The sequence below is a fragment of the Bufo bufo genome, chromosome 8 (assembly GCF_905171765.1).
Source record: "Bufo bufo chromosome 8, aBufBuf1.1, whole genome shotgun sequence".
Taxonomy (NCBI): domain Eukaryota; kingdom Metazoa; phylum Chordata; class Amphibia; order Anura; family Bufonidae; genus Bufo; species Bufo bufo.
The window spans coordinates 84,433,188-84,505,276 of NC_053396.1; positions in this window are offsets into that span (position 1 = coordinate 84,433,188).

Sequence of the window (72,089 nt, forward strand, 5' to 3'; positions counted from 1 at the left end):
CACCTGCAGGCCCTCGCATATAATGTTTTGCAGGGTCAGCTCACCAGCAGTCCCTCACCTACAAACTTTTATAGGGTCAGCTCACCTTCAGGCCCTCACATATAATGTTTTACAGGGTCAGCTCACCTGCAGATCCTCACCTACAATTTTTTACAGGGTCAGCTCACCTGCAGATCCTCACCTACAATCTTTTATAGGGTCAGTGTCACGGCTGAGGATGGGGGAAATCCTCAGCCGTGTGGAGCCCGGTGATGTTACGGCTGCTTGGCCATGAAGACAGGATTAGGGAGCAGGTCACCTCCTAAAGGCATCCCTAACCTGACCCTGACTCTAGCTACATGAGCCAACCTTGATGGTAGGAAGGGCTCATGCTCGGAACCTAGATGTCCCTGCTAGCCCTCAAGATGGCCCTAAGCTAGGAGCTGAGTAAGACTGCCCACTCCTCCTAGACACGGAGAGGAGCAGGAGTCTCAACGGCCAAGCTGCTGTAAAAGGGGGACATAAACAGCTCTATGGATATGGCAGGTGAACAAAGAGTTCCACCTAACTGACACAGCCTGCTGACTGGATCCCTGTGTAAGCAGGGTGCAGATCACAATCGCATCCCCACACAGGGACCCAGATCCATAGCTGCACAAAATCAACATATAAAACATCACACGGACATCACCTATAACTAGAAATAACTTAATGGGACATTATGGTTATGACCACAGGGGTGGCTCTTACTGGCAGGTAGTAAGACATGAGGCTGCTCTCAGCTAAGCATGGCTGAAGCAACCCTGCAGGCCTGCAAAAGCTGTGAGGTTTTATAGGCCAAGAAGCCACTACCCCACAGTCGGACACACCCAGTGCAACACACACACTAGGAAGGAGATTAACCCTTCCAAGACAGGGAAGGGAAAACACCACTTAAAGGAACGTGCACACAATAACATAACACACGGTGCACACAACACACCACACCTAACAAAAGGTTGCTAGGTGTGACCGCATGCCAGGACAGCAAGCTACCTAGCGACGCTCAGGCTGCTCTGCTGCTAAAAACAACACTGGTTGCCCGCGGCAACCACAAGTGAGGCCACAGAAAAGCGGCCCTCACCCGTGGTTGAACGCCCATACAAAACCGCAGGCAACCGCATGCGGTAAAGGAGTCACGGTCATGGGCATGGCCGTGACACTCCCACCCCTCAAAGCCCCCCCACCAAAAAAAAAAAAAAAGGAAACTGGTGAGAGACTCGCACAAGGGGATAGGAGAAGGGAAACGTCCACTCTCAGGACATGGTTCTCAGAAAGTCGCTGTCAGCTGCATCCTCTCCCAGCACACAACACAGCCAGTCCGACGAGGCCTGCAGCCCGCACCAGCGACACGGAAATGGAACCACTGAGAGTGGACGAGGGGACTCTCCACTCACGTCCCCACTCCAGTCGCTGCCAGCAGACACTCCTAACCAGCACGCAGCCGGACCACTTACGGAGTGCTGCCAGCAGATGACCAGAGATGGGAACATGGAGAGGGACGAGGGATCCCCAACACGGACGCGGAAGGTAAGGTGGCGGGGAATAAGCCACCAACCGTGCCGTAAACGGAGAACCCCCAGGAACGCTCTCCCTCCGGAGAACGCGCATGCAGGCCACAAGGATATGGCACTGCATGCTGCACCCTCTTTCGAAGGTATGCATACCGCATACCAAACACACACCACGTGTAACTAAAATCAGGGGGAACGCCAAACGAGGCAACGATGATGGCGGGGAAAGCCACTCACCGCGCCGTCAGAGGCGAAACCCCCAGAACGCTCTCCCTCCGAAGAGCGCGCATGTACCCCTTACACAGACGGCGGTACATGCTTCACCCTCTTTCGAGGGAGCATACTCCCACCCCTCAAAGCCCCTCCCAACAAAAAAGGGGAAGGTTGGTGAGGCATAGAAAACAATGGGAGGGGGGGAGGGGAAAGACAAACAAGGAGACACCAACACGGACACGGTGAGAAAGGAATGGCGGGGAATGCCACTCACCGCGCCGTAAATGGTGAAAGCCCCATAACGCTCTCCCTCTGGAGAACGCGCATGCACCCCATCCGCAGATAGCGGTGCATGCTTTACCCTCTTTCGAGGGAACACCACGTAAGAAGCGACTGTGGTCATACTGTCACGGCTGAGCCCGGTGATGTTACGGCTGCTTGGCCATGAAGACAGGATTAGGGAGCAGGTCACCTCCTAAAGGCATCCCTAACCTGACCCTGACTCCTAGCTACATGAGCCAACCTTGATGGTAGGAGGGCTCATGCTCCGGAACCTAGATGTCCCTGCTAGCCCTCAAGATGGCCCTAAGCTAGGAGCTGAGTAAGACAGCCCACTCCTCCTAGACACGGAGGAGCAGGAGTCTCAACGGCCAAGCTGCTGTAAAAGGGGGAACATAAACAGCTCTATGGATATGGCAGGTGAACAAAGAGTTCCACCTACCTGCCACAGCCTTGCTGACTGGATCCCTGTGTAAGCAGGGTGCAGATCACAATCGCATCCCCACACAGGGACCCAGATCCATAGCTGCACAAAATCACATATAAAACATCACACGGACATCACACATAACTAGAAATAACTTAATGGGACATTATGGTTATGACCACAGGGGTGGCTCTTACTGGCAGGTAGTAAGACATGAGGCTGCTCTCAGCTAAGCATGGCTGAAGCAACCTGCAGGCCTGCAAAAGCTGTGAGGCTTTATAGGCCAAGAAGCCACACCCCACAGTCGGACACACCCAGTGCACACACACACTAGGAAGGAGATTAACCCTTCCAAGACCAGGGAAGGGAAAACACCACTTAAAGGGAACGTGCACACAATAACATAACACACGGTGCACACAACACACACACCTAACAAAAGGTTGCTAGGTGTGACCGCATGCCAGGACAGCAAGCTACCTAGCGACGCTCAGGCTGCTCTGCTGCTAAAAACAACACTGGTTGCCCGCGGCAACCACAAGTGAGGCCACAGAAAAGCGGCCCTCACCCGTGGTTGAACGCCCATACAAAACCGCAGGCAACCGCATGCGGTAAAGGAGTCACGGTCATGGGCATGGCCGTGACAGTCAGCTCAACTGTAGGCCCTCACATATAATGTTTTACAGGGTCAGCTAACCTGCAGGCCCTCACCTACTATCTTTTACATGAACAGCTCACCTTCAGGCCCTCGCATATAATGTTTTACAGGGTCAGCTCACCTGCAGGCCCTCACCTACAGTCTTTTACAGGGTCAGCTCACCTGCAGGCCCTCTCATATAATGTTTTACAGGGTCAGCTCACCTGCAGGTCCTTACCTACAATCTTTTACAGGGTCAGCTTACCTGCAGGCCCTCGCATATTTTGTTTTATAGGTCAGCTCACCTGCAGGCCCTACCCTACAACCTTTTAGAGGGTCAACTCACCAGCAGGCCCTCAACCATACTTTTTTTGATGGTCAGCTCAGCAGCAGACCCTCACCTCTAATGTTTTAGAGGATCAGCTGAGAAGCAGGCGCTCGCCCCAAATGTTTTAGATGGTCAGATCAGCAGGCCCTTGCTACAAATGTTTTTGAGGGTCACCAGCAGGCCATCAATCATAATTTTTAAAGGGTGTGTATGATGTCCTCCTTTATGTGTAACAAAGGGTGTATTGGAGTGCTGGTTCCTTGTAATTTTTGGCAGCCCTTTCACTTTAGTACATTATGAGTGTAGGAGTCCCACTACCTGAACACTTATGCCACAATGTGCCACACCGGTCCTGCACTCCTTTCAGCTTTGTGGTTACAGGCCGATCAGTGGCTAACCCCGCTCAATTTGACAGTTGGTAAAGTGATGTGCGACAACGGTGCCAATCTGCTGAGCGTGCTGAAACAGTGCAAAATGACACACATGCCGTGCATGGCACACGTCCTGAACTTAGTAGTGCAGCGATTCGTTGCCAAATACCCCAGAGTTTAGGACGTCTTCAGAGAATTTACCTTTAAGACGCATAAAAATGTCCCCTGATTAAGGGCCCTTTCACACTTGCGTTGTCCGGATCCGGCGTGTACTCCATTTGCCGGAATTACACGCCGGATCCGGAAAAACGCAAGTGAACTGAAAGCATTTGAAGACGGATCCGTCTTCAAAATGCGTTCAGTGTTACTATGGCAGCCAGGACGCTATTAAAGTCCTGGTTGCCATGAGAGTGGGGGAGCAGTATACTTACAGTCCGTGCGGCTCCCGGGGCGCTCCAGAATGACGTCAGAGCGCCCAATGCGCATGGATAACGTGTCCATGCGATCACGTCATCCATGCGCGTGGGGCGCCCTGACGTCACTCTGGAGCGCCCGGGGAGCCGCACGGAGGGTAAGTATACTGCTCCCCCGCTCCCCACTACACTTTACCATGGCTGCCAGGACTTTAGCGTCTTGGCAGCCATGGTAACCATTCAGAAAAAGCTAAACGTCGGATCCGGCAATGCGCCGAAACGACGTTTAGCTTAAGGCCGGATCCGGATTAATGCCTTTCAATGGGCATTAATTCCGGATCCGGCCTTGCGGCAAGTGTTCAGGATTTTTGGCCGGAGCAAAAAGCGAAGCATGCTGCGGTATTTTCTCCGGTCAAAAAACGTTCCGGTCCGGAACTGAAGACATCCTGATGCATCCTGAACGGATTTCTCTCCATTCAGAATGCATTAGGATAAAACTGATCAGGATTCTTCCGGCATAGAGCCCCGACGACGGAACTCTATGCCGGAAGAAAAGAACGCAAGTGTGAAAGAGCCCTAAGATGCATATTTTTTGTTTGGAATTTTTGTCATTGATCCCCCTCTAGTATGTCACTGTCCATGTTGTGGGACTATTTGTACACTTCTACTAAGTATTTGGTGGCTGAACATATGAGCTGAAGGTTTTTCAGGTTCGCCTGACATTAAATTGAATGGGGCCCGCCGCGAACTTGCGGTTTGCAAACATTTGATCGCGTTCGTGAACCGTCCTGGCCGATGTTCGTCCATCGATACACCTCACATGGATACAGAGATCCTTGTTCATTGTTCTAGTTGTTTTGCTAAAATCTCTTCAGACTGGCAGCTCAAGGGACCTGTCCTTTTTGATGTGGCTCCTTCACAGCTTCTAACAGTAGATACAGCTTGTGGCAGTTGAAGGATGAAACTGAGAATGTGCAACCATACAATTGGAGATTTTATTTTTTCCATGTCAATTTTATCCAGTGTTTTCCCTTTTAGTATGTTTGTAATCATATATTTATCAGTGTTAGGGTGGGTTCACATCAGCGTTATGAATTCTGTTAATAACAGAATTCCTAAGACCTTTTAGAGGCATTCCGTTTTGACCCGTCAATAGGACTTTCTTTCCTGCCCTGGATAATGGAAACCAGACAGATCCGTTATGCTTGCCCATAGACCTCTATTATGTGGGATCAAAACTGATTGTCTCTAAAGGTTTCCATTTTAAATTCAGACTTATAATTTCCATTATTTTCCGTTATAACCATGTCAGAACGGAAAGCAATAACGTAATTGATAACACTGATGTGAGCCCGCCCTTAGGGTGGTTTCACACTGTGTGTAGGTCACACAACCTCTTTTGTGTTAATTATATTACACAGTTTACTATCTCCTGGAAAAATAAAAATTTAACTTTGCTGTGCAATCTGTCTGCAGTGGCATTAATAAATCTAAGCCTAATAATTATGGTGACCCAATCTCAATATGTATCATTAATAACACTCCATATTCTAAAGATGAGCAAACTTCTTGAAATGTATTTCAAGTCCAATTTGTAAACATTTTTTGTTTTATTTTTTATTTGAATTGTGTCCAAATCAATTCTACATAAATTGATGTAACTCCAATTGCCCTGAAACTTAATACATAACACCCTTTAGTAGATATGAGAAAACCTTTTAAGATTTGTTTTTTGTTTGCCAAATTTTTTTTGGTTCGAACTGGAATCAACTCTACCTGAACCAAGGTGGCTCTAATTGCCCTGGAAATTTGTATATAACACCCTCTAGTCTCCTAGGACTTAGAATTTCTAGGAAAGGATGTTATCTCTTAAACATTAACAGGGTGTTATAGGATAAAAAAAATTGGATTGTTGGGAGACCAAGCGTCCAAAAGTTATGCCTTGATGGGACCATGATGGTAGGCGGGCAGGCTGACAGCAACAGTGCCAAGATTGGGCAACATCAGAAAGGGCAGATCTATTCATTGACCTCAGTTGGAGAAGTTCCTGGTTCACTAAGCGCTAGCCAATCAGAGGTGCACTGTTGTCATCAGTAATGTGACGCTGGATGAGTCACATGACCAGGAAATGCTACCTATTTAAACAAGCAGCCTACTGGCCACAAGTTGGCTGTGTTTGGTTTCATCTGTTGGCTTGCGACACTAGTGTTTCTTTCTGTTAAGTTGCTATTGGATTCCTGACCCTGGCTTGTACCCTGACTCTTACTTGTTTTTGATTCCTTGGATTTCATGTGATCTCCTGGTTTTGACCTCTGGCTATGCCTTGTTCATGTTACTGGTTTTTATTCTGATTTGGACTCTCCCGGTACTGACCCCAGCTTAGCATGTTTTCTGGTTCGGCTTTTATCCACTGTGCCATTCTATCACTACTCATCTTTTATTGTGTTCCCCTCCCTGATTCGGGCCCAGCACATATATAGTAAGGGACTGCCATCTAGTGCCAGTTAGTGCAGAACGTGCAAGTTGGTAGGGACCGTCCTAGGCAGGAGTACAGGACTCCCTGTTCTCTACCGTGATGGTTTCATTTTGACAAAAGTGATGTTTTGAAAGAAGAAAGAGCACATACTAGGACAGTTTAGGACAGTTCAGGACACTGTTCTAGTCTGCCTGACCAGAAGTCGATGGTGTAAGGTAACAGGGTATTAGCTTGTGACAGGCCAGAGTCTAGGTAGCACTGAACCTAGGTATTGGGGCTGGAGATATCTGCAGGGGCAGATTGGCCATAGACCTTACAGGCAACTATCCCGGTCGGCCGAAGCCCATGGGGCTGGCCAGTGGAAGTTTTTGGGGATCTATTTTGTGTTGCTGGCAGTATTTTGTGATTTTGGCTCTGTTGGAGTAATATAATGTGCCACAATATGGTATTTCTGGCCCCGCCTACTTGTGTTGGACCTACCTTCCATCAATTTGGACCCAACTACAAAATGGGGCTTTTATTTTATTTTTTCTAGGGACACTTTAAGTTCCCAGTCCGTCTAGCTGCTGTGGCTTCTGCTGCTTGTGGCAGGAGATGGGTGCTCTTTGCAGGGGGCATAGAGGGGTCTCTCTTTCAGACATGTTGGTATCAGTCGTCTTCTCGCCGAAAGCTGCAACAAGCCACATATAAAGTGTTTCCTGAAGGGAGGAAAACAAATAACCACTATGCTTATACAGCGAGGGTGAAAATGCATTGCTATCCAGTAATCATCAGACTGCTTGATATGAATGATACACCTGTTAGTGCATAAGCAAGCATACAGGTTGCCATTCTGGCCAGTGTGCCCAAACAGCCAGTTCTTTCCAGCTCCGCCCTCCACTGAGACAATTCAGTGTCATCATCCACCTCTAATTTCTCCTCCTCCTCTAGTGGCAGCTCCTCAGCTTCCTCCATGGGCGTTTCTTCTAATCGGTCCCAACAGCCACTGAGCAAACAGCAAGATGTGTTAGCTATTCTTCTGCCGTCATCCCCTCCTGCATGTGCGTCAGTAGACTTGGAAGCGCTGTTGCGCTAGGGATAGTAGTGCTGAAGATCTGTAGAAAAAGACAATACTGAATTTCCAGTGTGAAAGGGACAGTGTAGGGATAGTGCAAGGACTGCAATCTAAAGCTGAAGGACTCAAGGGATCAAAATAAGACAGTGAAGTTTGAATCAATCGCGGTATAGGTCACAGAATTATTTAATTAAATGGTGTCAACAGTGATTAATAGAAAAACAATTCTATTGGGCTCTGATTCCAAAATTGAGGTGAATAACCGGTCCCGTTCTACTGTTATTGGGGTGTCCACCTTGTTTAATAGATAAACATTTCCATTAGGCCTTGATTTTCAAATTGGGGTGAATAACTTGACGTGTTCTATATACTGTATGATACCACCTTGTCCAGTTGGATTTGGCGGGGCAACAGTCAGCGGGATGTTGCTTAATATACTTTAGCAATGGCTCACCTGTGCGGCTACTCTCTCCCAGGCCAATCAGCTCCAACAGCACATGGAAATGTGATAGGAAGGAGGGGGAGTGGGAGCGACTATGTGCCCTGCTGCTGTTGGGGATAAGACAGGATTGGAGGAGGAGGTAGAGGAAGCAAATAAGTGACTGGTGTGGGAACAAGGCTGACACAAATGTGGAGGGGTCAAAAGGACCGGCCTTGTTGCTGGGGTTCGGCCTTATCGCAAAAAATATAGACCAAGTGGTCTTTGAAAGACAAGTACTGTCCCTGCCCATAACCTAACTGCTCTAGGTGTCCACCGTGCTCCTGTACACCATGGCATGAACCCTGCTGCACAGCGAGAATCTCAAAGAGTGGCCCATATGTTCCATTATTTGGGATAAATAATATTGTCTAGGTATCCTCCAGTGAGGCTAAGCATGCAACTCAGCTCCCTAAAGACAGTAGACTCTACTAAATGGTATGGCAGCAACTGCATCACCTGCATCTTGACCAGGTGTGAATTAAGCTTCTGCACTAGATTAATTGATGGGTGTGTACAGTTGTTTCCTGGCCACGCCTTCTGCTATCTATGACCGACAATGGAGCCAAGGAGCAGAGGAAAGAGTCTAAGCGGGAGAAGCAGAAAGTGATGATGATGATGTGAAAGACATCATACTGCCCGTGGATGAAGCCTGGCTACCGTAAGGGAGTCAGAGAAAAGAAACTCTTTTTGTGGTAGCTGGCTGCCACCTTTGTTTGCCCAGAGAATGGAGTGATGCCGCTTCATGTGGTTCAATAGAGCTGTGGTACCTACATTTGTGTTTGCCTGCCCACGGCTTATTTTACTTTTGCAAAGCTTGCAGAGATAGAGGCAGCTGAGCTTGGCTTAGCTCTGGCACGTTTTGGGCCTAATGCACCCACAGCAAATCAGATCTGGCCCTGGTAGTTCTTTGGAGGTTCTGGTCACCTCTGCTCTTTGCTGTTGCCACTGCCACCACCCTTCACCTTTGATGTTACTTCCTCCTCAGCACCCCAATCTGGTTTATAGTTCCTGTCCAACAGCAAAACATTATCATAGTCCTCACCCTCCTTGCCACTTTTAACAGACTATGATATATAATGGTGGGCTTCTTTGTCCCCCTCCTGATTCCCTGCTCTGTATTTGTCTCGTCTGCCGCTGTCACTGCCCACACCACCAATACCGTGTCTACAGGTGCCACTATTACCACCACCAACACAGCTATGCATGAGGTCCCCCACTACCTCCAGATTCTGCTCCTCAGGCCCGTCCAAACACTAACTGCACTCACACATCAAGTCATCAACAGGGATATTCTCTTGACTATCTGCTGTAGGGCATAGTGGAGTTTTGTTGCCTCTTAAGAAAAAAGCACGCCACTAGGAAGGGGCAGTGAGTGCAGAGAAGACGGGACCGAAAGGCTTCTCTGGGCATGCAAGAAGGGGGAGCAGGAGGAATGTTGTAAACCTTGACACCAGGGCACAGTGTCAGGCTCAGAAGTCACTGCCACATCATCCTTCTGTGACTGAGAGGAGTGAACCATACAATCCACAATCTTATTATCTTTCTCCTCGGTATTAATGTTGTGCCTTTCAGAAGCCAGGGAGAACTATGGCCTGCTGCTACTACTACTAATTCTGGCTTGATAGCTAATACTACCCACATTCTGGCTCTGGAAGGACAAGGCCTGGATCTGGATCTTTCCTTGGAACCCTTCTGTATTCCAGACATTTGGCCTAATGTACAGTCACCCAAAGTATGGAACTGGAATGGTTTGCAAATCTGTTTTCTGTGTATCAAATGTGTGCCGTGCATCAAATGGTTTACATTGTTTGTTAAATTTTAAAAAAATTGGTGCAGCTTTAAGCCTAAAACTTTTGTGTAGAAATGCTACTCCAGTTTTTTATTTACACCCCCCCAAGTGAGTGTGCAACTTTTTGAAAAAAATCACAACAAGAAATGTAATTAAAGGGGTTGTCTATAGAGATGAGCGAATCAAAGTTGACAAAATGGAATTTGATCCGAATTTCAGGAAAAATTCGATCCGCACTGAAGTAGAATTTCCTCACGCTTCGTGGTAAAGAATCACATTTTTTCCTAAAATGGCTGCTGCACATGTCAGGACATGGAGCACCCACAATGCCATGCATGCAGCCAATCAGCGGCCAGCCCCTGTTATGTCACAGCCCTATAAATAGCCTCAGCCATCTTGGATTCAGCCATTTTCAGTGTACTTCGTGCAGGGAGAGATGTGACAGGTGCTAGGGGCAGTGCTAGGAATTACTTTATTGTGCTGAAAAAACTATTTAAAAGTTCAGGGAAAGATTATTCATAGTGTAGGGAGAGGATAGGAAGGCATTATCCACATTATAAAAAGAGAACAGGGTTCAATAGGGGACTGTACAGCCTGGGTAATATGAGCGATTCTATTACACCTTGCTGCACTAACTGGGGATCCAAATTGCTGTTATACTACTGCTTATATGTTTGCAGAATATAACAGCTCAGCAATTCCAGCAACCTTGCTTGTTATTGGGGTGCAAGTGCTGTGTGATACAGCCATTTACGGGGGCATTAATAGGAAATATCCAAACGCAAAAACACAAATGCAATAGCACTCTGCAACCAGCACTCTGCCCTGCCTCTATGCTGGATGTTGAATGAGGCATTGGTGTACATTTTGGCCAAAGCGTAATAAGCCACTCACCACATCAAGGTCGCCTCTGAGTGGTCCCTAACACTAGTACCTACCTGTTATGGGCCATGATAGCCACACAAAGTCCAGGGAGCGCAGGTACAGCATGCACGCCAGGCACACTCTGCTTTTAACCCCGTCCGGTGCCGTGACAGCTTTCATCGGATCCAGGGATGCAAGTACCAACATGCATGCTGAGCCCACTATATACTTCTCCCGGAGCCAAATGGCTACTGGTAGGCGCTGTAAAAGCAGACTCAGTTTTATACTGACTTTAAAACCAGCCTCCAGGGCAGACTAACTGGTCAGGTGTGCATGACTGCATGGAGATCGCCACGCCTCCAATATATACTACAGGGAAAAAATGTGGGGGGTTCAGTCAGCACAACCCTGTATGCAGGTGCACATCGCTATGGCGAAATACATATACAAACGCAAAAACACAAATGCAATAGCACTCTGCAACCAGCACTCTGCCCTGCCTTTCTGCTGGATGTTGAATGAGGCATTGGTGTGCATTTTGGCCAAAGCGTAATAAGCCACTCACCACGTCAAGGTCGCCTCTATGAGTGGTCCCTAACACTAGTAACTACCTGTTATGGGCCATGATAGCCACACAAAGTCCAGGGAGCGCAGGTACAGCATGCACGCCAGGCACACTCTGCTTTTAACCCCGTCCGGTGCTGTGACAGCTTTCATCGGATCCAGGGATGCAAGTACCAACATGCATGCTGAGCCCACTATATACTTCTCCTGGAGCCAAATGGCTACTGGTAGGCACTGTAAAAGCATTGTATTAATAGGGAAAAAAATATGTCTTAATTGCCGTTCTGCGGTGAAGTTACATTGTACTACAGCCATTTACGGGGTGTATTAATAGGAAATATATACGTATGTCCTATTAGCCATACTGTGGAAAAGTTACATTGTACTACAGCCTTTTTTGGGGTGTATTATTTGACTTTTTAATTCTTTTATTATACAGTATGTCAGACAGACAAGTGACAGGCCCTTCAAAGGGAATGGGCAGTGGCCCAAATGCTTCTGTAGCAGGCATAAGTAGCAGCAGAAGAAGGGGGAGTGGCAGCAGGAGTCACAGCAAGGGGCCTGAGCTTCCATTGTCATCTAGCGGTCCTGTCTTGACCAGCAACCCAGCGGTGCTTGAATGGTTGACTCAGTCTTCAACTTCATCTTAATTGACCTCAGACACCCCCAGCCAAGAGTTGGTGGGTACCTCTGACATGACGCTTAGTTGGCATGGCCCAGGAGCAGGCCAGGTTCGCCCAACTGTCCTGAACCTGCCTCTGTCATTTTCCATTCCCTCAGCGCGAGAAGAATTATATGCCGCAGGCTCGGCTCCACTTTTCAGAAAGGACGAGCTACTAGAGGACAGTTAGCAGCTACTACCCAGCCAAGATCTGGAGGAGACATCCGCAGCTTCCTCCGATAGGCGGGCAAGTAGTGATAATGAGTGGGAGCTGGTGTTGCTAGCGGTCAAGCTCCTGACCCTGAGACCGTTGAGGGGGACATCAGTGATGTGCAGGCAGTAGCGGATTATGATGATGTAGTAGCCGATTGCACTTGGGAGCTGGGTGAAGTAGGGGCTTCATCATCAGGAAAAGTGGGTGGCAGCTTGCGTGTCAGACAGCGGCTGAGCCAGCAAGGTGGTAGCATGGCCGTGAGTCAGCAGGGTGGCAGCAGTGGGAGGTCAGGAGCCGAACGTGCCCGGGGTAGACCACCCGCTTCACAGGAGCCTGCCTGCCCGAAAAGTAGTGGTGCAGCGGTTCACGGAGGCAGCGGTAGCAGGCTTTCAGTGTGGAATGTTGGGGGGAAAATGGCATACTCGGCAGTGTGGCCGTTTTTTGTTAAGCTGCAGGAGGAAATGAACATGGCCATTTGTCGAATTTGTGGACAGAAGGTAAAGCGTGGCCAGGGTGCCAATGTTGGCACCACTGCCCTGTGTCAACACATGCAGCATCACCATAAAGTAGCCTGGGAGAACCGTGGCTCCAATGTGGTGGTCCAGCCTGCCGCAGCAACCACTGCATCACCCAGTGGCACGCACCCGATTTCATGCAGTAAAGGCTCAACCACCTTAGCAGAATGCAGAAGGGACCTGTCTGTCCTTCCCATCATCTACTGGTCCTGATGCTCCTGCTCCTCATCCTGAAACAATATTGACCCAAGAGAGAGCCGCCAGAACCAGCCTATAAATGCACATCCGACAATAAATCTGTATCAAAAATATATAAGTTTATTAGACACACCAACAGACACATTAAAAAAATGTATACAATTAGAGCAAAGTGCGGTATGCAATAAATATGTAACCAGCACATACAGGTCCACTGAATTGCCAAAACTTAGTTATTTGCCTGCTCCTCATCCTCTTACTCCTTGTCAGTCATTTCATCAGCAATCGATCACTGAAGCAATTGACAAGAGACAACAGTATGCATGCACTCCAACGGCGCAGAAACTGAACATGTTCCTGGCCAAATTGCTGGTGCTGCAGTCCCTCCCTTTCCAAGTGGTGGACTCTGCACCTTTCAGAGAACTAATGGCTTGTGCCGAGCCGAGGTGGAGAGTTCCAAGCCATCACTTCTTTGCGAAAAAGGCAGTACCATCCCTGCACACATATGCAGAACAGAAGATGGGCCAGTCCTTGAGCCTGTCGGTGTCTGCCAAAGTGCACAGCAGCGCCGACATGTGGAGCTGTAACTACAGTCAAGGACGATATATGTCCTTTACGGCCCACTGGGTAAATGTGGTTCCTGCCCAGCCTCACCAGCAACTTGATCAGATGATGCCGCTTCTGCCACCACGTTCTCACGCCGTTGGTCCTGCGACAATGTCCGCCTCTGCCTCCTCATCCTCCACTGTGTCCTCCACAGCCTCCACTGCAGGGACAATTCACAGTGCCCCTCCAGCATACCACATGTGTAGGGCACGGCGGTGTCATGCTGTTCTGCACCTAGTTTGCCTGGCCGAACTGAGTCCCACAGGGAAGGAACTGCTCTGCGTCCTTCTTCAAAAAATAAAATACTGGCTTTCTCCTCGACAACTCAAAATCGGAACCATGGTGACCGACAATGGGAAGGACATGGAGTTGGTGCTGCTTCAATCTGGTTGTAAAGCGGTTCCTGAAGTCTTCACCCCATCTGCAAGACATCCTGAAAATTGCCAGCAAACTTTGCATGCACTTCAGCCACTCATATACTGCAAAGCACACCCTCTCCTTCAGCTGCAGCGGCAGAACAGCGTCCCCCAACATAAGCTGATATGTGATGTTTCCACCCATTGGAATGTCACCCTCCATATGTTGGACCGATTATTTAAACAGAGAACGGCCATAAACGATTTCTTGATGATCCAAGCGGACAGAGGTACTCCCCTATGTAACTTCGATGTTAGCCAGTGGCAGCTCATAAGTGACACCTGCAGTTTGCTCGTGCCCTTTGAGGAGGCCACTTTATTTGTCAATCGCCAGAACAATGGGATAAACAACGTCATTCCTCTACTTCATATCTTGGAAAAGATGCAGGTAAATCTGGATGGCCAGGGGACTGGAGACTTGGCGCCCACATCTCACGGACACATGAGCCCTGTGGGGGCTGAACTGGAGAAGGAGGAGGACATTGGAGCAAAAGCAATGTGTAGCGAAATGGTGGTTTTTCAACATAGGTGACAGGAGAGGAGGAGCAAGAGAAGCCAGAGGAGCGATGAGGAAGACGAGGCAGAGGACCCAGACACACCGTGGCAGTATGCAGTGGAGATGGAGTTAAGGAGTCCCTCCGAGTCATTTGCACAAATGGCCCGATGAATGCTCAGTTGCTTCCGTATTGACAATTGAATTGTCACCATTCGGCAGAGGGATGACTACTGGCTCTCCACCATGTTAGACCCTCGCTACCGGTCCAAAATGGGGGACATTTTTTCCACCCACTGAGAGGGAGGACAAACTGAACTACTATCAAGACATCCTATGTAGTAAGTTGGCCGCTGACTATGTGCTCCATCGCCCATCCTCACGCAGGTCTGACCGGGTGGTCCTCTGCACTCTCGATCAACTGCCATGGCTGCTGTGGGGGAGGGGGGGGCAGGAGCAGCACCAGCTCCATCAGCAGCAACTTAACTTAAGTTTAGAGTCGCTGATGAGCAGTTTCTTCACCCGTCTACTGAAGAAACTACTCACCAGCAGCAGCAGCTAGACATAGAGCAGAACCTGAACCAGCAGGTTGTGGCATACTTGGACTGCACCCTGCCACCCCACATCGAAGATCCCTTGGACTACTGGGCAGACAAACTCAATTTGTGGCCGCAACTGGCCGACTTTTGCCCTGGAAAAACTCCCCTGCCCGACCAGCAGTGTGGCATCAGAGCGAGTGTTTAGTGCGCCGGGGGCCATAGTTATCCCAAGGAGAGCTCGCCTGTCCACCCAAAATGTGGAGAAACTGACCTTTGTGAAGATGAATCAGGAGTGGATCAGCCGGAATTTCCACACACCAGTGCCTGATGCATCAGACTAGATCATCCATGGTACCACACCTAAACTTTGTCAAAAGCACATGTTTCTTCTGGCTACCTGCTTCAGTTACTATTCTGATGCTGCCACCCGCCTGATGCCACACACCTGCTGCCAGGTGCTGCTACTGCAAACCACCCAGTGGCGTACCTACCATATAGGCAGACCACGCAGCTGCTATGGGGTCCGTGAGGAAGAGGGGCCCGCAGTGGAGGAGAGGCCCCGTCCCCTAATTGCTCCTGTCTCTTTCTAAAGCTAAAGGACCTTTGATGTCATCACAAGGTCCTGTAAGGGAACTGCACAGTGTAAAGTGTAGTTCCCAGGTTAGAACAGTGCATCTGCCAGGACCTGTTATGACAACATCTTCAAGATCACAGGTCCTGCAGGCTCTAGCAAAGGAACTGCACCAAAAATGGTGTAGTTCCTAGGTTTCAAAGGTACATCTGCCAGCAAGTATTAGATGTTCACAATCAGCTCTGCATTGATCCATACAGACTGGAATGGAATGGTAAGAGGAGGTCCTCCACTTCTCATCATTTACAATCCCTCCATGCCCTGTTTTTACTCATTGCTCACTCATGTATAATACTTCAGACAGTTAGTGACCACTACCTCATGTACCTCAAACACAGTAACCCTAATGTATAACTGACCACACATTTCTATATACACTGCATCTACAGTATTATACCTTGTATGTCTCATATCAATACACTGTTCTGTGTGTGTATGTGTATATACATATATATATGAGGTATAATAGATGCAGTGTGTACAGCTATATAGTATATACAGCAGTGGACTGAAATGTGAGGTAAGAGCTGTAATTTATACCTCATACCTCATGTCAATACACTGCTGTATTTACTATATACCTGCACACACTGCATCTATTATGCCTCGTACCTCACATATTACACTACTGTATATACTATATACCTGTACACACTGCATATATTATATCCCGTACCTCACATATCAGTACACTACGGTATATACTATATACCTGTACACACTGCATATATTATACCTCGTAGCTCACATATCAGTACTCTGCTGTATATACTATAAATCTATACACACTGCATCTATTATACCTCATACCTCACATAACAGTATACTGCTGTATACACTATACATCTGTACACACTGCATCTATTATACCTCTTTTGTGTGCCAGGGCTGTTTTGTAATCCCAATCTGGCCCTGATGGCATAAATTATAAAACGCAGCAGCAAGCATACTGTAGTTCATGGAACATAGAGAGAGGCCTGGAATGGGTAGTGGAAGGGGTATAAACGGGGAATTGGGGTCTAATTTTGATTATTGCTATGGGGCCCAATGATTTCTATGTACGCCCCTGCACCCACCATCTTCAGCTAATACTGGTATTGCCCCCCACCTCACCACTCTCTCAATTGTCTCCTCATGCTGCTGCCAGCTCACCACTAGGTCACTGGGCTACTCTGTGGTCTCCTAATGCTGCTGCCACCTCACCACTCTGTGATCTCCTTTTGCTGCTGCCACCTCAACACTCTGTGGTCTCCACATGCTGCTGCTACCTTACCACTCTGTCACTGGGCCGCTCTGTGGTCTTCTCATGCTGCTGCCACCTCATCACTCTGTGGTCTCCTCATGCTGCTGCAATCGCACCACTATGTCACTGGGCCACTCTGTGGTCTCCTCATGCTGCTGCTACCTCAACACTCTGTCACTTGGCAAATCTGTGGTATTCTCATGCTGCTGCCATCGCACCACTATGTCACTGAGCCACCCTGTGGTCTCCTCATGCTGCTGCCACCTCAACACTCTGTCACTGGGCCACTCTGTGGCCCCTAATGCTGCTGCCAATTCACTATTCTGTCACTGTGCCACTCTGTGGTCTCCTTGTGCTGCTGCCACCTCACCACTCTGTGGTCTCCTCATGCTGCTTCCAACTCAACACTTTGTGGTCTCCTTATGCTGCTGCCAACTTAACACTCTGTCACTGGGCAACTCTGTGGTACTCTCATGCTGCTGCCACCTCACTATTCTGTCACTGGGCCACTCTGTGGTCTCCTTGTGCTGCTGCCACCTCAACACTTTGTGTTATTCTTGTGCTGCTGCCAACTCAACACCCTGTCACTGGGCCACTCTCTGGTCTCCAAATGTTGATGCCAGCTTACCACTATGTCACTGGGCCACTCCGTGGTCTCCTCATGCTGCTGCTACCTCAACACTCTGTCACTGGGCAACTCTGTGGTCTCCTCATGCTGCTGCCACCTCAACACTCTGTGGTCTCATCATGCTGCTGCTACCTCACCACTCTGTCACTGGGCCACTCTGTGGACTTCTCATGCTGTTCTCTCCTTCTCCACTAAATGACTGCGCCACTAATTTGCCTTTTTGGCCTGGTTGATATCATCATTTATTTGACCCTTCTTCTGATCTGTCAGAAGGAAGGAAAATGACACACACAACAGATCCGGTCTATGTAGCAACTGTAAGGCCTGTATGACATGGTCCCTATTTTGCATCAGAATTGGCTTATGATTTGGTAGCCAAAAGCAGCAGTGGGTACAAAACACAGAACTGCAAATATTCCATTCACGTGTCATATCTCTGTTTTGGATCCACTCCTGTTTATTTAGTTTTTTTTTGGCTATAGCAATACTGATGAATTACTGACCAAATCTCAGAGTGAAGACGGATGCTCAACAGACAGGATCCATTTTTTGGGGGTTATTGTTCTGAACGATCAGAGGAAGGGCAAATTAATCAGTGACATCAACACAAACTTAATGCTGACACCTTCTCGACTCTGTCAGGGGGGCTCTACTTGTATAAACATTTAATAGAACAGGTTCTGTAGAAATCTTTGTGAAATCAGCTGACGATGGTTTAAAAGGATTGCACTTTTTCAGGAGGATAGTAGGATCTTGGGCATCTGCACGGTTCTTTATACCTGGAGCCAGGGGCATAGCTAAAAGCTCATGGGCCCTGGTGCAAGAGTTCAGCTTGGGCCCCCGTTCCCTCAAACCTTCGTGCTGCATGAGGCAAAAATTGAAACTGCACCCCCTCTCCTCCATACCAAATTCTTAACCTAACCCCTTCTGTCCAGCCAGAGGTGTAACTTGCATACACTTTCTATAATACCAGTGTCTTCTTATGTGGCACAAGGGTCTTTGGGCCCCTCAGGCTCCTGGGCCCCCTGTAGCGACTGCTACCTCTGCACCCCCTATAGCTATGCCCCTGCCTGGAGCTAACATTTGAGTTATTTTGGTCAGTTTTGGCCCAATAACTGACCAAATAGGTGAAGTGTGCAGTGATTCTAAGAGTGACACATGTCATCTGCACATCATACTGACTCACAGTATTGTTTCACTACCACAACAGACTCCCTATTCGTATTTCTGCAAGGCACAGTGTTCTAAACCACTATACAGGCTCTATGCAGCCAGGAAATAGCTGTTTTTAACAAGATTTGCCACAAATAAATTCAGATCAAATCTTTTTGGAAAATTCAGCAAACCAACCAAATCGAATTTTTGATAAATTTGCTCATCTCTAGTTGTCTCATCTCTTCAGTTTATGTCTGCTGCTGTTTGCTAGTCCTGCTCTGTAGAGGGGAGGTAACTGTATGTATTATTGATGGCACAGGCAAGTGGCGCTAGAATTAAGTAATTTTGCCACTAGCCTGTGCCTGCGCACTCCAAAGACTTCACTTCCCTTTGCTAGATTGGAGCTAGTCTAGCTGTGTAGAACAGCTCCAATGCTTTGCATGCCCTGGAGCTGTTTTACACAAGCTAGAAGCAAAATATGCAAACTGACCGGGAAGCAAGCTACTGCACATGTGTGCCTATACGTGTATTATGCCTACAGTCCGTGCTCGCCTCCTTCCTGCTGTTCCCTGTGGATGAGGATGCCGTGCCACTCACCATGCCATCTGGCATTCTTGTTGCCAGAGTCCTCTCAATGTTGCAGCTTTCTGCCTAGTGCACCCATGTGCTCCCATTCCACCTTTTAAGAGCCAATGTGCATGCTCACTAAACCTTCCCTGGGCAATGACTGAGGGTCATTGAGTATTTTAGGCACTCTCTCCAGGAAGAGTTCCTTGATGATCAGCAAAGGTATTGTAAAGTCTAGTGCTTACTGCCCCACCCTGACTGTGTACTCCCACACTTTCTTGTCAAGTTTACTTCTGTTTATTTTTAAGTTTAACTAGTTTATCTGCCTATTCTGTATTCCTGCCAAACACTGAGCCTACCCTGTCTGTGTCTGCACTACTACCCTGCTTACCAGTCTATCCTGTGTCTGCATTTATCTGCACTTCTAGTTTGCTTTCCAGACCAAAAAAAGTATTCATGCCTAATGGACTGTTGAGACTATACTTGCGGTTTTGGTGCATTTTTGTTATCCTGAGCTCCTGGTGCTGACCCCATTGGGTCAGCTGCCAACTACACTGGGACTATCCTAGGAAGTAGAGGTCTAGTTGCTAACCCACAGATCCCTGTACAGGGGTTAAAAGGTGATTACTGGGGGAGTGCCAGAATAATACGCATAGGGTTAGCCTTACGTCAAACCAATTACTTGGCACAGTGGGTCCACACTCACTGATCCGTAACAGAACGCTCCCGTTCTCCACCAGAGAGACTGGAGCGGTTTCTTACAGTGTGAAATCATGGCCACTGCTGCTATATTGCAGTGGTGACCATAATCCATAACAAACAGGGGATGCCAGAAATGATTGAAGAAAGGAAAGGAGGCAATTATGCCGAACAGAATAAATAAGTGGCTTATAATATAATTTTGCTTAGGATAAATGCCAGTTGAGATGAGTCAATTCCTTTAACATAACTAACCATGCTCAGTTTCCAATTTTTAAAAACTGGAGTGAGTGGTGTAAAAATGCAAAAAGGAAAATAAGGAGGTTTTTTGTCCCACGGAGGCTACGGTATCTTCAGAGGTGACGTCACCGAAGCGGTTTCCCGGACAACCAGAACAACAAGCTCCCTCGCACCGCGCGTGCTTCCGGCCGGGGCAGCGCTCGTGCTAGTAGGTGAGCCAGGAGGACGCTCTTACCCAAATTTATACAAAAGAAGTGAAGAAAAGAAGAAATAAGAACTAACAAAAGAAGGAAGGGGAACATCACTGATACAAAAAGGAAAAACAGGCATAAGGATTCCAGGTACTGGCTGCATTACCATACATAAGGTGCCCTATATTCATGTCCACAATAGTTGCACATATACCAATACCTTCTCATACAGATAGTCGGCTGACACACTGTATTCTGCCTGTGTATTTTTCCCCCTTTTCTTTTTCCAGTGCTATCGATCTATTTACTTTATCCATTTAGAGGGTAGTAGTTGTTTAGGTTGTAATTCCAGCGCTGATGTGCAACATCACCCACGGGTGATTTATTAGCAAAAAGTAAAATAAGCCTAAAAAATTGCAAAAGTCCTATTTGCGGCTATTGAAAAACAAAATTCAAGTGCAGGACTTGATTAATTCTCCCATAGAATTAGGCTCTTTTCTCTGGATCTATTACATATCTGCTGGATCCATTCAAGTACCAATACTATTGATTTCTAATAGATTTGTCCATTTCTAGATTCTCTATCTCATTCCCAGCACCAATATATACTACGTTTTATCATCTACCAACCATCTATTGGGCAAACATCTGAAGTTTTAGAGAGTTGCTGCTGTCTTTCCTGACAGTTTTTCTGGTGTCTATAGGCAAGAAGAGGATACATAAAAGATAGGAATGTGAAAGTAGGGTCAGTTTTCATTAACCATGGAGACACATAGGTCTGCCTAGGAGTTACATATTCAGTACACAATGCACTTTGTAGAATACAAGAAAAAAAGGCTTTATTTTAGTTTTCATAGGAGATAGCAGAAATGTAGATAAAAGGTGAATAGTTCTGCCTCTAGATACCAGCCCTGTCGACATGTCATTTAAGAAAAATCCTTTTTAGGCATCTAGATATTATTATAAATATGAATATTTTCTAGCGACAAAAAAAACTAGCAAAGAAAATTTTTAAAGATGTGGTGACTATCAATTGTTTGATCTTAGCAGGTGTAATAGATTTGCCTCCAACAAAATAATGTTTTACAAAAACTGTGAATTAACATAATAAAGAAAAAAGGCAAATAATGATCTTCAATGTAAAACTAATAACTAATATGTAACACAAGAAATATAAAAAAAATTGAAGAATGTATTTTTAGCAAAATTAGTAAAACTCCAAAAATAGTTATACAGCTTTAAACTAAAATGTTGAGAACAGTTGTATTGTGCTGCTATTTTATTCATATAGAATTTACATCTATGTTTAGTGTCTTAATGTAGAATGTACAGAGTTAGGCCTCATGCACACAACAGTTGTTTTTTGCGTCTGCAAATTGTGCGTCCGCTAAAAAAAACTGATGCGGCATCCGTTTTTTGGAGGATCCATTTTTTTTCACAGATTCCTTGTAATAAATGCCTATCCTTGTCCGCAAATGTAAAAAAAAGTAGGACATGCACTATTTGTATTTTGCTGAAGGGAAACACGGACAACGGACACGGAACACAAACGGATGAACTATCAGCATCTTTTGGCTGACCCATTGAAATGAATGGGTCCCTATCCTATCCGCAAGAAAAACGGAACGGAGGCCGAGAAAAACAACTGTCGTGTGCATGAGGCCTTACCTGTAGGTTCTTCAAGAGACAACATGGTCACAGAGCAGCAAGTCTTCTTACTGACACTACTAATACTTTGCTCTTTTTAGTTTATCAGTTGGATAAGCCTAAAGCTGCTGACAGGCTTTCAAAAGACGGAGTCTGAGAAAGAAAGGAGCTACGTATTAAAATCTTTTCATGTCCTTGATAGGAAATAAAAACAACAGAAATTCACCAGCATCCAGTAATAATACTTTATTGGCACTGATACATGCTGACACACTGTATAGACCCACACAGGGGTCTATATCAAATGTAATCTTACTTTACTTGTGATCATCAATGGAAATTATGTGTCTTTTGGAGAGATAACTTATACTAGATTAAAAAAACATGGCTATAAAGCCAACTTGAAACGAAAACCACATATATAAAATATTTAGACTATAAGTGTATAAAAAATTTACACTAGTTTTGCATTGGACCAATACCTTCATCAGTCCTGTTAACTTGATATGCCTAAGGGCTCATTCAGACGGCCATATGTTTTGTTCCACACACGTTCCGCATTTTTGCGGAATGGGTGCGGACCCATTCATTTCATTTCAAAGATGCGGACAGCTTGCGTTGTTCCCATTGTTCCATTCCGTGGCCCTGCAAAAAATATAGAGCATGTCCTATTCTTGTCCGCAATTGTGGACAAGAATAGGCATTTTCTGTGAGAGTGACAGCCATGTGCGGTCCACAAATTGCGGAACGCACAAGGGCCAGTATCCATGTTTTGCGGATCCGCAGTTTGGGGACCGCAAAACACATACGGCCGTCTGAATGAGCCCTAAAATTGATTTGTGCCAAGTATCATAGCACAACTCAGCCTGGAGATCTGCTTCCTTACATGTGAGTCTGACCATTTCCTCAGTACTGTAATAACATGCTATTGTTCTCTGGTTCTTTGGTCAGGGGTTTCTGGACCTGATACTTAAATTATATTCATAATTTTGTTGATCATTCACACCTACAGTATGGCTGTGCGTCTACTTTCTAAAAAAATGTAATACTTCTACTGAGTTTTTATGTTTATAAATTTTGCTGTGTTCATTTTTCAGCATAAATAACATGAAAGCTTTATTCTCTGGGACATCGTGGTCTTGCTGTTCCGGGCTGGCACGGACATCGCTCTGCACTCCTTATGTGAATTGGGACTAATACTGTGAACTTTCCTTTATCTTTCATTGCATGAGTTAACAGGGTTATCCAACTTCTGAAATGCTCCATCATATGCACAGGCCCCTCACACTGGTTATACTTACCTGGCTCCCTGGCACCCACGTCGCTTCTGAAGCCTGCACGGCCGCCGCTGCTTCTCCCCATGTGCGGATCTAAACATACGGCGTCGGGGGAGGGGGGGGTCAGCCAATAGCAGGCAGTGACACGGACGAGCCTCCCTTACGTCACCCGCCTGTGACTCCTGTGTAAGCCTATTCTTAAATTTTCAAATTGATGTTTAAACTTGCATGCAGCGATACCAAATTTGTAAGAGGTTTTTATTTTTGCAACTTTTTTAATGGAAAAAAAGTATTTTTTAAAATTTGGATATATGTAATAAAACTTTATTTAACTCAGTGGTGTCGATACCTGGGAGAGAGGCCCCTCCCTCTAAATGACTTAAATGCCATAGTCGCTATGGACTGCAACATCTTATTAAATGTCCTTGATCAGTGCTTCTGCAAATCCTGGCCATTAAAGCAGAAGCCCGATTGTCATACTAGAGCTGTGCTCCCTCTCTCCACTGCACCAAAGACTTGTGCAGTGCTTTGACTGAGCCTCTGTAACAAGGTGGTGGCCTAGCTGTAAAAGAAGCATTGGCAGTGACTACTAGGTTAATGACCATTAATTACTTTATTTTGATATCAGAAGATCATGCTCTGGTTGTGGAAAATCTCTATGTCTATGGCAATTTCTAACCAGATCTTACTTGATGTTAATATGAATTATGCCCTTTACACACATTTGATGTTTTATAGTGAATAAACCTTTGACTAAACGTGTTCTTTGTTAATTTTATCACAATGGTTCAGGCTCCTTCTGTGTAACTCCCTGGGATATTACATCTAAATACTGTATCCTTCCCTGCTTGAAACCTTGCCAGATCAAAAAGCCTTACAATGCTAATTCATATCCATCCTATTTAATTAGATTTAATTCATTACCATTTCATTAAATAATTTGTACTCTTTTCACCTAATATGTATAATCTAATTATAATGTGCTCAAGGGAATGAATATGGGCTTTCTTTAGGCTTGTAGGATTGGTTAATTATGCTTCTGTTATGAGGCATGTTGGCAGCTTAAAGAGGACCTTTCACCACTTCTGACATTCCTGTTTTAATAGCTTCATGCATTCCCCATGTAATAACAATTCTGGAGCATTGTTTCTTGTGTCTCTATATTATGCTATTCCTTTATTACTTCTACTAGAAGTTATGAATGAATTGCTAGCAGTCTGCAGTAAAGGTACAGAGGGGTGTTAACCAGTTGGGGGTGTGTACCTGCACAGTCTGACTCTATCCAATCAGTGCTGCCATTTTCAGACTGTGCAGGTACACCCCCCAACTGGTTACCTTCCTTCTGTACCCTTACTGAAGGCTAATAGGAATTAATTCATAACTTCTAGTGCAAATAATAGAGGAATGGGACAACATACAGACATAAGAATAGATGTTCCAGAATTGTTAGTACGTGGGGAAAGCATGAAGCTATTAAAATAGGCATGTCTGGAGTGGTGAAAGGTCCTCTTTAACTCCCCTCATTTTTATAGTACAGTCTAAATTTTGTAAGCAGATTTTCTGCAATATTCTAATTAAAGGATGAGGCAGCTCTAAAAATTATCTTAGGGTACTTTCACATTAGCGGCAGGGGAGTCCGGCAGGCTGTTCCGGCGGGTGAACAGCCTGTCAGATCCGTCCTGCAGCTAGTTCACGTGTGCCCCCGGACTGCCTCTCCATCCCCATTGACTATAATGGGGCGGGGGCGGAGTTCCGGCAGCAGCTCACGGCGAGAGGCAGCCGGACTAAAAGTACTGCATGTCGTACTTTTCGTCTGGCTGCCTCTCGCCGTGTGCTTCTGTGCTGTCGCAGGAACTCTGCCCATGCCCCCATTATAGTCAATGGGGACAGAGCGGCAGTCCAAGGGGAAACATGAACTAGCAGCAGGACGGATTCAACCAGCTGTTCAACCGCCGGAACAGCCTGCCGGACTTCCCTGCCGCTAGTGTGAAAGTACTCTAAGACTTGTGTCACATGAGCAACTCATGAAGAAACGTGCCTTAGATTGGCAGAAAAAAGTGCCTGTTTGACCCTTGTGAAATCTATAATTCGGTGTACATCAGCTGAGAGTCTTGCAAAGCCATTGTAGATATGCCACATCTGTTTTCAAATTGATACCAGTGAAAACCGACAGACCTCACTGATTTTAATGGGGTCCATCTGGATTTGGTCAGGGTTCCAGTAGGATTTACATAGCAAATAGCAAATGCTATAGGCATCAATATCTGCACCTTGAAGAGTGGAAAGCATGATGGAACCCTTGATAGAGGCTTTAAATGCAGAGGTGAGTAGAGCCAAACTCTTTATACTTAACTCTTCCTCTTTAAATTCATCATGTATTAACTAATATATTAAGAATTCAGATTTGGTTCCAACTTGGAGCAAATTGTATTGGTGTGTTATTGAAAAACAATAGAAGGTTCAAAATGACCAAATTTGTTTTCATGCCACTTTTCCTGTCAGAACATATGTTAAAATTTGTATTCAACCATCAAATTACCCTACGTTCACATATTCATAGAATTAAAAATTGAATGCAGAAGCATATAACTTACCGTAATTAGCTCCTAACTTTTGTATGTGCTTAGTTTAATGATAATATCCATCCTTTTATCACTCAACATCCTCAGTCTTATTACTTTGGTTCAGATCTGTGATTCACAGAAGCAGTATAATTTTCAGATGCAAACACTGCCACTGGTGAATTTTTATTAACACTGCACCTGCATGTTATTTCACATCCTGATCAAATTCTGAATGCACAAAAGCTCAGCTGAAAAAAACACTGCAAACTGTGAGCATGGTCTGCTTCATTCATCTCCTGAACCAAATGAGTGGTGTTACACAAAACAAAACAAAAATGAAGGGATGAAAACTGTGTTTTCAGCATCAAAAATGTACCAACATTACTAAAACATGCAAAACACTCACAAATTGGTTAATCCTTACATACTTACATATATTTCCTATTGTACTGTAAGTTAAGGACATTTGGTCATATAGCAGGTTAAATTGCTGCAGTGTGGCTATGATTAAGGCCTCATTCACATAACCATATTTTTGGTCTGTGTCTGACACACATTTTTTTGAGGATCACAAGTGGAGCTATGGATTTCTTTGGGGCTGCAAAAAATGCGGACAACACAACTGTGCTGTCCGCATCTATGCAGCTGTGGTGCAAATTGTAAAACATGTCTTCTCACTTTTTCGGACAAGAATAGACATTTTGACAATGGGGCCTGGAGAAAGAGTGGGATGCATACGACTGGTATCTGAATTTGTGCAGATGTGTGGTTTGTGGACTGGAACACAGATATGGCCATGCTAATGTAGTCTAACAGCCATGCTCACAAGGTAACAGCCAGCATGGGAGAAATTTCTGATGCTATCCGTTTAAAGGGAATCCGTCACCAGGTTTATGCTGCCCTCACTTTGAAATTAACAGCTGCAGCTTGAGCAAATGAGTGCCCATATTTATGAGCTCATGGCTCTCTCTACCGACCTGCCTCTGATTGGTCAGTCTATTTTTCCATATGAATCAGCAGCAGGTGGGCGTGGAGAGCCATGTGCTGGAGCTGTTCAATATAAGATTTTGGCAAAACGGCTGGGTTAATTAAAGAAAGTGGCATTTTGCTAAGGAGACCGGCCACTAGTTTTGTTGCACTTCGCTAATGCATCATAAAACTGGTGACAGATTCCCTTTAAATCCTTAGCTGCCACACTCTGTCAGCCCATTGATGCATTGCAACTCACTTTTAAGGTGCTAATGGGTTACCATTAGAGTTGAGCGAACACCTGGATGTTCGGGTTCGAGAAGTTCGGCCGAACTTCCCGGAAATGTTCGGGTTCGGGATCCGAACCCGATCCGAACTAAGTCCCGAACCCGAACCCCATTGAAGTCAATGGGGACCCAAACTTTTGGTCACTAAAAAGGCTGTAAAACAGCCCAGGAAAGAGCTAGAGGGCTGCAAAAGGCAGCAACATGTAGGTAAATCCCCTGCAAACAAATGTGGATAGGGAAATGAATTAAAATAAAAATAAAAAAAATAAAAATGAACCAATATCAATTGGACAGAGGTCCCATAGCAGAGAATCTGGCTTCACATCAGCAGAGAATCAGTCTCTTCATGCCATAGCAAAGAATCTGGCTTCATGTCAGCAGAGAATCAGTCTCTTCATGCCATAGCAGAGAATCTGGCTTCATGTCAGCGCAGAATCAGTCTTAATGTCATAGCAGAGAATCAGGCTTCACGTCACCCACCACTGGAACAGGCCACTGTCACACATTTAGGCCCCGGCACCCAGACAGAGAAGAGCGGTCCCGTAACAGAGAATCTGGCCTTATGTCAGCGCAGAATCTGTCTTCATGTCATAGCAGAGAATCAGGCTTCACGTCACCCACCACTGGAACAGGCCACTGTCACACATTTAGGCCCCGGCACACAGACAGAGGAGAGCGGTCCCGTAAAAGAGAATCTGCCCTTATGTCAGCGCAGAATCTGTCTTCATGTTATAGCAGAGAATCAGGCTTCACGTCACCCACCACTGGAACAGGCCACTGTCACACATTTAGGCCCAGGCACCCAGGCAGAGGAGAGAGGTCCCGTAACAGAGAATCTGGCCTTATGTCAGCGCAGAATCTGTATTCATGTCATAGCAGAGAATCAGGCTTCACGTCACCCACCACTGGAACAGGCCACTGTCACACATTTAGGCCCAGGCACCCAGGCAGAGGAGAGAGGTCCCGTAACAGAGAATCTGGCCTTATGTCAGCGCAGAATCTGTCTTCATGTCATAGCAGAGAATCAGGCTTCACGTCACCCACCACTGGAACAGGCCACTGTTACACATTTAGGCCCCGGCACCCAGACAGAGGAGAGCGGTCCCGTAACAGAGAATCTGGCCTTATGTCAGCGCAGAATCTGTATTCATGTCATAGCAGAGAATCAAGCTTCACGTCACCCGCCACTGGAACAGGCCACTGTCACACATTTAGGTCCCGGCACCCAGACAGAGGAGAGCGGTCCCGTAACAGAGAATCTGGCCTTATGTCAGCGCAGAATCTGTCTTCATGTCATAGCAGAGAATCAGGCTTCAAGTCACCCACCACTGGAACAGGCCACTGTCACACATTTAGGCCCAGGCACCCAGGCAGAGGAGAGAGGTCCCGTAACAGAGAATCTGGCCTTATGTCAGCGCAGAATCTGTCTTCATGTCATTGCAGAGAATCAGGCTTCACGTCACCCACCACTGGAACAGGCCACTGTCACACATTTAGGCCCAGGCACCCAGGCAGAGGAGAGAGGACCCGTAACAGAGAATCTGGCCTTATGTCAGCGCAGAATCTGTCTTCATGTCATAGCAGAGAATCAGGCTTCACGTCACCCACCACTGGAACAGGCTACTGTCACACATTTAGGCCCAGGCACCCAGGCAGAGGAGAGAGGTCCCGTAACAGAGAATCTGGCCTTATGTCAGCGCAGAATCTGTATTCATGTCATAGCAGAGAATCAGGCTTCACGTCACCCACCACTGGAACAGGCCACTGTCACACATTTAGGCCCAGGCACCCAGGCAGAGGAGAGAGGTCCCGTAACAGAGAATCTGGCCTTATGTCAGCGCAGAATCTGTCTTCATGTCATAGCAGAGAATCAGGCTTCACGTCACCCACCAATGGAACAGGCCACTGTCACACATTTAGGCCCAAGCACCCAGGCAGAGGAGAGAGGTCCCGTAACAGAGAATCTGGCCTTATGTCAGCGCAGAATCTGTCTTCATGTCATAGCAGAGAATCAGGCTTCACGTCACCCACCAATGGAACAGGCCACTGTCACACATTTAGGCCCAAGCACCCAGGCAGAGGAGAGAGGTCCCGTAACAGAGAATCTGGCCTTATGTCAGCGCAGAATCTGTATTCATGTCATAGCAGAGAATCAGGCTTCACGTCACCCACCACTGGAACAGGCCACTGTCACACATTTAGGCCCAGACACCCAGGCAGAGGAGAGAGGTCCCGCAACAGAGAATCTGGCCTTATGTCAGCGCAGAATCTGTATTCATGTCATAGCAGAGAATCAGGCTTCACGTCACCCACCACTGGAACAGGCCACTGTCACACATTTAGGCACCGGCACCCAGACAGAGGAGAGGTTCATTCAACTTTGGTTTGCCCCGCAATATAATGGTAAAATGAAATTAAAAATAGTATTGAATGAGGAAGTGCCCTGGAGTAGAATAATATATTGTTAAGTGGAGGTAGTTAATATCTAATCTGCACAAGGGATGGACAGGTCCTGTGGGATCCATGCCTGGTTCATTTTTATGAACGTCAGCTTGTCCACATTGGCTGTAGACAGGCGGCTGCGTTTGTCTGTAATGACGCCCCCTGCCGTGCTGAATAAACGTTCAGACAAAACGCTGGCCGCCGTGCAGGCCAGCACCTCCAAGGCATAAAAGGCTAGCTCTGGCCACGTGGACAATTTGGAGACCCAGAAGTTGAATGGGGCCGAACCATCAGTCAGTACGTGGAGGGGTGTGCACAGGTACTGTTCCACCATGTTAGTGAAATGTTGCCTCCTGCTAACACGTTCCGTATCAGGTGGTGGTGCACTTAGCTGTGGCGTGTTGACAAAACTTTTCCACATCTCTGCCATGCTAACCCTGCCCTCAGAGGAGCTGGGCGTGACACAGCTGCGTTGGCGACCTCTTGCTCCTCCTCTGCCTTCGCCTTGGGCTTCCACTGGTACCCCTGTGACATTTGGGAATGCTCTCAGTAGCGCGTCTACCAACGTGCGCTTGTACTCGCGCATCTTCCTATCACGCTCCAGTGTAGGAAGTAAGGTGGGCACATTGTCTTTGTACCGGGGATCCAGCAGGGTGGCAACCCAGTAGTCCGCACACGTTAAAATGTGGGCAACTCTGCTGTCGTTGCGCAGGCACTGCAGCATGTAGTCGCTCATGTGTGCCAGGCTGCCCAGAGTTAAGGACAAGCTGTCCTCTGTGGGAGGCGTATCGTCATCGTCCTGTGTTTCCCCCCAGCCACGCACCAGTGATGGGCCCGAGCTGCTTTGGGTGCCACCCCGCTGTGAACTTGCTTCATCCTCATCCTCCTCCACCTCCTATTCATACTCGTCCTCCAGTAGTGGGCCCTGTCTGGCCACATTTGTACCTGGCCTCTGGTGTTGAAAAAAACCTCCCTCTGAGTCACTTCGAAGAGACTGGCCTGAAAGTGCTAAAAATGACCCCTCTTCCTCCTCTTCCTTCTGGGCCACCTCCTCTTCCATCATCGCCCTAAGTGTTTTCTCAAGGAGACATAGAAGTGGTATTGTAACGCTGATAACGGCGTCATCGCCACTGGCCATGTTGGTGGAGTACTCGAAACAGCGCAACAGGGCACACAGGTCTCGCATGGAGGCCCAGTCATTGGTGGTGAAGTGTGTCTGATCCGCAGTGCGACTGACCCGTGTGCGCTGCAGCTGAAACTCCACTATGGCCTGCTGCTGCTCGCACAGTCTGTCCAGCATATGCAAGGTGGAGTTCCACCTGGTGGGTACGTCGCATATGAGGCGGTGAGCGGGAAGGCCGAAGTTACGCTGTAGCGCAGACAGGCGAGCAGCGGCAGGGTGTGAACGCCGGAAGCGCGAACAGACGGCCCGCACTTTATGCAGCAGCTCTGACATGTCGGGGTAGTTGCGAATGAACTTCTGCACCACCAAATTCAGCACATGCGCCAGGCAAGGGATGTGCGTCAAACCGGCTAGTCCCAGAGCTGCAACGAGATTTCGCCCATTATCGCACACCACCAGGCCGGGCTTGAGGCTCACCGGCAGCAACCACTCGTCGGTCTGTTGTTCTATACCCCCCCACAACTCCTGTGCGGTGTGGGGCCTGTCCCCCAAACATATGAGTTTCAGAACGGCCTGCTGACGTTTACCCTGGGCTGTGCTGAAGTTGGTGGTGAAGGTGTGTGGCTGACTGGATGAGCAGGTGGAAGAAGAGGAGGAGGAAGCTGAGTAGGAGGAGGAGGAGACAGGAGGCAAAGAATGTTGCCCTGCGATCCTTGGTGGCGGAAGGACATGCGCCAAACAGCTCTCCGCCTGGGGCCCAGCCGCCACTACATTTACCCAGTGTGCAGTTAGGGAGATATAGCGTCCCTGGCCGTGCTTACTGGTCCACGTATCTGTGGTTAGGTGGACCTTGCCACAGATGGCGTTGCACAGTGCACACTTGATTTTATCGGACACTTGGTTGGTAGTGGCGGCTGGGAACAACATACTGTGGGACAGCAAGCGACATGAGCTGTTTGAAGCTGTGTGTGTCCACCAGCCTAAATGACAGCATTTCATAGGCCAGTATGCTGGCATTGAGGGCCAGGGATCGAGGGTGGCTAGGTGGGAATTTATGCTTTCTCTCAAATGTTTGTGAGATGGAGAGCTGAACGCTGCCGTGTGACATGTGTAAGGGATCGCCTCTTATTCAGGGGTCATTCTCACAAGGATCTTCATAACCACTGGGTTTCAGGTCCAAACAGTGCAATTTATTTTACACTCTTCATACACAACATGGCATAAAACAAAAGCCTGCCCGTCTGGGCTCTACCTAAACATAATAAACATCGTATCCCTAACTCGGCTATACGATAGCGTTCCAACATGGAACCAGGTGTGGCTTACCCCAGACATACACTCCACCAGCCCTCAGGCTGTAACAAATGCAGTACCTTTGGAGGGGGTTGTGGTCTAGCAGTCCTCCTGACTCTGACCTTTCAAAGCTTGTTCCTGGTTGTCGCTGAGTCCCCCAAAGTCCAGGCTATTGCATAGCCTCGTGGCCCCTCAGCCTTGCCTAGCTGAGACCACACTGACAGAGCCTCACCAGGCCTCTGTCTGCACACTCTCCAGAGTGAGACACACCCAGGATCCATTAGCAGGATTAAATAGGATCCCTGGACATGAGCATGCCCTAAGTCCCGGACTGGAACCTGGGGAAACAACACCTTAATGTTCACATTGCCACATATCCCCCCCCTCTGTTCAAACCTGTGGGGGTGAACACATGTACCAACTGGATGCTCGTGACAGGGCATCCGCATTTTCTTGCCATCACCTGGCTCAACCTTCCCCCTGGAAGATGTGGTCAGCGTCAGAGGCTTCCCTTTATTTTGCCAGACCCATGCCATCAGTGCTTGGTTTGTTACCCACACTGACATCTTGCCCAAGAGACATTGTCTACAATGTTCCCATGTCCATGTGACAGGCAGACCCTCTCTTTTTATTTTTTTATCTTTCTCGCTCTTTGACTTACACAGCTGCTTCAGCCGAGCACGCTTCTTATGACTCGCCTCTTTTTGTCTCTTTATTTTAACAGTAGATCGTACATTTCTTTTTCCTTTACTCTTAGAATTTTGATCTCGGCTTCTGGAACTCCCTTCAGAATATATTTTTATGCAAACGACAGACTCTCTGTTTGACTTCGCTGGCTCTTGCAGACGCTTAGGCCTTTTCTTCTTGTCTTTGCGAAGCTCCGTCAGCAGAGCTGGCTTGCCCCCGCTCGCTTCTTTTCCAGCAGTGGTTTCCTCAGATGGTGCCTCAGTTTCAGGGTCTTCTGCCTCTTCACTGCCTCTCCCCACTTCGGCTTTACCCTTGATCTCTGGAACATCCAAGGATTTCTCCCACTTCAAGAGCTCGGCCTTAGCTTCCTTGGCCTTGGTCTCTTTGGTGTCCTCCTTTACTTTATTAGCCTACTCACCATTCAGGGACATGGCATCATATCCTTGCTTTCTTAATTCCTCCTTCCCTTTCGCAACAAGGTTGGAGGCACTGGGGTCTTCAGCATACTCCTTGTCTTCTGGCGTTTTCTCCAGAGGCTCACCCAAGACACTGGACTCCTTTTGGGGAGGAGTCAGGAGAGACAGCCCATCGTAATAGCCTTGATCTGCAAACTGGTCGTCCATCTCCTCATATCTCTTCCCCAGCAGGCTGCTGGCTACTTGGAAGACCTTGTAGGCAGAGGGGACGTCTTTTGCGACCTGGTCCTGGTTACACACTGTCATGAGACTCTTGGCCTCTGCATGCACATCAGCCCCATCAACTGGTTCAGCCGATACCTTTTCCACCTTCTCTGCCTTGGCCAGCACCCCGGCACCACCATCTCCAGACCCACTTTTACCAGGCTCTGACTTCTTGGCACCTTCCAGAGGATCTTCCTCTTCCAGTTTCTCATTTTCTTCCACCTGCTGTGCAGCAGCACGCTTAGGCTTCTCCAACTCATAGATGGCATCTTTTGAGCTCATGAGAGCTTCCATCTCTGCTCTGAGTTGCTTGTTCAGCCTCTCTAATTCATTTCGCTCCTCAAGCACTTCTTCAAGGGCTCTAGCCAAGGAGAGGGCCTTGGTCGCCTTCTCTCGAGCATCAGTCTCCGCTTGGTCACGTTCTTCGGCATATCTGGCCGAGGTGGTTTTCTCTTCAGCCAGGAGCTTGTCCAACATCTTATGTTTCTTCTCCAATTTAGACACAATTTGTTTCTGGTGGTCCAGGTCTACCATCCGAACACGCAACTCTTGATCAAGTTGAGCCATCCTGGCTTCCAAATGACTTTTCTCCTCCAAGAGAGCAGATTTTTCTGAGGCGCTGTTTAGAACCTCATCAGCCAGCTCATCTCTTTCCTGCTCTGCATGAAGTCTTGATCGCTCAGAAGCTGCAAGTTCCTCTTGAAGTTGGAGAATTTCCGCTTCTATTAGTGACTCTAGTTCCTTCAGTTCATTCATCTCTTTCTGTGACTCCTCTGGAGACTCCTGCAGTTGCTCTGCGAGAACCACTAGCCCCATTTCTAGTGTATCTAGCGACTGTGCGGAGCGAGAGAAAACATCTTCAAGTTTGTAGCTGTACTGTCCTGTCAGGTCATCTACAACTGTCAGGATATGAGCTTCAGACACTAGGCTGTCACCCGACTGAACTCTCGTCTCGTCAGATATAACTGTCATCTGGTCGCTAGACTCGCTACTAGTAACCACTTTAGTTTTGCTGGGTCTTGACATGGTAGCCTCACTCTCAAAGTTGCTAACTGTCACGGCACATACGCCACTTATACTGTTTGTGTCATTATTAACCCTGACCTCTAGGGGCACCCATGAGTCAATCCCCACCTGGGACATTTTATTAATCATAGAAACCTGTGGAGACTGCACATCCACCTCTGGTACGTGTGGTACACCCTCTAGCCCCGCCACATTGTCTACAATGTTTCTTCAACATTTATCAACACTTTTATATCAGACACATGTTTACCAACAGGGTTACCTTTTTCCCCAATCACAGCCTGCAAAGGAAAAGGCATGTCATTATTATCACATATTTTACACGACATCACATTTCCATTATGCATTTCGTCAAACATGGTACCATCACTTTGCACCTTATCTGCACCCTTGTTCTCAATGTGCAGCTCCTTCACATTATCATTTAAAGGGACAGGTACAGGTTCTGCAGGAGTTTTGTCACTCTCTGCAGAAATGTCTCCATTACTTAAAACCTTCAAGCATAAGGGGAAATTACGGCCCACCATTTCCTCTTGTATGAGCGTTTTTGTAACATCAGGTTCACTCTCAGTGAGAACCACCTGAGAGTCCGTATTATTCACATAATTGTCCCGAACATGTAACACTCTACCAGTCTCTGGGGCGGCCATCATGCTACCTCTTACCTGGGCTAGCATGGGATCTCTGACTTTCACCACCCCAAATCTAGCTTTGATCACCGGCTCTTTGGGCGACCCAGAAACCTTCTCCCCTGCAGGTTTCTGCGAGGGAGCAATCACAGCAGGCTTATCCGCCTGTTCAGACACAGTTTTTTCTCTGTGTGACTTATTACCTACCGGACCAGCAGGTATCAACTGCCGCCGGCTCACTGTCACTGGGTCTGCCACATAGTTAATAACAGGAACAGTCTTACCCTTTGTAATAAACCATTCTGGTAAAGCAGTGCCATTCTCTCCCGCGGACTCATCAAGGTTGTGGTTGCTCCTAGCAACAGCTTTACTGCACCTCCTCACTCCCTCTCCAGGACTCCGGACACAGTCGCAGGGAAGATATGCACTCCTGAGAACCGCACCGCTCTCCACCTCTTTGTCTTCCCGACGGTTGCCCTTGGCAACGGCACATATCTGCTGTTCATCGGATTCTCCAGGTACACAATTTGTAGCATTTTCTCCTCTCCACAGCTGCCAAAATAACGAGAAATCTTTGCCAAGCACAAACTCCACTTCCAGGGTCTCACATTTTAAGAGCTCCCACTGCACAGGGCCATAGTCTGTTATAAAGGTCAGAGACACGGTGACATCTGTATCTGGCCCTCTCTCCAGAAAGTCCAGAATTACGGGCAGGACCTGAGACACTTGTTGGCGGGAGTCTAGTACAACCAGCAGCGGGATCCCCCCGATCACCATCTCACAGGACTTTTCCCACGCGCTCCACCATTTGGCAGCCATTTTCACAGGTCAGTTTCTTTTACTGTGCCCTTTAAATCCCTGCACACCTTACACCTCAGAAAAATAAAGTCCAGATTAACCAGCAGTTTTCCAGCAACACCTGCTCCAGCTCCAGCGAACAAGCAGGCTTCCGGCCCTTTAAGTCACTGCACAGAAACACAGCAATTCCTTGGCAACATTCAGCACCACCTGCTCTTTTCCGTCAGGTCGTTGTCCCTAGCAACCTGCTGTTATTGCCCGCATCCTCCACCATATGTAAGGGATCGCCTCTTATTCAGGGGTCATTCTCACAAGGATCTTCATAACCACTGGGTTTCAGGTCCAAACAGTGCAATTTATTTTACACTCTTCATACACAACATGGCATAAAACAAAAGCCTGCCCGTCTGGGCTCTACCTAAACATAATAAACATCGTATCCCTAACTCGGCTATACGATAGCGTTGCCACATGGAACCAGGTGTGGCTTACCCCAGACATACAGTCCACCAGCACTGGCTACTGGGACCTGAGGTAGTTGGTACACTAGGACGTGTGGCTGTGGCAGAACGGCCACGTCCTCTCCCAGCACCAGAGGTTCCACTAACACCACCACGACCATGTCCACGTCCGCGTCCGCGTCCCTTATTAGATGTTTTCCTCATTGTTCCCGTTCACCACAATTTTGAGAATGGCAAATTTGGGAATAGTTTTTCAACCCAGAAAAAAAAATAGGGCTTTTACGGTCGCTACAAATAACTTGACCAGCTAAAACAGTACAGATTTGCTTGAATAGAAATGTGAGACCTGTTTTTTTTTGCACTGTCTGACAGGTTAAGGTTTAATCTCAGAATCAGACTTCTATCTGCACGGTAGCGTGTGTCTTAGGTTTTTCTGAATGACACTATCAGTACCTTCAATGTAAGATATCCTTTTTGGGATAGATTTCAAGTAGGCCTCAAATACCAGAAACTAGTTATTTTGAGAATGGCAGGCTTTTACGGTCGCTACAAATAACTTGACCAGATTAAACAGTACAGATTTGCTTGAATAGAAATGGGAGACCTGTTTTTTTTTGCACTGTGTGACAGGTTAAGGTTTAATCACAGAATCAGACTTCTATCTGCACGGTAGCGTGTCTTAGGTTTTTCTGAATCACACTATCAGTACCTTCAATGTAAGATATCCTTTTTGGGATAGATTTCAAGTAGGCCTCAAATACCAGAAACTAGTTATTTTGAGAATGGCAAATTTGGGAATAGTTTTTCAACCCAGAAAAAAAATAGGGCTTTTACGGTCGCTACAAATAACTTGACCAGATTAAACAGTACAGATTTGCTTGAATAGAAATGGGAGACCTGTTTTTTTTTGCACTGTGCGACAGGTTAAGGTTTAATCTCAGAATCAGACTTCTATCTGCACGCTAGCGTGTGTCTTAGGTTTTTCTGAATGACACTATCAGTACCTTCAATGTAAGATATTATTTTTGGGATAGATTTCAAGTAGGCCTCAAATACCAGAAACTAGTTATTTTGAAAATGGCAAATTTGGGAATGGTTTTTCAACCCAGAACAAAAAGTGTGCTTTTACGGTCACTACAAATAACTTGACCATCTAAAACAGTGCAGATTTGGTTGAATAGAGATGTGAGACCTGTTTTTTTTTGCGCTGTGTGACAGGTATAGGTTTAATCACAGAATCAGACTTCTATCTGCGCGCTAGCGTGTGTCTTAGGTTTTTCTGAATGACACTATCAGCACCTTCAATGTAAGATATCCTTTTTGGGATAGATTTCAAGTAGGCCTCAAATACCAGAAACTAGTTATTTTGAGAATGGCAAATTTGGGAATAGTTTTTCAACCCAGAAAAAAAAGTGTGCTTTTACGGTCACTACAAATAACTTGACCAGCTAAAACAGTACAGATTTGGTTGAATAGAAATGTCAGGTCTATTTTTTAGGCGCTGTGTGACAGGCTCAACTTGCCCCTGATGTAATATATGACCAAAAAATAACCACACTGTTGATGGTTAAATGCACTTGGGTGACACAGGCTCAGCTTGCACCAGATGTAGTATATGGCCAAAAAATAATCAGACTGTTGATGGTTAAATGCACTTGGGTGACACAGGCTCAGCCTGCACCAGATGTAGTATATGGCCAAAAAATAATCAGACTGTTGATGGTTAAATGCACTTGGGTGACACAGGCTCAGCCTGCAGCTGATGTAGTATATGGCCAAAAAAAAAACAGACTGTTGATGGTTAAATGCACTTGGGTGACACAGGCTCAGCCTGCAGCTGATGTAGTATATGGCCAAAAAATAACCAGACTGTTGATGGTTAAATGCACTTCGGTGACAAAGGCTCAGCCTGCAGCTGATGTAGGATATAGCACAAAATAACCACACTATCGATGGTTAAATACACTTGGTGATAGCTTGTGCTGGCGCACCACAAGTCACAAAATGGCCGCCGATCACCCCAGAAAAAAAGTGATCTAAAAACGCTCTGGGCAGCCTCAAAAAAGTGAGCAAGTCAATAATAGCACTTCAATGATCCACAGCTGCAGATCGATCACAGAATGAAGTCTTTTGGAGGAGTTAATCTGCCTAATCTCGCCCTAACGTCGCAGCTGCAATCTCTCCCTACACTGATCATAGCAGAGTGACGTGCGGCGCTACGTGACTCCAGCTTAAATAGAGGCTGGGTCACATGGTGCACTGGCCAATCACAGCCATGCCAATAGTAGGCATGGCTGTGATGGCCTCTTGGGCCAAGTAGTATGAGGCTTGTTGATTGGCTGTTTTGCAGCCTTTTAAAAAGCGCCAAGAAAGCGCCGAATACCGAACCCGAACACAGACTTTTACGAAAATGTTCGGGTTCGGGTCCGTGTCACGGACACCCCAAAATTCGGTACGAACCCGAACTATACAGTTCGGGTTCGCTCATCCCTAGTTACCATGCTTTCTAAGTATTCAAAGTCCAAAGTATTTTAAAACGTGCATTCAGCTAAATGCAGTTTCAAGTCCGCCTAATGGGGCTTTTTAGCCCCATTAGGCGGACTTGAAACTGCATTTAGCTGAATGCACGTTTTAAATACTTGTACAATTAAGTTAAATAAAAAAAAATTCTAAAATTTCAGTAAAAAAAAAAAGAGTTCAACACAAAAAACAGAAATATGGTATCACAGGATGTTATGTTATTTATATTGTACAATTTTTTTCATATCTGCCCAAATTAATAATTGACTAACTAATAAAATGATAAAGTGGTTCCAATAATGCTTAAAACTTTTCCCTCTAAAAACAAGCTCATATATGGCTTAATTGAAAGAAAAATAAAGGAGTTATGTCTGAAATATAAATATATATATATATATATATATATATATACAGTACAGGCCAAAAGTTTGGACACACCTTCTCATTCAAAGAGTTTTCTTTATTTTCATGACTATGAAAATTGTAGATTCACACTGAAGGCATCAAAACTAGGAATTAACACATGTGGAATTATATACATAACAAACAAGTGTGAAACAACTGAAAATATGTCATATTCTAGGTTCTTCAAAGTAGCCACCTTTTGCTTTGATTACTGCTTTGCACACTCTTGGCATTCTCTTGATGATCTTCAAGAGGTAGTCCCCTGAAATGGTTTTCACTTCACAGGTGTGCCCTGTCAGGTTTAATAAGTGGGATTTCTTGCCTTATAAATGGGGTTGGGACCATCAGTTGCGTTGAGGAGAAGTCAGGTGGATACACAGCTGATAGTCCTACTGAATAGACTGTTACAATTTGTATTATGGCAAGAAAAAAGCAGCTAAGTAAAGAAAAACGAGTGGCCATCATTACTTTAAGAAATGAAGGTCAGTCAGTCAGCCGAAAAATTGGGAAAACTTTGAAAGTAAGGGCTATTTGACCATGAAGGAGAGTGATGGGGTGCTGCGCCAGATGACCTGGCCTCCCCAGTCACCGGACCTGAACCAAATCAAGATGGTTTGGGGTGAGCTGGACCGCAGAGTGAAGGCAAAAGGGCCAACAAGTGCTAAGCATCTCTGGGAACTCCTTCAAGACTGTTGGAAGACCATTTCAGGGGACAACCTTTTGAAGCTCATCAAGAGAATGCCAAGAGTGTGCAAAGCAGTAATCAAAGCAAAAGGTGGCTAGTTCTGGCTACTTTGAAGAACCTAGAATATGACTTATTTTCAGTTGTTTCACACTTGTTTGTTATGTATATAATTCCACATGTGTTAATTCATAGTTTTGATGCCTTCATAGTCATGAAAATAAAGAAAACTCTTTGAATGAGAAGGTGTGTCCAAACTTTTGGTCTGTACTGTATATATATATATATATAGAGATAAAGAAGTCGGACTGCACTCCAAAGTAGTAGTGAAATAAACGGTTTATTCACCCATAGTATGGCAAAACTTGCGACGTTTCGGCTCACAAGAGCCTTCCTCAAGCCTAGGCTTGAGGAAGGCTCTTGTGAGCCGAAACGTCGCAAGTTTTGCCATACTATGGGTGAATAAACCGTTTATTTCACTACTACTTTGGAGTGCAGTCCGACTTCTTTATCTCTACAATACTTGGGGTGTTGCCGTAGCCCTGTGCTGGACGTTGCACCCGCATTGTTTGTGGTGCTCCCGCTGGATTTTCGTCTCTTTATATATATATATATATATATATATATATATTTTCCTTTTATTATATTAAATTAGAGATGGGACGGGGGATTCGTCGAATCCACGAATCCCTCGAATCTTGCTGGATTCGTGGGATTCGTGGACTCGAATCCCGACGTAATTTGCCTGAAACGAATCCGACGAATCCGGTGGGAGGGACTGGGAGGAGGAGCTGGGGGCCGGTGCGTTCACTGTGCTCCGGTCCCTCCTCTCCAGTAGTTATAAAATGTGTAATTCTGATTAATAATCATGCTGCCCCCTCTGTCTGTAGTATAACATTCAATGAATCTTACTCACAGGGCTACTGCTATCGTAATGCAGGCCGGCCGGGCAGACGAGCGGCAGCGTCAATGACTGACGTCACCTGCTTGCGCCGCCTGCTTCATTCATAAAGCAGGCGGCGCAAGCAGGTGACGTCAGTCAGTGACGCTGCCGCTCGTCTGCCCGGCCGGCCTGCATTACGATAGCAGTAGCCCTGTAAGTAAGATTCATTGAATGTTATACTACAGACAGAGGGGGCAGCATGATTATTAATCAGAATTACACATTTTATAACTACTGGAGCGGCAATGGGAGGGTCTGTGGATGACACTGTTAAGGGGTGGGGGGTGGGTCTGTGGATGGCACTGTTATGGGGTGGGGGTCTGTGGATGGCACTGTTATAGGGTGGGGGGGTCTGTGGATGGCACTGTTATAGGGTGGGGGGAGGTCTGTGGATGGCACTGTAATAGGGTGGGGGGGGTCTGTGGATGGCACTGTTATAGGATGGGGGGGTCTGTGGATGGCACTGTTATAAGATGGGGGGGTCTGTGGAATGCACTGTTATGGGGTGGGGGGGTCTGTGGATGGCACTGTTATGGGGTGGGCTGGGTCTGTGGATGGTACTGTTATGGGGTGGGCTGGGTCTGTGGATGGCACTGTTATGGGGTGGGCTGGGTCTGTGGATGGCACTGTTATGGGGTGGGCTGGGTCTGTGGATAGCACTGTTATGGGGTGGGCTGGGTCTGTGGATGGCACTGTTATGGGGTGGGCTGGGTCTGTGGATGGCACTGTTATGGGGTGGGCTGGGTCTGTGGATGGCACTGTTATGGGGTGGGCTGGGTCTGTGGATGGCACTGTTATGGGGTGGGCTGGGTCTGTGGTTGGCACTGTTATGGGGTGGGCTGGGTCTGTGGATGGCACTGTTATGGGGTGGGCTGGGTCTGTGGATGGCACTGTTATGGGGTGGGGGGTCTGTGGAAGGCACTGTTATAGGGTGGGGGGGTCTGTGGATGGCACTGTTATAGGGTGGGGGGATCTGTGAATGCCAGGGGGAGAGGTGAGAGGCACTATGATACTACTGGCACATTGGGGGGAGGCACTATGATACGGGCACATTATGGGGGGAGATGGCACTATGATACGGGCACATTGGGGGGGAGATGGCACTATGATACCGGCACATGGGGGAGGAGAGAGGCACTCCGCACTTGATACTGGCACATGATTAGGGGGGCATCTATGGGGACACTTACTGGCACATTATTGGGTGGCACTGTGGGGCCACTTATTATTGGCACATTATTGGGGGGCACTATGGGGGCATCTACTGAGGCCACAAAGAAGGGGTATTTTATATGGGGACTCTGTGTGGTACTAGTATTATCAGGGGTATTATCTGTTTCTGCAGTATAATATTGGGGAGCACAGCGGCACAGTATTGGGGGTGTTAGGATGATTTGTCCAGAAGATGGGAGGATGATGGAAAAGTAGTAAACTAAGATTTTTTTTTTGTCAAGCTGCAGAGACGAAAAGTGGCTGAAAAATGGTGGTCTGGTCTGAAGGTCTGAAAGGAGAAGATGAGGAAAGAGAACATCTACAAGAGACGTCACTGGATGTAAGAGGTATGTGGCTGTATTACCCTGTATGTTCTGTAGTGATAGGAGCAGGGGTCATAGCAGGGGTCATCGCGGTCATATAGGGTGCGACCGTGACTGGGAGGTGGAGGTTCAGACAAACTGACGCGGTCTGACTTTGTTTCTTACACCGTGCGTTCACACAATTATGTACAGGATACGTAGGATTCGAGATTCGAAAGATTCGATATATTCAAGAACCTTTTCGGATTCTGATTCTGATTCGAAAAAAATTGGATTCGTCCCACCTCTATATTAAATCAATAATACTTAAATGCAAATATCTATAATTAATTGGAATAATTGCATATATAAGGATATGTGAAATATAGTTAATATAATATCTATAATACTTGGCAAATACTGTAAAAATTTAATAAAGATGGCAGAATTACTTTCAGCCCCAGTCCCAAAAATTCAACAGTTAATCAATAAATTGAATGTGCTAAAAAAAAAAAAAAAACATGCCCTCATACAGCTACATCATCTATAAAGATATAAAAATGTGGCTTTTGGAGTGAAAAAATTCTGGGTAAAGGAATTATACTATTACCATATATAGGTCCAAGAGAGCGTTTATACACAAAAATGCTTAGTAGTTAGTACCAAAATATGACAAAAAGCTATATAAGGAATTTACACATGGCTAAACCCTGTAAGCTGTGACTAAATCCCCAAAACTCACATTTTTGGTGACAACAGAAACTGTCTTTTGGAATGCTAAAGTTCTGTGTAAAGGAAGTATATTTGTACCACATATAGATCCAATTCAGTGACTACACACAAAAGTTCCTTCTTATGCACATGTGACCAAAACTGTTCACGATATTCCTTGTTGTCATGAACATCTATACCTCTGATTCTTACCATTACTTTATTTGACATGGCAATTGATGCCTGGAATTGGTTGGTAAAGTAAAAAAATTTTGTCCTCTAGAGATGAGTGAATTGATTCTAGACAAATTACATTTCTTCTGGATTTCATAAAAGTCAGGTTGTAGCTGAATCCAATTTTTTTATTTTTTATTTGGGTGGATCTTTAAAAATAGCAGCCAGTGTTTTACAGGTCAGCAGACATCTGCCACCAAAAAGGGATAATTGAGGACTATTTTTAAAAATAAAATCTGTCAGTGTAGTGTGATTTTAAGAAAGCAGCTTATCACTGGCTACCATCTGTTTACCCATAGTCAGTAGCGTAGCGTGGGTTGCCAGCGCCCGGGGCAAGCCAAGTATTGTGCCCCCCCCTAATCAGTGGACACACCCATTTTTACCAACTTGCAGTCCTATGTAACACCACAGATAACACAGTGATAACGCTCTGAGTACAGATAATGAAGCAGATGTCACCTGAATTGTCCTTCTCCTCTACAAGCGGGACGCAGCAGCGCTGTAAGAGGAAGGAGGCAGAACCAGCTTTGAGACCCCCACACAGAACGTCCTGATGCTGTCCAGACTCAGGATGTTAAGACAAGGGCATTGTGCACACCATGGCTTATGTCTGTTATGAGTTTTTGGGCCGTCCACACCGGCAATGCACACAGTTAAAATTGTCTGCATTGGCGTGCTGAGAGGCCCTATAATTCAGAACAGGCACAGTGTGACCTGGTGCCGGGTTGCAGCGGTGTGGGCCTAAGCGGCCCTCAGTGGCTTAAAGGGAAGGGCTGAATCAAGCCTTTCTGCTGACCCTGCTGTGGACATCTCTCCCAGCCCTACTGTTAAAGAGCTATTTGGATTGACATTACTTACATCTCTACAAAATTTGTAGGCGAATACAGCACCACACACCTCTTACATCCAGTGATGTCTCCTCTGAAGTAGATGTTCTCTCTCATCATCTTCTCCTTTCGGAGATCAGACCACCTTGATGATTTCTTCCAGCCGTGTCTCGTTTCTACAGAGTTTAACACACAGACATCGTAGTTTCCTCACTTTTCTATCATTCTCCCCCTTCTTGTGCTCCAACATCCTGCTGCTACCCCCAATACTGTGCCCACTTTGCTCGCCAATACTATACTGCAGACAACAGTTCCATGCAGATAATTACCCCCCAATAGTAAAAGTGCTTCCATACCGTCCTCAATAGTAATAGTGCTCCTACAGTACTCCCAATAGCAACCCCATTAGCAATGCCCTCCATGTTGTGCTCAAAAATAATGCACCCACAGCACCCCTAATATTAATAATGCCTCTACAGGAACCCTAGTAAAAATAAGACACCCTATAGTGTTACCAACAGTAATAAGACCCCTCGATAAGGCCCCTAATAGAGCCCACAGAAATAATAAGGCTGATGTATAAGGCACCCCTATAGTGCTCCCAGTAGTTATAAAGCCCCACTGCAGTGCCCCCTGTATTATAACGCCCCCTGTAGTGCCGCTACATATAATGCACCTCCACCCCTTAGTGCCTATATGTATAATGCCCTCTGTATTGAAAATATATATACAGGGTGGGCCATTTATATGGATACACCTTAATAAAATGGGAATGGTTGGTGATATTAACTTCCTGTTTGTGGCACATTAGTATATGTGAGGGGGGAAACTTTTCAAGATGGTTGGTGACCATGGCGGCCATTTTGAAGTAGGCCATTTTGAATCCATTTTTTGTTTTTTCAATAGGAAGAGGGTCATGTGACACATCAAACTTATTGGGAATTTCACAAGAAAATCAATGGTGTGCTTGGTTTTAACGTAACTTTATTCTTTCATGAGTTATTTACAAGTTTCTGACCACTTATAAAATGTGTTCAATGTGCTGCCCATTGTGTTGGATTGTCAATGCAACTCTCTTCTCCCACTCTTCACACACTGATAGCAACACCGCAGGAGAAATGCTAGCACAGGCTTCCAGTATCCGTAGTTTCAGGTGCTGCACATCTCGTATCTTCACAGCATAGACAATTGCCTTCAGATGACCGCAAAGATAAAAGTCTAAGGGGGTCAGATCGGGAGACCTTGGGGGCCATTCAACTGGCCCACGATGACCAATCCACTTTCCAGGAAACTGTTCATCTAGGAATGCTCGGACCTGACACCCATAATGTGGTGGTGCACCATCTTGCTGGAAACACTCAGGGAACGTGCCAGCTAGATGAACAGTTTCCTGGAAAGTGGATTGGTCATCGTGGGCCAGTTGAATGGTCCCCAAGGTCTCCCGATCGGACCCCCTTAGACTTTTATCTTTGGGGTCATCTGAAGGCAATTGTCTATGCTGTGAAGATACGAGATGTGCAGCACCTGAAACTACGGATACTGGAAGCCTGTGCTAGCATTTCTCCTGCGGTGTTGCTATCAGTGTGTGAAGAGTGGGAGAAGAGGGTTGCATTGACAATCCAACACATTGGGCAGCACATTGAACACATTTTATAAGTGGTCAGAAACTTGTAAATAACTCATGAAAGAATAAAGTTACGTTAAAACCAAGCACACCATTGTTTTTCTTGTGAAATTCCCAATAAGTTTGATGTGTCACATGACCCTCTTCATATTGAAAAAACAAAAGTTGGATTCAAAATGGCCGACTTCAAAATGGCCGCCATGGTCACCACCCATCTTGAAAAGTTTCCCCCCTCACATATACTAATGTGCCACAAACAGGAAGTTAATATCACCAACCATTCCCATTTTATTAAGGTGTATCCATATAAATGGCCCATCCTGTATAATGGCCCCTCTGTATTATTAGTATATATATAGTTCCCCCTCTATCTTATTAGTACATAATGACCCCCTATTTATTAATATATATAAGTATCTCTCCATAGTATATGAAATGCTCTCCCCCATTCCTATTGTGCCCCCAATACTGCATACGTTAGCATATACATACATTAAAAAAAACATACTCACCTGGTGAGTCACACTGTGCCCTCCTGCGCCACGTCATCACGAGACTGGGCGCAGGAGGTCACGTGAGGTCCCCCACTCAGCATTAAATTTTACACAGCCCCCGCCATACAATCTTACACAGCCCCACCTCCATACAATCCTACATTGCCTCCCTACATACTGACCGACGCAGTTTTGTTCTCCCTCTCTGCGCTGACACCCCTAAGCAGCCACCCGTGACTTGACCTCCTTTTCTGTTTACAGCCTGCCTGTGCTGTGTGCCAGCTTCCGACCCACGTGATATTGTGAGTCGCAGGTCCCTACCATGAATATAGTTTAACCTTTACCCTGCCTGTGCCCTTCTACTGCCTCATAGGCTTCTGGTCTGGTGGCCTGAAGCCTTTGAGGCTGAACTGCAGGGGAGACAGGAATCTACGCTGCTGCCTGGGACCCCCTGCAGTTTGGCCGCCCGCTATGCCACTGTCAAAAGTTATATATTTCATTGTCACTTTTACATTACTAATGCTATCTTGGTAATAAAGAGCTTGAAAATGGTTGGATACAGTCCTCAGAGACCTCAGGCTGTCATAACATTTCTTAAGGGGAATCTGATTTGGGTTTAATTTACAGTATTTATACCAAATTGAATTTTCTGGCTGATATGTCAAAGTATTTTTTAGTGGCAGTTTTACCCAGAGGATTTTTTTTTTATTCATTTTTCATCTAAATTATAAATACAGCAATGCTTATATTCAGAAATTATAAAATATGGAATTATTACAGTTAAATCGCAAAAAAAAGCTCTTTATTTTAACCTCTTCCAGACACATGATGTACCGGTACGGCATGATGTCCTGGTACTTAAGGACACATGACATACCGGTACGTCATGTGTATTTCCGATCAACGCCGCCCGGCGTGCGGTGATCGGAACAAGGTGCCTGCTCAAATCATTGAGTAGGCACCTTGGGTAAATGCGCGGGGGGGGGGATCTCATGACCCCCCCCGTGTCGGCAATCGCCGCAAACCGCAGGTCAATTCAGACCTGCGGTTTGCGGCTTTTGCAGTTTGCGGCGGGCTGCGGTGCCATCGGGTCCCCCCTACAGCCCCACGGCATCGGCGCTTCCTTCCTGTGACGAACCTGTGAGATCCAGCCCCCTGGATCTCACAGGCTGGAAGCTGTATGAGTAATACACACTGTATTACTCATACAGCCAATGCATTCCAATACAGAAGTATTGGAATGCATTGTAAAAGGGATCGGACCCCAAAAGTTGTAGTCCCAAAGTGGGACAAAAAATAAAGTGAAAAAAAGTTTAAAAAATAAAGTCCCCCCCAAAAAAAATTTAAAGTTTCAAGTAAAAATAAACAAAAACGTCATTTTCCCCAGATTTTGAAATCTGCCTTTCAAAAACCGTATGGCATTCCTTTCCTTCTGCACCCTGCTGTGTGCCCGTACAGCGGTTTACGACCACATATGGGGTGTTTCTGTAAACTACAGAATCAGAGCCATAAATATTGAGTTTTGTTTGGGTGTTAACCCTTGCTTTGTAACTGGAAAAAAAAATATTAAAATGGAAAATCTGCCAAAAAAGTGACATTTTGAAATTGTATCTCTATTTTCCATTAATTCTTGTGGAACACCTAAAGGGTTAACAAAGTTTTTAAAAACTGTTTTGAATACCTTGAGGGATGTAGTTTCTAGAATGGGGTCATTTTTGGGTGGTTTCTATTATGTAAGCCTCACAAACAGACTTCAGACCTGAACTGGCCCTTGAAAAGTGGGTTTTTGAAAATTTCAGAAAAATTTTAAGATTTGCTTCTAAACTTCTAAGCCTTGTAACATCCCCAAAAAATGTAATTTAATTCCCAAAATGATCCAAACATGAAGTAGACATAAGGGGAATGTAAAGTAAAAACTATTTTTGTAGGTATTACTATGTATTATAGAAGTAGAGAAATTGAAACTTGAAAATTTGCAAATATATCCAAATTTTTGGAAAATTTGGTATTTTTTTTATAAAAAATAAAATAAAAATTTTACTCCATTTTACCAGTGTCATGAAGTACAATAGCTGACAAAAAAAATCTCAGAATGGCCTGGATAAGTCAAAGTGTTTTAAAGTTATCACCACATAAAGTGACACTGGTCAGATTTGCAAAAAATGGCCTGGTCCTTAAGGTGAAAATGAGCCCGGTCCTTCAGGAGTTAATATACACATACCTGGACACAAAGGGTTTGGAGAAGCACAGTATACAGTATCGGAGGCAAGGAAAAGGAGACCCAAGGTAAGACATAAACAGTCAAGACTGAACCTCTTAATATACCAAATTCAGGTTAAAGGGGTTTTCCAAAATTTGAATACTTATTACCAATTTTCTGGATCAGTCATCAGTATCTGGTCAGTAATCAGCTGTTTGAGAAGGCACCAACGCTAGCTTTTCTAGGCCAGAGACAACATGTTCATAGGTCACATGGCCTAGGAGTGGCTCAGCCCCATTGAAGTGAATGGAGCTGAGCTGTTATTCTAAGCACAGCCATTATACAATGTACGACGTTGTGCTTGGTTAGCATGAAGAAGGACATGGCACTCACAGGAGCATCGGTACCTTCTCAAAAAGCTCATTGGCGAGGGTTCCGGATGATGACCCCCACTGATCAGATACTGATAACCTGTTCAGAGGAAAAACTTTTAAGGGTGATAATAAAACAGACCTTATTGAGGATCTGGAGAGGTGGTTGGGACACCAATCAAGCCTAGACTAGATTGAAGCGCCAGCCAAGCAGGTATCATCTTTTCTATTAATCAAACTTGATAACTGCTCAGATTTACAAATCTGATTAACTTTAAGTAGCCAGTGGGCATGCAATGGAGGCTGAGTTTAATCCATTGCAATGGAATTAGATTTTTTCCACAGACACTAAATGGGGAACCAAATTTGTTTTGAATGGTAAATATGCCAAGCTGGGTCTCGCAATGGTAATCATAATTGCTGTCAGGTTGAACATTGGTGAAGAAAAAATCTTATTATGGTCTGCTCTTGTTCCAATTAAAGAATAATTAAAGGGTATTACCACCATGTATGTATGTAGGAGCCAACATGAGACAAACAACTCTAACACTTGTTTAAACTATTTATGAGCATATAAAAATTGAGGGTTTTTTACCACATACATAAAGCTTATAGTGGCTTTCTTGGAGGCCACAACACCCAAAGAAACCTTGCAAATGTTTTTGAATAAATGTTGCTTGAAATTGAGAGAAATCTAAAGCTCCCTCTCCAAGGAGAGCAAAAAAGTCAGACTAGAAGATGAGGATTAGAAATCTTCCTGGACTTAGGCCTTGGCAAGTGTGTTTTTTTAGAAGTCAGTAAAAACTCTTTTTAGATGGATAGGTGTATAAAAACATCAAACATAACTTCTTAAAGTGTATATGTCGCAGGGAAATGATGAAAATCCCTAAGATGAAAAATGGAGATTTGATCAAATCCCTAAGGGAGATGATCAATTCACGGAAGATGATGTTCCCTAAAGAAAGTAATTGATTTGATCATCAAATCCCTTAACTGTTTTAGTGAAAAGTTTAATATTTTTGATAATATAATAATATGAAATAATATTGTAAGAAATAGGTACTTAAGCTGATATTTTTAAAAACAAAAAGGATATTTTTTGTGAAATTTTAAAATTTTTTAGTGAATGTAATTAATAAATAATAATGTTCATTCATTTTTTATTAAAACATGTTGTTGATTTGTGGCATCTCGAGTTACAAAGTATGTTGCTTTTTTTACGGGCACATCTTTTTGTTTTACATTGTATTTTGGATTGTTCACAAGAACACTTCTTAAACCCTTGATCTTCAAATAAGGATATTTTCCTGCAATCTCAAGCAGACTTAGGTTAGTTCGGTGAACTGTTTCGGTAAATTTTGTAGTAGCTATTTGAAGAGACTCTCTCTAGGTAGCCAATCTTTTTTATAATTCCAACTGAGGTACCAATTTGGTATAAATGTTATTTTAAACATCTTCCGTGAATTGATCATCTCCCTTAGGGATTTGATTTTGATCAAATCTCGATTTTTATTAGGGATTTGATCAAATCTCCATTTTCATCATTTCCCTTAGGGATTTGATCAATTCCTCATTTTCATAATTTCCCTGCGACATATATATATATATTGTGAACTGTTACGCCTTCCTGCGGGGTTATTTTGGGCCGAAACAGGAACACTGACACCTTTGTAGCTTGTGCGTCACACTGTTGCTAGTTTATTTTGCAAGTTGCTCAAATTAACAAACAAAACCAGAAACAACAATAGCCGTCTGGCTCCTGCCTATCTCACTCGGCAGCCCTAGCTAAACTCATAACACAAAACACAAAGAGTATTTTCAAGGGGAAAACAGAGCAACTTACAGTTCAGTAGTTAGTTGGAGAAGCCAACCGCTCTCAGAGCTCCTAGGTTTGCAGCTTCTCAAACAGACTGCCAGAGAGAGATCCTGGGTCAGGGCTGCTGACTTAATTAGTACATCTGTGTGAGCAGTCCCCCAGGCAGGTGAAACCCGGACTGGCTCCGGGTGGTCAAGGAACCCACCCAACTCTTCCCTGACCGGCTCCAGGACCCTAAACTGGCTTTCTTTTTCCCAGAAAGCTTCTGGATACAAAGAAAACCAAACCTTCCTGGAGCCTTTTAACACATGAAGTGCTGGAAACTTGGTGCAATGTACACACCATCCAGCACTTTCTCTGCAAAACATTGTGACACCCTGTCACAATATATATATATATATAATGTGTGTGTGTATATAATATATATATATATACATACATACACACGCGCGCGCCGTGTGTTTGTGCTTTAGGATGCACACCCTAATGCAATAGGCTGAGCACGCCTATGCACAGAAGTCACAAGTCACTGCAGACACCCTCTATATAGAAAAAAAATCACTTTTTTGCAAAGTATGTAAAAAAACATTTGAGTACTACTTTGCTAAAATAATTTGCTGCCAACCACACACAATAGTCCTTAAAAGGACTTTTGGGTCTTTGAAACGTTATTCACTTGAATAAAATACAATCACAAACTCCCTACACTATCTGTCCCTTCCTAAGCGCAGCTCTCCCTGACTCGCAATGAGCCGAACCCACATTCCGGCCAGCCAATCACTGTAATGCCAGTACCAAACATGTCTACTGGCATTACAGTGATGGTAGTACTTACCTGCACGTTTATTGGCTGCTTAGCAGCCGCGGAACGTGCGGGGAGGAGACTCTAGCATGGCGCTCGAGCACATGTGGTACTCGGCCTAGTACCACCATGTGCCGAGCATAGCTATGCTCGAGCCGAACAAGTATTCGGCCAAGTATGCTCGCTCATCACTAGTTCTAAACAGCCTAGATGTGACTCAGCTCTTCCACCTCAGTAGAGATCTATTCTACTCTTAATACATGGAGCAGGACAGTTTCTTTGGAGGACACACACAAAAACTGTTTGCACATTAACCCTTTAAACATAAGGCAGGCCATAACAACAATTTTAATGGGATTGTTCAGAATTTTGAGATTGATTGCCTAGCTTCATGATAGGCTATCAATATCAGATCAACAGGAGTCTAATATCCCACACCGCTGCAGATTATTACCTTGCTGTTCCAGTGCCAGTGGACAGAGCTAGTAGCTGAAGGAGTGCTGTGCCTATTGAACTGAATGGGAGCAGCACTGATGTTACCAGAATTGTCTAATAAGCAATGGATGGAGCTGTGTAGTTTTGGTGTTGACTTTCAGCACACAGCTACAAGGCAACAGTTGATCAGTTGGATTGTGTGGTGTTGAACACTGCTTTATCTGATATTGATGGCCAATCCTGAAGATAGGCTATCAATACCATAATCCTGGACAACCTCTTTAAGGTGCTGTCCCCTTCCAAGCATCAGATATAAATTTGAACAGTATTCAGTAACAATAATTTAAACATAAAATACAAAGGACTATAATGAACATATTTTAGAACTGAAAATATATATATAAAATTCAGCTTCCATTGAAACTAAGTCAGGCATGGATGGACTGGGAACTTAAAGTTGACCTGGAAAAAACCTAAACATGGCCCCATGTTGTAGGCAGGTCCAAATTGACTTGAGCGACCCTCTGGGCATTGGTCTACCCTCTGTAGGGTCTATGGCCAGCTCATCCATAATGTCAGGACAATAAACGGTCCTGGATATGGTGGGTGGTGATTAGAGATGTCCCAAACTATTCGCCGGCGAACAGTTCCCGGCGAACATCGCTTGTTCGTGTTCGCCGCGGTGGGCGAACATATGCGATGTTCGGTCCGCCCCCTATACGTCATCATTGAGCAAACTTTGACTCTATACCCCACAGTCAGCAGACACATTCCAGCCAATCAGCATACCCTCCCTCCCAGACCCTCCCCACCTCCTCTAAAAAAAAGCAAGGACGGCAGCCCTCTTAGATTCATTCTGAAGCTGCAGTGTTAGTGAGAGCAGGGAGAGTGCAGCTGCTGCTGAATTAATAGGGAAATCGTTAGCTAGGCCAGTGTTCTGTGTCCACTCGAGTCCTCAAAGACTCATCTGCTGTAAGGACAGCGTTCTGACAGCACCCCAAAAAGCCCTTTTTAGGGCTGGTACATCAGTCTGCTTTCATTTATATATATATATATATATATATATATAGAAAGAAACCAAAAACGAAGCTCAGCAGCACAAGACCAAAAACAGTGGGTGCAAGTCCTCTCAGCCGCAGGCTAAGACGGCTATGAATAAGTATAGTTTCCAAAGATGAGGCAGCACTCCAATAGACATAAAAAGTCGGTCCTTTATTCCCCTCTGTGCAACGTTTCAACCGTCTCAATGCGGTCTTTCTCAAGCATAACAAAATGGTGTCATATAGGGGTATATATACCCACAATACATTGCAAATAATAAACGTGACAATTATACAATCTTAAGACAATATAGCATAAACAGTACATTATATAGTGTAAAAAACCCCACATATTGTATAGCCAAGTGATCTATATTGCATAATATTTATCATAGTACAATACAGTGTACAAACACATTTGATCATTGTGATAACAATCAAATAAGTTAATTGACGAATATCCAATTCATCAAAGAAGTGTAACATCACCTGTGCATATAAATAAGTGCATATAGTTTAAAAACAAACTCACACCGGATCGTATGGGTCGGAGCGCCAAACTTCCGCGTCCTCACCGTCAAAGTGCGCATGTCCAAAGTCCCTGCCACGTCACCAGAAAGACGCCCCAAGCCGAGGAGCCAGGCGTCATCACCATGGAAACGTGTAAACACATGACCAGAGCGATAGACTCGTGACTCCTCAGGAGGGCGCGCCGGGTAGAACCACGCCCACAAGGCCGGACCCGCGTCGCCAGGCAACAGTGAAACACTGTTCCCCCGGCACCAGCAGTCCCGCAATGTGCATTGCGGTCCACCCACAGATCACATGACAGGTACAGGCACCCGGGCACATAAAACGGCAGGAGAAGGGGAAATAACAGACGAGAGGAGAGAAAAAAGAGACACTGGCATCGCAACAATGAGCTATGTGGGTAGAAGGACCAAAAAAGGTCACTGTAATTTGTATATATATATATATAAACCAGAGTGAACGTGGCTTGCATAAAGTATATCAGCACTGGAAAGAATAACCTGTGCCATACTTCCATAATAGGACCACAGGCCGGGGACCAAAAGGTCCCGCCGTTGTCACGGCAGAAACCCCGGTCCATGGAGGGCAAGGGATCAGAGACACGTCCATGCCACAGGTCCCAAACCCAAACACCGACCCTTCAGTCCAAGATAAGATAAACAGACCACCACTCCAGATAGACAACATGATTATAGTAAAACCACACATTACATAGCAAAGCCAATATAGATGCGTCCAGGGATCTCTCCCATCATCATAATCCCAACATGGAGAAGCAGAAGAAGGCGCATGCCGTCCACAAAAACCACCAGCGGAGCACCAATGATCTAGAGAAAGAAAAAGAGTAGTATATAAGCAATAAGACAGAGAACTATACATCTGTATGTAACAAATTGGTTATATATTAAATGACACCAATATAGAATTCACATACACCAGGACCTGACATATAGAGGGACAACAGGGAATAGCAAAAGGCCCCATCCTATACTACACTCCACTTAAAATCAACATTGAGACCATGGGGTCTCAGTGTGTTGAGACGATGGATCCATCTAAGCTCACGTTGTTTGAGAGCTAATGTCCTGTCTCCTCCCCTTCTAGACAGAGTAATGTGGTCCACTAACATAAATTTCAAATCCTTCTCCCTGTGATTGGCCTCGACAAAGTGTTTAGGCACGGGCAGATCTTTTCTTTTTTGTCTGATGGAAAAACGATGATTGTTCAAACGTGCCTTCATGTCACAAGTGGTCTCCCCAACATAGAGGAGGCCACAAGGACAGGAGAGCACGTAGATCACATATGAACTATTGCATGTCAAGAAATGTCCAATCCCATACTGGGTCCCCGTAATAGGATGAGTAAACTTCTCCCCCTTGGTCATATAAGCGCAATTGACGCAGCCAAGGCAGGGATAGGAACCTACCCTACGAGGGCCAATATGAGACTGTACTAAAGTCTTGACAGGAATGTCCGCTCGGACCAACTTGTCCCGGAAGTTGGCAGGACGTCTGTAGGAAAGCAGAGGTGGCACTGTCAAAGACATAACATTAGAAAAATTGCTCTTAAGTATTGCCCAGTGCTTACGGACAATCTGAGCAATCTGAACACTTTGTTCCGAATAGGTTGATATAAAAGGTATCCTCTCAACTTTATTTTGTGTAGCACCTAGAGATATCTGTGGATCTTTCACTTTATTGAGGTGTTTATTGATCACCAGAGTAGGGTAACCACGTTCCCTAAACTTGTGCATCATCTGAGAGAAACGAGTCGGGAGTAAATCTGGATCCTGCACCACCCTCTTAACCCTGAGTAGTTGACTGTAGGGTACAGAATTAATGATAGATCTTGGGTGACAGCTGCCATAATGCAGCAATGTATTACAATCTGTGGGCTTCGTGAAGATGTCAGTGGATAAATGGTCACCCACTATGGTAACTGTCATGTCTAGAAATTGGACATGTGAACTCGAGTGTACAAGGGTAAACGTGATATTTGGGTCCATGTGGTTCAAAAAGTCATGAAAGCTCCCGAGAGAGAGAGAGTCACCAGACCAGATGAGGAAGACGTCATCTATGTATCGCCACCACCCCAGCACATGGCTGAAGTGGTGGGACACATAGATAAGGTCCTCCTCGAGGGCTGCCATGAAGACATTGGCATAAGTCGGTGCCACATTAGACCCCATGGCGGTCCCTCGTAACTGGAGATAGAAGCTATCCATGAATAGGAAATAGTTGTTCCTCAAAATCAAATCCAATAGCTGGACAAAAAAATCCTGACAAGATAGTGAATAGTTGCTGCCAGATAGCTGTCTCCGAGCCGCAGCCAACCCCCTGTCATGGTCAATGGAGGTATATAGGCTAGTGACATCAAAGGATGCCAGGAGACAACCATCTGGCAGCACAATGTCAGAGATCTTGTCCAAAAAGTCGCCAGTGTCCCTAATGTAGGACCTGGCGCTTATCGCATAGTGTCGAAGTACTCGATCTAAGAAAATTGAGATGTTAGAAAAAATGGATCCGGTGCCCGCAACAATGGGGCGACCTGGTGGGTCCAACAATGACGTGAATTTTGGGAAGAACATATATAACTGGTGTGCGTGGCTGAGATACAGTTAGGAAGGAATAGAGCTCACCATCAATAATGTCCCGACTCAAAGCTGTGTCAAGGACACCCTTGATGCGTCTAACTATATCAAACCTAGGATCCCCAGTTAATACCCTGTATACACTCGAATCGCCCAATTGTCTTCTAATCTCCTGAATGTATTTGGGGGTGTCCATGACAACAACCGCACCACCCTTATCCGCCGGTTTGATGGTGAGGCTGCTGTCATGGCACAAACCCTCCAAAGTAACCATCTCAGAAGTAGTCATGTTAGGATGTCTAAGGGGCACATTGGTAACCTTATCACGTAGGGCGGCTATATCAATGGAGACAGCGTTCCTAAATGTGTCCAATGCAGATGAATTATTATGAGGTGAAAAATCACTCCTATTAAAAAGCCCAAAAGATTTAAGTCTCAATTCAGTGTCAATAGATCCTACAGTCGACTGCTCCACTGGAGGGCGACCTGCAAACCATACCTTAAGTTCGATGTTCCTGTATAGGCGCTGCAGGTCGACCTCCAGGTGGAACCAGTCAACCTTGGTAGATGGACAAAATGAAAGGCCCTTGGACAGTACATTAATTTGCACATCAGATAAAGGTACAGAAGAAATATTTACCACAGTAGAAACATTACTATTCATCATAGGGCCTGATTCCCCTTTCTGCGCAGTGCCATAGGTTTGGTCACTTTTGGAGACCTGGGATTTCCGCCATCTGTGGTGTCTTCTGCCACCCCGTCTGGTTCTCTGACTGTCACAGGGCCTATCCCTAAAAAAGACTTAGTAGATACCGGATTGTTGGTGGCCACTGGCCCAGGCTGTCCCGACTGGAGGTGTTTTTTGTTATTCGGACGGTGTGGAGGAAACTGTCTCTGAGGTGTATCATTTTGCCATGTATAGATTTTTCCTTTAGCATAATCATCGGCGTCCCGCTGCCATTTCTTCCTTTTAGTTGACTCCTGATCCTTGATGAATTTGGACAAGTGTTCCATGCAGTTATCATTATATTTAAGAAATTCATCCGGTCCCAACATCGCTTCCAAAGCGATCTTAGTCTGGTCCTACCGTGTTCTGCTGTCAGCCAGTTCCTGTTGCAAATACTCCAAATTCAAAAGAATAATATCATATGCATATTTATTTGATATTTGAGTAAACTTCTGTGCATATGTAGAGTCACTAGGAAAGAGATTTGGCTTAAGCTGTGACCGAATCCCCCTAGGAATTCTGTGCTCCTTGAAATATTGACCGAGGGTCATCATATGAAGGTCAGTGGACGCTATTTTCTTGGTATCTGCCTCGAAGTTTCTTTTCAGGTCAATTAAAGTGGGTGTAGACAGAAATGCAGGCTCACTCCCCAAACCCTGTAGAATCCTCTCCTCATCAGCCCTGGTGTATGTGAAAACGTCAGGGGTATCCATAGCGTAAAAAAGGTAAACAAATGAATAACGGTGCAAGCTGGAAAAGTCCAATATAGACAGAAACCAAAAACGAAGCTCAGCAGCACAAGACCAAAAACAGTGGGTGCAAGTCCTCTCAGCCGCAGGCTAAGACGGCTATGAATAAGTATAGTTTCCAAAGATGAGGCAGCACTCCAATAGACATAAAAAGTGGATCCTTTATTCCCCTCTGTGCAACGTTTCAACCGTTGGTGTCATTTAATATATAACCAATTTGTTACATACAGATGTATAGTTCTCTGTCTTATTGCTTATATACTACTCTTTTTCTTTCTCTAGATCATTGGTGCTCCGCTGGTGGTTTTTGTGGACGGCATGCGCCTTCTTCTGCTTCTCCATGTTGGGATTATGATGATGGGAGAGATCCCTGGACGCATCTATATTGGCTTTGCTATGTAATGTGTGGGTTTACTATAATCATGTTGTCTATCTGGAGTGGTGGTCTGTTTATCTTATCTTGGACTGAAGGGTCGGTGTTTGGGTTTGGGACCTGTGGCATGGACGTGTCTCTGATCCCTTGCCCTCCATGGACCGGGGTTTCTGCCGTGACAACGGCGGGACCTTTTGGTCCCCGGCCTGTGGTCCTATTATGGAAGTATGGCACAGGTTATTCTTTCCAGTGCTGATATACTTTATGCAAGCCACGTTCACTCTGGTTTATATATATATATACAAATTACAGTGACCTTTTTTGGTCCTTCTACCCACATAGCTCATTGTTGCGATGCCAGTGTCTCTTTTTTCTCTCCTCTCGTCTGTTATTTCCCCTTCTCCTGCCGTTTTATGTGCCCGGGTGCCTGTACCTGTCATGTGATCTGTGGGTGGACCGCGATGCACATTGCGGGACTGCTGGTGCCGGGGGAACAGTGTTTCACTGTTGCCTGGCGACGTGGGTCCGGCCTTGTGGGCGTGGTTCTACCCGGCGCGCCCTCCTGAGGAGTCACGAGTCTATCGCTCTGGTCATGTGTTTACACGTTTCCATGGTGATGACGCCTGGCTCCTCGGCTTGGGGCGTCTTTCTGGTGACGTGGCAGGTACTTTGGACATGCGCACTTTGACGGTGAGGACGCGGAAGTTTGGCGCTCCGACCCATACGATCCGGTGTGAGTTTGTTTTTAAACTATATGCACTTATTTATATGCACAGGTGATGTTACACTTCTTTGATGAATTGGATATTCGTCAATTAACTTATTTGATTGTTATCACAATGATCAAATGTGTTTTGACACTGTATTGTACTATGATAAATATTATGCATATAGATCACTTGGCTATACAATATGTGGGGTTTTTTACACTATATAATGTATTGTTTATGCTATATTGTCTTAAGATTGTATAATTGTCACGTTTATTATTTGCAATGTATTGTGGGTATATATACCCCTATATGACACCATTTTGTTATGCTTGAGAAAGACCGCATTGAGACGGTTGAAACGCTGCACAGAGGGGAATAAAGGATCCACTTTTTACGTCTATTGGAGTACTGCCTCATCTTTGGAAACTATATATATATATATATATATATATATTGCAGTTGCCTGCCCGTGTGTGAGAGGCCACAGGCCCACAGACTGTACTGTGTGCATACCACTCATATAGGGTGGCACAGTACCTTGCAGATAAAAAAGTCATTTAATTTTTCCTCTGTAATATAATTGCAGTTGCCTGACAGTGTGTGTCAGGCCCACAGACTGTACTGTCCCCACTGCCCACCACTCATATAGGGTGGCACAGTACCTTGCAGATAAAAAATTCATTAAATTTTTCCTCTGTAATATAATTGCAGTTGCCTGCCAGTGAGTGCCAGACCCACAGACTGTAGCTGAAATGTTACCGAATTACCGGAAGTCGGAAAGGATGTAGCAGTTCCAAAACAAGTTAAAAAGTATGCTTTACACAGCGTATAAGGGTGATGTCACAGCACAACGGTAATCTAACAGGGGAAGAGATGAAAGTAATCCTCCTCCGACCACGACCACGCCGGCAAGGACAGGACGCTTTACAGACGTATTGTTGATGGAGGACATGCGGAGCTTTTTAAGTCCTACGCATTGCCTCAGCCCTTCGGGTCCACCCTCAGAGAACGACTCGACTGGCAGGTAGCAGACTACCTCGCCTTAACTGCAGATATCGACACTCTGAGGAGCGATAAACCCCTTGACTACTGGCATGACCTGTGGCCTGAGCTATCCCAATTTGCGATAGAACTTCTGGCCTGCCCCGCTTCAAGTGTCCTGTCAGAAAGGACCTTCAGCGCAGCAGGAGGTATTGTCACTGAGAAGAGAAGTCGCCTAGGTCAAAAAAGTCTAGATTACCTCACCTTTATTAAGATGAATGAGGCATGGATCCCAAAGGGACTGACAGTGGGGGATGCATTTGACTAAAAAAGGCCTGATGAGATGCCTTGGGCTAAAAATGGTCCCCACGCTGCTGTATTTAATCCCTGCATACCGGATGACTTGCATGACTTCTCCGCCACCAACTAGGGTTCAAAACGCAATGTTTTAGTACACTTTCTGCCTGGAAAACATCAATTTTTCTGGCTGCTGCTACAGCAGCGGCTGCAACAATACCTAATTTTTCAGGCATGTGTACATGCCTAATTTTTCTGGCCTCTGGTGCTGCACTGTGGCTGCAAAAACAAAACAAAAAAAAGGCACATACATGTGTCAATTCCCCTTCGTGATCGTTACCTTGTTGTGGTGAAGGGGCTTGCATATCACAATGAAGCGATCACCTCTATGAGTATGTTGGCAATGTTGGCACACCCCAGATGATAAGGTCGTTGCTTCATTGTGAACAGACCAAAAGCGATCGCTGGAAAAATGTTCATAGAAAAAACATTAATTTTCTTTGTGATCATCTAAGGTGATCATTAAAGCCTACTAGGCCAACAATGGGCCCACACTGCAGAATCATTGTTTTCTGGGTCACTTAACTGTCACTGAACTACCTCAGCACGACCATAGGCTTTGAAAAACCGCCATCGCCTGCAATCTCCCGAACGTGCACACGAGCACAGGCATCACTACACCAAGATTGACGCATAGAGGAATAAAATTTATGTCATGAGAGTGTCAACTATTGACAACTCTTTGCGGTGTGTTAAACGGGGAGTTTGCTCTGTCACTGTGAAGCGGGCGTAACCCTTACACTACCTGATCGATACAACATCATACCTGATTGTATACACACACTGGATGTTTTAAAGCACATTATTCCAAACAATTTAGGAAGGTTAGGTGATTTTATGCCCTTTATGGATTAAAACCCAACTCTGCGTCAACTACGTAATTTTCCATGGGAGTTTTGCCATGGATCCCCCTCCGGCATGCCACAGTCCAGGTGTTAATCCCCTTGAAACAACTTTTCCATCACTATTGTGGCCAGAAAGAGTCCCTGTGGGTTTTAAAATTCGCCTGCCTATTAAAGTTCGCGAACATTTGCAGAAATTCGTGTTCGCCGTTCGCGAACTGAAAATTTTGTGGTGATGATGGAATTGAACACCTTGCACAGTACACCATATCATAACTGTAGAAGCAACTGGGTTAACAAACTGAAGAAAGCTTTAACTTGCTTCTGTTATCAGTATCTGCTAAATGACTCATCTTTGGCAATATGAACAAAATGATGTATCATTACCACATGTCTTCTGAAAAGATAAATCACAATGTGTTACACAAAGTATCCAGGTTATGTGCCTATGCCTACAAAATGCATTACAGTTGCCAAACTGTGTTTTCCATATTCACAATATTGAGAGAGAAGGTATATTGAGTGATTTAACAAATAATATGGGAATGTGTTTAAGTAATAAAATACGTAGATAATGTGAATTGGATAATAAAAAAATATGTTTTTATTTATATTGCTTATATCAGTAATAGATGAAACTAATATACAGATTGATTCCAAAAGAATTGTGCAAAATGATAGCCTTGGTATTCATAACTGGAGAGAACATAACACAATTTTATTAACAAGAAAAAATTCAGGGCCTGATTTATCATTTATTTTTCTTCAGGTTTCTGTCCCGAAAAAAATCGCAAACAGTGTTTTTGCAATTTTTGAAACACCACTTGGCAAAAATGTTGCCACATTTATCTTCTTTTACTCCAGTTTTCAGGGCCTGGCGTAGATTTCAGTTCAGGCGAACAGACTGCCAGAGGCTATGCCTAATTTATGGCGAGTTGTATGCCTTGTCATAAATATGGCGCAGCCTCCGGCAAGGCATTGGGTGTATGATAAATTAGGCCCACAGTATCAAAGATTTATCTATACACTACAAATGTTCAAGAAGAGCTCCATTAACACAGCAGATGTCTAGGTGGTAGTCAGATCCCTGACGAAGGAATCTGTGTACTCCAAAACGCGTTGGAAGGAATTGTGAGCCCAGGAGGCATCCATAGGAGCGTGTGACATCATACTGAAGGTCTGTTTTCCTGTGACTATTTGCCGGGCTTCCCCTCTTGCAAGCGAGCTACCGTCCGGAGCCGCAAGCTGCTGAGGGGGAGAGCTGAAGATCCTTATGTATCTTATTTTATTCTACTCTGCAAACATATTGAAAACCTTATTTGAAAGTCAGAGCAGGACTCAAACTATATCACCAACGGCAAGTATCAGGTTATTTCAAACTTTTGGGTTTATTGTCAGCGAGGGTATGTTTTATACTCTCAGTATCTACAATTAAGGTCAGTGGCAGTAACCCTTGAAAACACGAACCCAGCAGCGACTAATAATAATTATATGCAATACTTTATCTATTGAAGTGGCAGCGGTGGTATTAGCTTTTATTTTATTACGTGGTAGTCCACTTCTGTCCATATGTGTGGCAGCATATCCTCGTATATGGACTCCACTTTTTCAGTGATACTTAGTCTCAGGTCATTTACATTCTGAGGAAAGGAAGGGGGGCAGATACATTGAGTTTTTGATGTAGCCCCACAGACAGAAGTTGCATTGTGTTAGGTCTAGTGATCGTGGAGGCCAGTGCACACTGGTGAGTTGTTTATTCCGCTGTGGCCAATCCAAAGTTCTGGTAGAGTTTCATCAGATATCTTTGAACAACCAACTGGAAATGAGGAGATTCCTCTATCTGTGGCATAAGCCACTCCCTTAACATTTCCAGATAGGAGGAGCCAGTGACAGTGTCCAATGCAAAAAAGAAAGGACCATAGACTTTGTGCCTGCTTATTGCACAGATCTCGCTTACTTTGGGTGAGTCCCTCATGTACTCAATAAGGGCACGTGTATTTTCTGAACCCCAAATTCTAACTCTGGTGTGACTGACCTTCCCACTGAGGTGAAAAGTAGCCTCATTGCTCAACACCTCTCTGTCAGCAAATTTGTCATCTTCCAATCAACCCTGAAAGTCAGTGCAAATGGCAAAGCATTTAGGTTTGTCGTTCAGTTTCAGCTTCCTAAGAATTTGTCACCTGTATGGCTTATAACACAGATGTTTTCGTAAAATAAACTATTGTGGTGTTTGTGGTAGTTGCATACTGGTCAGTCCTAGTAGACTTTTTAGAACTATGCTTGTACATGGCTTGAATCCTATTTACTGTCTCTTCCAAAATCTTTGGGTAACCCAGACTTTTCCCATGATATAAACAGCCAGTGGTTTTAAATTGCTTCACCCAATGTGAAATGTAGTTTCTATATGGCACATATTTACCAAATTTATTCTGAAAACTTTTCTGTACTGTCAGAAGAAATCCAATTCTTGCAAATTCCAACATGCAAAAAGCTTTTTCTTGCTGTGATGTCACCATCTCAAGCTAACTTGTACACAAAGAGGCAGATTCATGAAAATTGTTGAAAAGAAATCTGACTTTGTTGTCCATAGCAACCAATCACAACACGGCTTTCAATATTTATATACCGGTATGTCTCTAGAGTAGAGATGAATGAACTAGAAATTAGTTTTGTGTCCAATTAATTACATTTATTTAAAAAAAATTATTTGTGTCCAGATCAGTTCTACATTAATCAAATAAACACCAATTGGCCTGAACGTTGGTATATGACACTCTGGGGTCTCCTAGGATTTAGATGTTTTTTACTGTATATTTTCCTTTTTTAATTTTTTGCTCTTTCTGTTCTCCCCTGCCTTTTTAAGGTTTTTTAACGCAATGATAGCAATAGCAAATAATATGAGTGACACTGATATCTATAGCTGTGGGTAAACGCATGAATGACAGTGTTAACAAATAGTGCTGAGTGTGAATATTCGAATAACGATATTATTTTTGTGAATATCGCAACTTCGAGAATTTGTAAATATTTTGAATATAGTGCTATATATTCGCTATATTGAATATTCGTAATTTTTCTAACATCTGAAAACATGATTCCTCACTGCTTCTTGCTTGTGGGCCAATGAGTCATTGGTCCACAAGCAACTTAAATGGAACCTGTCACCGGGATTTTATGTATAGAGCTGAGGACATGGGTTGCTAGATGGCCGCTAGCACATCTGCAATACCCAGTCCCCATAGCTCTGTGTGCTTTTATTGTGTGAAAAAAACGATTTGATACATATGCAAATTAACCTGAGATGAGTCCTGTACGTGAGATGAGTCAGGGACAGGACTCATCTCAGGTTAATTTGCATATGTATCAAATAGTTTTTTTTACACAATAAAAGCACACAGAGCTATGGGGACTGGGTATTGCGGATGTGCTAGCAGCGATCTAGCAACCCATGTCCTCAGCTCTATACACAAAATCTCGGTGACAGGTTCCCTTTAACCACCTCAGCTCCCCTAGCTTAAACCCCCTTAATGACCAGACCACTTTTTACAATTCTGTACTACACTACTTTCACGGTTTATTGCTCGGTCATACAACTTACCACCCAAATTTATTTTTCCTCCTTTTCTTCTCACTAATAGAGATTTCATTTTGTGGTATTTCATTGCTGCTGAAATTTTTACTTTTTTTGTTATTAATCGAAATTGACAGAAATTTTTTCAAAAAAATGACATTTTTCACTTTCAGTTGTAAAATTTTTCAAATAAAACTACATTTCTATATACATTTTTCTCTAAATTTATTGTTCCACATGTCTTTGATAAAAAAAATGCAATAAGTGTATATTTATTGGTTTGCGCAAAAGTTATAGCGTTTACAAATAATGGTACAAAAATTTTAATTTCCGCATTTTGAAGCAGCTCTGACTTTCTGACAGTAGAAACACCCCACAAATGACCCCATTTCGGAAAGTAGACACCCTAAGGTATTCGCTGATGGGCATAGTGAGTTCATGGAAGTTTTTATTTTTTGTCACAAGTTAGCGGAAAATGATTTTTTTATTATTATTTTTTTCTTACAAAGTCTCATATTCCACTAACTTGTGACAAAAAATAAAAACTTCCATGAACGTACTATGCCCATCACGAAATACCTTGGGGTGTCTTCTTTCCAAAATGGGGTCACTTGTGGGGTATTTATACTGCCCTGGCATTTTAGGGGACCTAAAGTGTGAGAAGAAGTTTGAAATCCAAATGCGTAAAAAATGCCCTATGAAATCCTAAAGGTGCTCTTTAGAATTTGGGCCCCTTTGCGCACCTAGGCTGCAAAAAAGTGTCAAACATGTGGTATCGCCGTACTCAGAAGAAGTAGGGCAATGTGTTTTGGGGTGTATTTTTACATATACCCATGCTGGGTGAGAGAAATATCTCTCTAAAAGTCAACTTTTCCCATTTCTTTATACAAAGTTGTCATTTTAGAGAGATTTCTCTCACCCAGCATGGGTATATGTAAAAAGACACCCCAAAACACATTGCCCTACTTCTCCTGAGTACGGCGATACCACATGTGTGACACTTTTTTGCAGCCTAAGTGCGCAAAGGGGCCCAAATTCTAAAGAGCACCTTTAGGATTTCACAGGGCATTTTTTACGCATTTGGTTTCCAAATTACTTCTCACGCTTTAGGTCCCCTAAAATGCCAGGGCAGTATAAATACCCCACAAGTGACCCCATTTTGGAAAGAAGACACCCCAAGGTATTCCGTGAGGGGCATGGCGAGTTCCTAGAAGATTTTTTATTTTTTTTGGTACAAGTTAGCGGAAATTGAAATTATTTTTCTCACAAAGTCTCCCTTTCCGCTAACTTGTGACAAAAAGTTCAATCTTTCATGGACTCAATATGCCCCTCGGCGAATACCTTGGGGTGTCTTCTTTCCAAAATGGGGTCATTTGTGGGGTGCTTGTACTGCCCTGGCATTTGAGAGTCTCTGCAATCATTACATGTATGGCCAGCATTAGGAGTTTCTGCTATTCTCCTTATATTGAGCATACGGGTAATGAGATTTATTTTTTTCCGTTCAGCCTCTGGGCACAGATTTCTTCATTCGCAATCGATCAATGTGGATGAAAAAATCTCTGCCAAAAAATTTGCAAAAGATAAAAGGAGGGGAAAGGCGTCTGCCAGGACATAAGAGCTCCGCCCAACATCCAAACCCACTCAGCCCGTATGCCCTGGCAAACCCGATTTCTACATTCACATCAATCGATGTGGATGAATAAATCATTGCCGGAATTTTTATAAAAAATGTTTGCCAAAGCATATGAACACCACCCCTCAGATCATAAGCCTTGGCAAACGTATCTTTTTTACTGCAGAGGAGAAATCTTGTCTTGCCGCGCCGCATACACCGACTTTTTGTCACGGATGGTGTTGCAGAAAACAAGAAGTAACAAATAAAGATCCGACTGACTTGATCCAAAACTAAGGAACAAAAGGGTGAGGCCCTATTAAAGCCCTAGAGCTCTCCCTGGCTGCTCAGCCCATGCAAAGATCTCAATGATAGAAAGTTGCATGTCCACGTACCTCGACTGTGTGACACCTGAACACCCTATAATAGTGAGGGGACACGACCACCGGCTCCCTACACTAAATACGGAGGGAGTCAGGGTCACCTAGGATCAAGCCAACAGGAAAACACAAATACAGAAATAGACTTATCTTAAAGGAACCAGCAGTAGCAACTTCAAGCAGTGAACAGAATCCAGAAAGTTGTATAAACCGCAAAGTGAAGCAGCATGGAAGGAGATACATAGGGAGGCAATCACTGCTAATATATGTCAGCTGGGAGAGGGAGAAGAGATGTCAAAGCGAAAGCAAAACAAAAGAACATCATGCAGGAGGTACTGAAGAACGTCTATCAGAACTTCTCAGAGATCTGGCGGTGACACTTTTGTGTAATCTGACAGCAGCGCAATGCTTCTGTCAGAATGCACATCAGTGATGCAGCTGGTTCATTGGTTGGTCCACCTAGAAGGTAAGAAAAACAAAAAAACAAACAAAAAAAACAGGCCGCAAATTAACTTTATATAACATTTGAACAGAACATTAACTTTTATAAACTTTATTGAACTTTTGGAACAGAACATTAACTTTTTTGCTTACCGGTAATTTTTTATTTTTTTTACTTTTATAGGACAAACCTCTCCTTCCCCATGGGACAATGTGCAAAGCGCAAATCGCCCAGAGATGTGGCGAAGTACATTTGCACTTTGTCCCAGGTGAAAGGAGAGGTTTGCAGCAGCTCTGTGCGAAAGGGCCCTAAGACCCCTGTGTGCCTGTCCTGTGTCACGCAATCCCTATGCTAATAGTGTACCTATGTGTGGTACTTCCGGAAACACTCCCCTAAGCATAGGGCAGGGTGGTCAGGGCAGTCAGGACAGAAATAGCGGGTGTCACGCCTTATTCCACTCCTGCTACAGACACAACATTTTTTTCGGGGTGGCGCTTGGTTTGAGGTACCAGCAACGACATTGGGGAAATGTCGCCGTGTATACCGCTCACTACACTGGTGGTTGGGGCCACGGAACCTCCTGGATACAGGAGGTTCTCGATGATCTCTTCCTGAAATTTGAGGAAGGATCTTGTTCTCCCAGCCTTACTGTAGAGAACAAAACTATTGTACATAGCCAATTGAATTAAATATACAGGGAGTGCAGAATTATTAGGCAAATGAGTATTTTGACCACATCATCCTCTTTATGCATGTTGTCTTACTCCAAGCTGTATAGGCTCGAAAGCCTACTACCAATTAAGCATATTAGGTGATGTGCATCTCTGTAATGAGAAGGGGTGTGGTCTAAGGACATCAACACCCTATATTAGGTGTGCATAATTATTAGGCAACTTCCTTTCCTTTGGCAAAATGGGTCAAAAGAAGGACTTGACTGGCTCAGAAAAGTCAAAAATAGTGAGATATCTTGCAGAGGGATGCAGCACTCTTAAAATTGCAAAGCTTCTGAAGCGTGATCATCGAACAATCAAGCGTTTCATTCAAAATAGTCAACAGGGTCGCAAGAAGCGTGTGGAAAAACCAAGGCGCAAAATAACTGCCCATGAACTGAGAAAAGTCAAGCGTGTAGCTGCCAAGATGCCACTTGCCACCAGTTTGGCCATATTTCAGAGCTGCAACATCACTGGAGTGCCCAAAAGCACAAGGTGTGCAATACTCAGAGACATGGCCAAGGTAAGAAAGGCTGAAAGACGACCACCACTGAACAAGACACACAAGCTAAAACGTCAAGACTGGGCCAAGAAATATCTCAAGACTGATTTTTCTAAGGTTTTATGGACTGATGAAATGAGAGTGAGTCTTGATGGGCCAGATGGATGGGCCCGTGGCTGGATTGGTAAAGGGCAGAGAGCTCCAGTCCGACTCAGACGCCAGCAAGGTGGAGGTGGAGTACTGGTTTGGGCTGGTATCATCAAAGATGAGCTTGTGGGGCCTTTTCGGGTTGAGGATGGAGTCAAGCTCACCTCCCAGTCCTACTGCCATTTTCTGGAAGACACCTTCTTCAAGCAGTGGTACAGGAAGAAGTCTGCATCCTTCAAGAAAAACATGATTTTCATGCAGGAAAATGCTCCATCACACGCGTCCAAGTACTCCACAGCGTGGCTGGCAAGAAAGGGTATAAAAGAAGAAAATCTAATGACATGGCCTCCTTGTTCGCCTGATCTGAACCCCATTGAGAACCTGTGGTCCATCATCAAATGTGAGATTTACAAGGAGGGAAAACAGTACACCTCTCTGAACAGTGTCTGGGAGGCTGTGGTTGCTGCTGCACGCAATGTTGATGGTGAACAGATCAAAACACTGACAGAATCCATGGATGGCAGGCTTTTGAGTGTCCTTGCAAAGAAAGGTGGCTATATTGGTCACTGATTTGTTTTTGTTTTGTTTTTGAATGTCAGAAATGTATATTTGTGAATGTTGAGATGTTATATTGGTTTCACTGGTAAAAATAAATAATTGAAATGGGTATATATTTGTTTTTTGTTAAGTTGCCTAATAATTATGCACAGTAATAGTCACCTGCACACACAGATATCCCCCTAAAATAGTTAAAACTAAAAACAAACTAAAAACTACTTCCAAAAATATTCAGCTTTGATATTAATGAGCTTTTTGGGTTCATTGAGAACATGGTTGTTTTTCAATAATAAAATTAATCCTCAAAAATACAACTTGCCTAATAATTCTGCACTCCCTGTACAGACACCTTCTTATACCAGCGTCTGGTCCTGTGGGAAAGTAAATAAGGAGCCAACATCTGGTCATTGAAGTCCACCCCTCCCATGAGCGAATTATAGTTGTGGACACAGAGGGGCTTTTCAATGACTCCAGTTGCTCGTTCAATTTCGATTGTCATGTCTGCGTGAATGGAGGAGAGCATGTAAACGTCACGCTTGTCTCTCCATTTCACCGTGAGCAGTTCTTCGTTACACAAGGCAGCCCTCTCCCCCCTTGCAAGATGGGTGGTAACGAGCCATTGGGGGAAGCCCCGGCGACTAGGTCGCGCGGTGCCACAGCAGCCAATCTGTTCTAAAAATAAATGCCTGAAGAGAGGCACACTTGTGTAGAAATTGTCCACATAAAGATAGTACCCCTTGCCAAATAAGGGTGACACCAAGTCCCAGACTGTCTTCCCACTGCTCCCCAGGTAGTCAGGGCAACCGACCGACTCCAGAGTCTGATCTTTACCCTCATAGACTCGAAATTTGTGCGTATAGCCTGTGGCCCTTTCACAGAGCTTATACAATTTGACCCCATCCCCATTGCTTGGGATGTATTGTTTGAAGCCAAGGCGCCCGGTAAAATGTATTAGGGACTCGTCTATGCAGATGGGGTCTACAAATCTGCAAATTTGGTGTTAAAGTGGTCTATGAGGGGCCGAATTTTGTGGAGCCGGTCAAAAGCTGGGTGGCCTCTGGGACGAGAGGTGCTGTTGTCACTAAAGTGCAGGAAATGCAGGATGGTCTCAAATTGTGTCCTGGACATGGCAGCAGAGAACATGGTCATGTGATGAATTGGGTTCGTGGACCAATATGACTGCAATTCATGCTTTTTTGTCAGGCCCATGTTGAGGAGAAGGCCCATAAAAGTTTTAAATTCGGAAACTTGGAAGGGTTTCCACCGCAAAGACTGGGCATAAAAGCTTCCTGGGTTGGCGGCTATAAATTGTGTGGCATACCGATTTGTTTCTGCCACGACTAAGTCCAAGAGCTCCGCAGTCAAGAACAGCTCAAAAAACCCCAGTGCCGATCCGATCTGAGCTGTCTCAACCCGAACTCCAGACTGAACGGTGGAAGTGGGAACTACTGGTGCGGCTGAAGTTGGGGGCTGCCAATCAGGGTTTGCCAGCACCTCAGGGACTCTAGGGGCTCTACAGGCCTGTCTGTGCGGTGACTGCGACGGGGGAACTAATGCACGTGCCACGTACCAGCTTCAACTGCCCTTCTGGTGCTCGCCACTTCACCATGTTCTACGGCAGTGCTGGTACTAGGTCCAGGATGGGCTGCGCTGCTGGTGTATGCCTCACCACGTAATCCGACAGCGCCAGCCCCACTCTGCTGCCCTTGAAGCGGATCCTGCACAACCTGTGGTCTAGCAACACGGGGCTGGGTACACCTGGTGGTATCAGGGACCTCAACCTCATCGTCCGAACTTTGGGTCAGACTGCCACTGCTTTCTACAGGTTCGTATTCTGACCCGCTGGATTCGTCAGATGAGGGTTCCCATTCCTCATCCGACTGGGTCAGAAGCCTGTAGGCCTCTTCAGAAGAATACCCCTTATTTGCCATTTGGTCAACTAAATTTAGGGGGTATTCCCTGAGACTACCCAAGAAAAAAAGCAAGCCTGTCTTACAAATGGGAGGCTAGCGAAGTACAGGAAGCCGCTGCTATTGATGAAAAATATCAAAACTGATTTTTTTTATCGCCGCAGCACTTGTGAAGTGATTGTGCAGTGATAAAAAAAAAGAAATTTGCCACTGCGGCGGGGCGGGAGCACGTGTGGGGGCGACCGATCAGGCCTGATCGGGCAAACACTGCGTTTTGGGTGGAGGGCAAGCTAAGGTGACACTAATACTATTATAGATCTGACTGTGAACAGTTCTGATCACTTACAGATACTATAAAAGTACCAATGCTGATTAGCGATACGCTAATCAGCGAATCAGTGACTGCGGTGTGGTGGGCTGGGCGCTAACCGACGCTAACTACCTACCAAAGGGGCCTAAACTTACCTAAAACCTTTACACTGATCACTTTTTTCCCTTTCACTAGTGATTGACAGGGGTGATCAAGGGGTTAATTGGGGTGATGGGGGGTGATCTGGGGCTAAATGTATAGTGTTTTGTGTACTTACAGTGATGTGTGCTCTCTGCTGGAACCAACCGACGAAAAGGAACCAGCAGAGAGCACAGAAGCCATTTAACACATTATATTTATAAATATAATGTGTTATATGGCTTCTGATTCGATTTTTTAAAAGTCACCAACCTGCCAGCGATGATCATTGGCTGGCAGGCTGGTGACGAACTTCTCCTGCGCCTTTTCCCGGCCCGCACTGCGCATGTGCGGGCCGGCTATGCTCGAGATCTCGCGTCTCGCGAGAGGACGCATCGGCGCGTCCAGGAGGAATAACCCTGCGAACCTGCGTTCGGCGGTCCTGAGGAGGTTAAGCAGGAAGGAATCCTGTTTTCATATGGAAAAAAAATGTGACGAATACTCTAAAAAACAAATATATGGGGACGCCTGTGGGTTAGAATATACTATTGGATCTGAGTTTTCACGATCGCAGGGAAAACTCAGATACAATAGTATATTCTAACTCAAAGGAGTTCTCATGGTGACGGGGACGCTTGTCGGGGAGGAGTATCCAAACAATTGTACCGATTGGGGAAAAAAAAGGTGAATATTCTAAATAACGAATATATTCGCTATATTGATTTATATTAGTTTTTTAGCATATTTGTCATATTCTAAAACAAGAATATATCTGTTACGACACCCCGGGCATAAAAGGGGTTAAAACCGTTTAGGCGATCTTCCCCTTCCAGAGCTACAGGCACAGCTACTTACAGAACACCAAACTCCCGAACGGAACCTCACGAATAGCTGCTAGCAGGCGAATAGGAAACGCACCCAAGCGGCTTACACTCCTAGCAATCAGTCTCTAACAGCATACAGTGATTTCCCCCAAGAACGAGACCAAGCTCTGTGTTGAGGGTAAAGCAGTGGATAGCCA